This window comes from Phaenicophaeus curvirostris, chromosome 4 (assembly GCF_032191515.1).
Source record: "Phaenicophaeus curvirostris isolate KB17595 chromosome 4, BPBGC_Pcur_1.0, whole genome shotgun sequence".
Classification (NCBI taxonomy): Eukaryota; Metazoa; Chordata; class Aves; order Cuculiformes; family Cuculidae; genus Phaenicophaeus; species Phaenicophaeus curvirostris.
This window is the reverse complement of record NC_091395.1, coordinates 48,637,066-48,709,154: the sequence shown is the minus strand read 5'-3', so window position 1 is coordinate 48,709,154 and position 72,089 is coordinate 48,637,066. Positions and strand designations below refer to the sequence as shown.

The following is a 72,089-nucleotide window of genomic DNA, read 5'->3' as shown; positions in this document are numbered from 1 at the left end:
GGATTCATTAATTGTCGTATGTTGCCAGTCAAAGAATCACACCTTTTCCTTTCGTCCAGGCTGCATGGGCCAACACTACATCTTCATCTGACAAGCCAGTGATGTGTTCAGCCTCTGAAACAATCTATGATAATGTGTTTTACTCAAAAAAGTGTAGTGAAAAATTCTACCAGTTTTTCAATCTGAAGATCCACACTGTATCTTTGTCTCTCAAAGTCTTTTAGAGAAACATAAAGAATGTGTTAACATGTTAACAGTTTGGGAGTGCATCCAATACAACCATTTTATATACAGAGTAAACTTTTGCCAAGAAAATGTAATAAAATAATAAAGTAATTTTTTGAAGCAGAAGAATGTTGATAATGTTGGATGCACTCAGCATATCTAGCCTGCATACAATGCTGGCAGGTAGTTCTTTTTCTAGATAAACAGCAAATCTTAGAGCTAAATGTTGAAGTGATTAATATGTGCTTACAATTAAAAAAAAAACCCAACATGTGAGATATCACCACCTGGCAATTAGAAAGAAACTGATCCTCATGGTATCTTACAAGGCATCTTAGAAGATTTTCTGTTTCTATTTCCATCATTCCAGATTTTCACCTGCAATGGCAAAACCGTGTTATAGAAAATTCCTGTCAAACAGAATTCTGTGGCAAATGCTGTATCATCAGATAGTATTAATTCATAAGAACCAAAGTTTTTTTTTTCTGAAGTAGGGTGGTTTTACTGAGTTGTTTTCTCAAATTGTTTAGTTTTCCATTTTTTTACAATATTGCTGTTTTTTTCTAATGATAATGAAGAAAGATTGAGACTCAGAAGATGTGATGAAAATCTTGGATGAACATTTCGATTGAACTAATACAACTGCCTATTCTGGAGACCTGGAAAAACAGAAAAGGGAGAGGAATATTTTTTAATTATTTTTTTCCCATTACTTCTAGATTTTTCATCCCATTGTAGTTTGAGGGATCATTTTGGCATCAAAAAACACCTTCAGGACTGGCTTGAGGTTTCCAAATGATCTGACAGTTGTAGCTATGTAGCTTGCTGGCCACTGAAACTGTCAATGAAACTATTGCTGTTTTTCTGTTGGGGCCATTATTCTTGCATCTCTACAGTGGTGATCTGATTGAGGAATGGCATATGTGAAGGTTTTGCATGAAACCTTGTTGCACTGGTCTAGCAGAGTCATGGCAGCTGGGACATGTAAGGGTCATGAACAACAGACACATACGTTTAGATCTACTGAATTCTCACAGCTGATGCAAGGACCAGATCTTCAGAGGATATTAATGAGCAGCTATGTTGACTTACTTGTACTGACAACTACATTAAGATCTTGGAGGTTAAAAGTATTTAAAAAACACACCACTTTTGTAATAAAGGATAATAAGCTTTTTTTTTTTTCCTGATCTAGAATCAGTTTAGTAAGAAAGCTGCAGCAAAACTGAGATCAGGATTTCAAATAATATTGGAATATGTGAGCGTACTTATGTGGGTAGAATGGGAAATCAGGATTAAGAAATTATATAGCTATAAATGCATTGTAATTACAAAATAGGAATGTGCAAAAGTAGAAGACTATAAGAGTTCTGAAGTATTTTTTTTCTGTCATATGCCTATGGTAGAAACCTATGCCAAGAAAAGTGCAAATGGTGATTTTATGTTTTCCCTCTTGTGTAAGGATGCATAAAACCCAAACTAGAAGTCAGTTATTGTACATGCACATGCTAATGTAGTAAACGGCAAATGAATGCACCGTATCCAGACTTTACTAGCATGTTGTAATCTGTGTGTTCATAATGAGTGTTTTCTTATAGCTATATGTTTCAAAAAGCTATGAGAGTCAAACTATTTTCTTGCCAACTTAACCCCTGTGTTTTCAGGTAAACTGATGTAATTTTATGGCCTCCTTTCTTTTATCTTGTAGGTGTTTCTCTGTCAAATGAGTTTTGGTATTATTACTAGATGGTCTAATCCATTCAAGTACACTTAATTTTTATTGTGTAATATATAAATGAGCTGCTTAAGTTTGTAATCCTCTACATGCTGGCACAGCAGCCCAAGAAGTGTAAATCTTTTCTAAGGCAGGAAAATGAGAAAGTAACCTAATCAAGCAAACCAAAGAGAAATGGCATTAGAGAAAATTCCCTGAGAGTAGCTGATAAGCCTCTGCTTTGTTCAACTTTGTTCTTTTCTGTTTTGTTGGATTGTATTTACAGTACTTACACGTATGTGCACAATTAAATTGTGTCAAATTAATTATAATAAAAGCCTTATCTTAGCATTTTACAGCTGTAATCTTCATCTGTTTTAGGTTGGATGATAATTTGGTGGAATGCCTAGCGTTAGTAGTTTAAGTGCTGTCTTGGTAATATCCAGACTACTAAAATATTTTCTCTCCAATGATGAAATAACCTTGATAGATTTAAGTAACCTTTAAACAATTTGTCAAGCTGGTAACTTTAATTGCTCAGCGAGTGGTTAGATTGATATGGAAGCACACTGTGCAAGTTTTCAGAAAAGGCTGATTTAATTGACATAATTTCTCACTTCTTCAGTTGCTGGGATATGGTGAGCACAGTGAGGTGAGTATTTGTGCGAGCAGCGGCTGCCAATAATGTGCTTGTCTGAATGCTGTGCTAGCTGCTGGAAGTTCTATAATCATATTACCTTGGTATGTGCTTTTCTTTGGAGATGAGGAAACCGTAAAGCCTTGAAACTTGGATCAATGAGTATTCTATTTGCTGCTGCAAACAGACTTTGCCTAGGCTAAATTTGTTTTAGGAGTTGTTTAGAAAGTATAGAATGGCACAGTATTTTCACCACATCTTTTCAGATCTGAAATAACTTCAGAAATGGATTTCAGTTGTGTAGGCATTGTCTATACAAGAGAAAATCAGAGTTGCCTATTCACATCTCTCAGACTATTGGTGATTCTAATCCTCTATAAGGTGTTTAAATCTGGCTGTTGCCTAATTAATTGTTCCGGAACTGTAACGCATTTTCTGACTCAAACCTTTTGCCTAATACTTTTCTTTGGGAAACAAACTGCAACGAACTCCATGTGTGAAGTTCTCTAAGGCGGGGTTTGAGTGCTTTGCATTCTCAGGAGCCCCTGTCTCATTCATGCTCCTTCAGAGTTCTGGTTCAACCCTCAGAAAGACAGTGTAGTAGTAAATACAATAACTTCTCAGCTACAACTACTTTCCTCTCTAAGGACTAGAAAATCTCAAAAGAAACAGAATTTCCAGTCTGATAGTAGTCCTTTTGGATCTACCTTCAGATATGTCATAGGCAGGGTCATAGCCATGAAGCTTAATTGGCTTGTTCAGTAGAAAATCTATACCATAGACACATTCTCCCTCTTCTCACAGAAGCAGTGATAGTTTATGTGACAGTAAACAGTCCAGGTACGATGTTATGCTTATGCTGCACGAAGCTATCCGGGAGTCTCTGCTCCAGTCTGCAATGAACACATAACCTGGAGTAAATATGGGAAAGCAAAGGCCTGTGAGATTCATTACAAGTTGTGATACATTTGGAGGAAGAAAAACTATCGTTTCAGATTTCTTACTTGAATGATCCTGTTATTCCATAGATTTGAAGGAGGAGAGGAAATGGCTGAATCACTTGCATTTGATAAAAATTATTTTGTAATAGCTGTACCAGTAGACTCTAACTGAAACAAGAACTATGCTGTCAAAGGTGCTGTAATAGCTCACCTCTACCTCCAGATGGTCTTAACACCCAGATAAGAAAATCTTACAGGTTTAGGAAGAAGCAGATTTAGACAGGTAAAAATACTTCCCTTAACTCGTAGATTCAGATTCTCCCACTGGATGAAACTCTTCTTTCAAGACAGTAGCTATATCTGTTCTCTGTGTTTTTTACAGCTATGCGTTCGTTGGGTAATTAAGACTAAGTGAAGTTTGGGGATGAAATTTTTTGGTATCTTTGAGGAAGGTTTTTTTAATAGAGGCGTGATTATGCAGAAGAGAAAAGAAGATTTTCTACATTGCAAATGCCAATTAAAATTTTTAATGGCCCAGTGTAGGAGTTCAGCATGATTTCCATGTTTTGAAAATGAGAATTGCTGAGAAATTAGAACCAATGTGGATTACAAAGCTAGAAGCTATTGTTTTTCATTCACATTTTTGAGTTAACAGAGCATATCAGAAATGGTGTTATGTGAGTGTTTCTTTAGAGAAGGCAGAATTGCAAATACAACATTCTATTTTCTCACTTGGAAAACCTGCTCATTTTTCAGTTTTGTTTTGATTTAAGATTTTTTTTTCAGGAGCATGTTGGATGGAATTAAATTAGTCATCAGCACTATTCATTTCACTTCATTTCATGTCCATTACATCTCAAGCTAAACACACATAGTGTTTTTTTAGTATTTATTTGCAAAAACTTCTACATTCATAATTTATGTTTCTCAAAGTGTAGCCAGTGAGAGAAAGTTTTACAGTGTGAAATTCTTCTGTGATGATATGAAAATATGAAATGAACTCAGAATTTCTGGCACAGATTGAATTTAAATATAACTCATCATGATTGAAAATCTTCTCCATGTCCTAGATTTGCACTTTACATTTCAATTTATACCAGGCGTGAGTAAGTGTTGTTAGTGGCATGAATAATGCATAATTTCTGTCAGCTCAGCTCAGCTCATTCTCTCACATGTTTATTCATTTATGCTGTTTAAATGAACAGAAATGCTCATATCAGTATTCACTGGTGTTCTGACAAGCTGCAGTATAGATCAGTTTCCTCAGGCTTAAAGAAAGCACAGAACTACTTATCCAGAGATCATCTTTTCAGATGATCATTGTTATTTAGTTGTCATCTGCATTCAATGACAGAACCCCCCTTTCATATTTTTATGTCATTATCTTGAACAAAATTCTTGTAAAATTTATATATTTTTTTTAATATATTTCTGGTGTCAGGAATACGATTTGAAGAAAAAAGAAGTGGCTTTACGATGGAACACAAATATACCCAGATTTTGAGACTTGAGGGTGTGTTTTTCCCTTAGACACTTAATACTGCAGTCAATCCACACCTTTTCAGAGCTCAGGGTGTCTATTATCAAGAGACTGGATCAACAGAAGGAGGAAATAGGGCTGAATTTGTCATGTTAGACGAGCTGTACAGGTTTGTTCATATTAGTTTACAAAAATGAATTGGGCAGAAAAGCAGCTATGTAAGTAAGCAGGAAGATACTAATTTTGTCACTTCATTTGCAATTTATGTTTTATCATTCCATAGTTTAAATGTCACAGACTTTGCATATAATGTCAGTCATTCAAACTTGCATAGGATACATGGTTTATTTCTGTTTGTAAGCAGATAATGAGTATATTTTAAAGCAGCACATTTTTATTTTGCCTAAACATAAAATCATCTGCAAAAGGTGCTTTTTAAAGGCATTAGTGATAGGTATGTGCCACACAGCCATCAGCTTCTGTATGGCTTTTTTTCTCAATTTCTCACAGTCATTAATATATTTTCCTCATCCCAGTGCTTGTGTTGTACTTTTGATACTGAGAAATGAAAATAACTTGCACACAATCACACAATAAAATCTGTGATAGAAAGGGAACTCAATTCATATTACTTAAATCCATATTATTGCCTGGATTCTATTGTGTGGATACTACAGTACTACCCACCATTTTTATACCTTAGTTGTCCCTTTGAAAACACTCTCTATCTTTTGAAGACTTACTAGCTATTTGAGTTATTGAAATGAAAAAGATGAGAAGAATCTGCATTTTATTTAATTTCATCCTCAGTTCCGCTTTCTATACCTCTTTGGTCAAGATTTTTTTTTTTCCTTAAGAAAAAATAAAACAAACAAAACCAAAAAACCCCCAAGAACTGAGCAAAGTTTGCTTTATGATTGTTAGGAATTAGTTTTTCTGTATTGTGGCAAATGAGGCAACTTTGCAAAATTTTGCCATTATCAAGTGGAAGAAAAATAGAAAATTTTAAAATTTAACACAGAATGAAAATATGAATGATTAGTTTCTGATGCAGAATTTCTTTGGAATTACACAACTAACTTTTGATAATATGGGACAATTTTTCCAAAGAAAAATTCATGATTAGCTTTATATATTATCTCTCCATCTCCTGAGACCCTTGTAACTTTTAAAATCAATTATAGAAACAAGTAGCTATTGTGTATTTATAAAACAGCAAGGCAATGAGAGCCTTGAGCTGTGAGCTGTTGGGAACTGTTACTGCCCATCAGTTTAACAATGCTTTCTCAGAAATGAACAGTTCATCTACTGGTGTGGATATGGATTTTCCATCAGGCTAGTATATATAGAAGTAATGAGCATTTTCAGAGAATGTGTTTAACATGCAAAATGAAACAACATGATGGTCGTTAAGACTGTTATTCAATTCAGTGAAATGATCTTAAAGAACCATAAATCCAGGAACCAGAATCCCATTAAAATTTCCCTATGTTTTTCATGTCTCAGCTCTCTTGTGTCAGTCAACTTAGACTTTAAAAGACATCTCTGATGTTTTTCCTAGTTCTTCCCCAAGATGATTGAAAAGGGTCCAGTTAGACTAGTGTGGCAGCAGCCTGCTTGAATTGGATGCCTGCACTTTGGAAATAACTGATCTGAACTCAATACCTTACCCTATCTGGGTTACAGAAGAGCCATTGGTGACAATAAGTTCTAGTTGCTTGTAGCCAGGGTTGGATCCAAACCAAATGTTTTTAGAGAAGTCTGCTTGACTAAGCTGCCTGCTTGAACTGCACTGTTTGTTAGTCTCATTAGCAGTCTCAGACATCGGAAGCATTCTGTTGCTCCTTCCTCCATACACATGCTGCCTTTTTATCAATGTTGGCACGCACTGCAGAGAATGTGGGGAAAAACATCTGTCTGAGATAACCGGCAGTATAATAAATGGGAATTAAATTAAACTAAAATAGGAGTGCTGGACAAGCAAATCCATGAAAATAAAGGAAGGCTGGCCTTCATGAAACAGTAACAATATGCAAAATACAACTTCTTTTAGCAAAATGGTTCTCATGACTACTTGCTGTGATGGAACCTTACTGATATGGATTTATTTCTAGTAAATGAGGTATGCAACTACCCCATTCTGTAGGGATAAAACCTTGTCAGTGTTTTTAAGCCAAGTTTGCTAGCTTTCCAAGTATACTAGTCACATAAACTTCTTTAGATTTTTTATGATAGCACCCACATGATAATCCTTCAGATGTACCTAGACCTTAGTATGCCTTCCAAGGCCCATATACATGTGGTACTGATGATCTGCATTCATAAATGCCTCCGCTTATAATGCTCAGTCTTGCAGCATCTGTCTCAGTGGTCCACACAGCATAGCTGAAAACATTATGACATGCTGTAATGCCCATCTTCTCTCCCCCACTGAATGCTTTCTTGTTACTAAGGAAGAACAGGAGCATGCAGCAGTGATATCCAGCAAGGAAAAAAGATTGTAACTATGCGCTATTTATATGATGATTTTTAAGAGCTCCTGTAGACTGTAATTTGTGAGTGTGAGTACTCAAGCGTGGCAGCAGCAGATGCAGTTATGTCTTAGCAATATGTAACTTTGTGATACTTATGGGAGAACAAATATGTTAACTGTGAGATAACTATAGTAGTAACATCGGATAACTACAACCATTTATGAAATAACTATGGAAATGGCAGCAGCTGTAAGAAACATTAGCAATATTAGTCATTGAGTCATGAGCAGCGTAGTGCAACGGTTATGGCAGCAAATCCTTGAGTTGTGCTCAATAACCCTCTCCTGGCCCTCAGAGCCCACAGTCCCGGCACAAGGGCCCCAGGGATGTCACACCTGGTATGTTGAGAGAGCCTAGGCGGCTGTTCATTGCTGTAACAATTGATTCTTAGATGCTGGGATCTTCAACACTGATCCTCTTCTGCTGATCCCACCTTGGTAGTCTTCAAGGTATCTTTTTATCCCCTCAAGATGTCACAACTTATGACCTCCTATATTTTTCAGTATGTACTTCTGTACATCCTCAGAGAGATTATTCATTGTTTCTGTTGAGTCAGTTCAACCCAAAACCAATGCTTCACTCTATCCTGTGGTCAGTTTTTCTTCATCCTGCAACCTTTTCATTGCAGTGCCGATTCCATGAAATCATCCCTTTGCCGTCATTCCACAGCTGTTTTAACTGCACCATTATTGCTATATTTTCCTGTAATTAATTAATGGCATAAAATCAGCAGTTTGTTAGATTGATTTATTTTAGTTCAGCAATTTCTTGGTGGTTTTGTAGATATAATAAGGTCTCAAACTTCTGACAAGCCATATGGTTACTCCTTGTCTTGCTACAAATAATGCCAAATGCCTTTGGGGGAGGATTAGTAAAGGTACACCAAAGCCCACCTGGACTTATGAGTTCCCTGTGCTGTGCTGTGATTTGGTTAGCAGCATTAAACTGAAGCCTGCCTTGGCTCAGGGAGGCCTGGCTCTGCTTGGTTATTCTCAGTTGCCCAGTATGTACCTGAGATCCACTTATTTTCAAGTTTTCCTCTTATGCTCTGCAGAAATTCTGACTAGGCAACAAGCTTGGGTTCATCATGATGCAGAGTTCAAGCGGGTAAATTTGAAAATATATACGAGAGACTTCAAGGGAAAATTTACCAATCTATTTGACTCTTTCGCCTAACAGTATCATGAGGGTAAAAAAAATAAAATATAAGCATCATCTAGCCTTCCAATCTGACAGTGTCACAGGAGTGAGAAGCCCAGCCTCTCAATAATTAATGCGCTAAATACACAATAAGTAGTGTAGCAATGGTGCAAGGGCAAATAATAATCACCCACCTTGCTACATATGAAACAATTGAAAGCAATGACACAAGGGTAAATAATAATAATACTACTCAGCTTGCTCTGTTCTGTTAGTGACTCTCCTTTAAATCCCTCTAACAGTTATGGGAGACTGCAGAGACTTGTACAAACAAGTCGATTCTATTAAGAATAACTCATGACTTAATAAGATTCATTACTAGCTGTGGAGAAGATTCTGTTTGTGAAAACACATTGAACAACCAACCCTGTTTATAACCTGGACCCAAATGCGTACAGGCACGCGACAAACAATGGTATATGCGCAGCAATAACAGACACAAGTGAAGATAACACATAGATAGAGTTAAAGAGAGAGATACTAATAACTAGCGTGATGTTAAGTCAGTCACATTTTCCCCTCTTCTCACCCTCTTACTCTGATGAAGTCTGGGGGCCAGGGAGGGAGATGGGGTTCAGCCCATCAGCTGATCCCTAGGGCTTTGGTGACATTTTTCTTTTCTTTGCGCCTGCCTGCCCCTAAAGCTTTACTTTGTCCTACACTTTTTATAGTAAGCCTGAGTGAATATGTTCACTATAGTAAATGCTGATTGGTGGAGAAAGAATTCTCACTTTGCATGCCAAAACTTAACTGTGCAAGCCCAGTAGGTGCGGCCACGGCAGCGGTTTGTCTCAGAAGCAGGGAGGAGGCAGGTAACCTTAGGCGTGGAGGTGTGTTTTGGTATTATAATGATATGACAATGATAAGCACAGGTCACCTGTTGGCCAAGTTATTGGAGCAGCACCTGCAATCCATCTTCTTAGAAAATAATTAGGCTCTTGTCCTTGGCAGGGCCTTGCCATTCGCAGGAGTTGACTACACCTACTTCTAGACATCTCCTCCCCCACGTACTGATGCCCTTGATGCATTCCATTCTGTTGAAGGCTTGTACTCATCCCATGGCAAGAGGTGGAGAGGGAAGAGAGAGGGGAAGCACCCAGTCCCATACTTAGCTTTTATTCCCATATTCAGCCTTATTTCCCATACACGTCCAGAGCCCCTTGCTCACTCACATCCCCCACACTTCCCCTGTGGGATAGAGGCAGAAAACAGAAAGAACATGAGCAACTGTGGGTCAAATTAAAGACAGGCAAATCACTTACCAAGTACTGTCTTGGGCAAACTGGACTCAACTTGGGGAATTTAACTTGATTTACTGCCAGTTAACATAAATATTTAATTACTGATTCAGGCACTAGGAAACAACATGCCCAAACATTAAGGTGCCTAGGAAGAAAATGCCCACCCTCCTTTCCCAGGCTCCACTTCAGACATCTGTATCCTCACTTCTAGCCTCCACTTCACTCCTGCCCTCGTGTCACCTATTCTCACCCCTTATCGTTGCTGCACATTATACTCATCCACTTCACTGATATGACAGCTGGCAGAGGGGGCTGGGATCGGGATTCAGTGGTTTCTCTGCTGGCCATCTGGCCCGTCTTTCTCCCTTATTTCCTATGGTCCGGTGTGTTTCTTCATGGGCTGGAGTCCCTTCAGGATGTAACTTCGCCAATGTGGAGCACCTCCTTCTCTGACCTTCTTCCTTGCTCGTTCCCTGTGTTGTTTCTCACTTTTTTGTTCTTTCTTCCTCCCTCTCTATGGCATTTTCTGCCGTTTTTAAGTATTTTTTTCACAGAGGTGCCTCTGAGTAGCTTAGCTGTGCCCTGTAGTCGATCTGCTGTGGAGCCAGCTGTGTCTGGCACTAGGCAGCCACTGACCTCTTCCTACAGAGGCCACCCTTACAGCCCCCCATCCTGCTACAAAAACCTTACCATTTGCACCCAATACAGTAGTATTAAGACCTTTTCCCATTTTAAAGAATATGTGCACAAATGCATATTTGGAAGAATGACTTCCCAGCTGATGCCAGAGGAGGGAGGCCTACAGCCGTGTCAAAGATAACAGCTCACATTTGTGGTGGAAGGTTCTCCAGCTGCATATATGCACTACTCATGGATATGCTTGCCAGGACATCAGTCCTTTCTTAGCAAGCTGCTGATCCAAAGGATATTTCTGGAAAGCATGAGGGAAGCAGACCGGGCATTGGCCCTTGGCTGTGAACCTGCACTTTCAATTGATGAACCATTTCATACACTGATGACACCAGCTGTCAACCAGGTGCCTGTTTCCTGAGCACACATTTGGCTTATTCCCTTTTCTGTATCACCATTTGAACATAAGACCAAGTCTGTGATTGGTCTTTGTATAACTGAGGATCATATTTTGGGGTGATTAGCTTCATGAGTTAATACCAGATCATACCAATACTAGCCTTTTCTTCTGGGTACCTGATGGGCAGTACACAGAGCACAACTCGAAGGAACTGCAAGTGTTCTGTTGCCTTAATCATTAGTTATTTTTCCTGTATTCTGACTAGATAAGGAGACTTTCTCTTGCAACTTGCACATTCTGCCTTTTGCCCTTTCACTGTCGTTCATGAGAAAAGTCTGCCCATGTCTTCTCTAAAACCCCCGTTACTTAGTTGAGGACAACAGTGAGATCTCCTCGTAGCTGTTTCAAAGCTGAACAAACAGTGTTCTCATCTCTCTCTCTGTATGTTGTTCTCCAGTTCCCTAACTATTTTTGCCAGGCCCATTATTGGGCTCGCTCCAGTTGTCGTTGTCTTTACTGTACCAGGAATCCCAAACTTGGTATATTACTTCAGGTGCAATCTCATAATTGACAAACAGCAGAGAATAATTAGTTCCTTAACTTGCTTGCCACATTGTTAAAGCACAGTTATGCTATTAGCAGTCATTGCTGCAAGGGCGTACTGTTCATCTCTGTTTAACTTCTTGTCCATCAAATTCCTCAGGGTTTTTTTTTCTGCAAAGCTGCTTTCTTGGCAGCTGGCCCCAGGGCTACTGCTGCATAAGATATTCCTCTCCAGGTGAGGTACTGTGCATTCATCTTTGTTGAACTACATGAGATCCTGCCAGACCTTTTCTTTAACCTGAAGATCCCTCTGGAAAGTAACCATAACTTTCAGCTTTCTCTTTCCAAACTGCTGCTTTGCATTTTTATCCCTTTGTCCTTTTTCTGCAGTTTTGGAGAGTATGAGACACTGGTATTAGAGGACCATTCAGTGCCAGTTTGCCATTCAGTGCCAGGACCATTCAGTTGTCAGGGAACACTCAAGGCTATTTTTAACTTACTGGAATAGTTATATTCCCCAGTTCTGAAGTGAAGGAGAAGCACGCCTAGATACTGCTCAGAGCTGCAGTGCTAGATGGTAATATGTGCTCTCAGAAAGCACGTGTGGTGTTGGAAGTCACTTTCCATCATTAGAGCCATGATTGCTGACGCTGTGCTCCAGTGTTGGGTGCTGGGCTGCAGGCAAGCCCGCAAATGTCTTTGGAAACACTTGGACAAGGGCCTCCTATTGTACTTGCAGTGGTTAGTGAGGCCATGGAAAATAACAGGAGTATTACTTTCTGTGATTAGGGTAACAGAAGCCCCTTTCCAGGGAACATCTGATTGGAAATGTGTCGTCTTGGTGATCTTGGTGTATTTAAGCATACAGATTGTTCTGAAGGCACTAATATTTGAGACCCCAGACAGGGTGTACCCAGATAATATATGTCTTCACACAGCTCCACTGTGATGATCCTGTCAGTGGATTTACTGATGCAAAGCTGTTGTGCCATAGATTCAGATGAGAGGTGAACCACTCCTGGAACAGGACGGCTATGTAAAAATGAACAAGCTGTGGCACAAGAACTACTCAAGACCATGCAGTGGCCTTGTGTGTTCAGATACGAATGGCCCAATAGTGGTCATTCTTCAGGTGGTGGATGATATCGTGCCCCTCCACCTTCGAGTGATTTGACTTTGGGAGTGGTGGCCTGCAGGAGACTGGAGCTCAGGCTGATCTTAACAGACATGACAGCCCAGCTACCAGAGCATCCTCCAGAGCCCTGCCAGGGCAGCTGTTGAGCATCACCAATCAGACCACCACAATCCCATGTAAAGGATCCTCATTTTTTTCACTCACAGAAAATTAATATTGTGGTAAGATAGCTGCACATTACAATGTTACTAATTAATATGAAGTTATTAATTATAATATATTAATTATGTGGTTATTACAATATTACAGCCCGCATATGCAAATACACACCATATTAATTATTCTGAGATTGTGAAATCTTGAAAATTCTATTTTTTTCTAACTAAATCATTGCTGGTTTGCTAATCAAGTAAAAATGCAAATTTCTAGCTTGCTCTAGTGAGGAGAATGATCTTGAAAAATCATTTAGAAATTTCACTACTCTTCTTAGGGAACTTGCTTATTCATCAAACATTATTAAGAAGAGCTGCATTTCACCTTTAAATACCTAAAAAAATGAAAGTGATTTTTAAATAACATAGAAACTGGAAATTTATTACTGAAGTAAATCCTTAATCTTGTATCTGCCAAAAGTGGTTACTGAGGAAGGATTTATGTGCTGTTAATGATGTGTGTGTGTATATATATACATATATATATAGTGTATAATAGAGATGCATAGATCTGTTGAGAAATGTAATTAATCATAACACTTATTTTACATAAAACAAGTGAGCTGACCAAAGTGAAAAATAACAACAAATAATAAAAAAACCTCTTCAAATCTGGATTGGATAATTGATCTGATTTGTCAGCTCAGCCCACACACATTTATTCTGTTATAGTGATTTGAGCAATGTGTGGTCACTTTAAGTTTGCAGTGATGCAAAGAAAAGGGTATATGGGACTAGCTGGTTTTGTGGTTTAATTTGTTATTTATCAGTATAACACAATTAAGATCCTGATTCAGCAAAACACTTAAAAGACATATTTTGCTTTTCACCAATGTCACAAAGCAGTCACTTCGTTTTCATTGAATGTTTAAGTATATAAATATCTAAATTGTGCTTTTTATGTTTTGATCAAAATGTCTTAAACTAATTTTTCTGCTGCCATGCTTTGCTTTAGACAGAACAGCACTGTGCCAAAGCAAAATGAGATTAAACTGTTTAGCTTTTTTGATTAAATTGAAAAATAACAAATGAACCCTTGTTACATGGGACAAAAAACAAATTCAGTTTTCAAATGTTTCTGCTTTAAGGAATGATGGCAGCTAGAGGAGCAGATGTGAGTATTTTTCATCTCTTGATCTACCAGTAATAATTTGTAAATGTCAGGTTATACCTTTCTTTTGTCAACGCTCATCAAACATCTCTAATTTTTCAGCTTATAGGACTGTATTCTTCAGAGCAGAATGTCTTTACTCTGTGCCTGGCACAAAAGGGCTCTTGATCTGAATTGGTTTCTTTGACTTCTATAGTAATCTAATTAGGGATCAATAGCCTAAAAGACTGCTAGGACTATCAGCAAGGGCATTTAAAAATGTCATTAATGTCAGTTAATGCTCGTGTATCATATAAAAGACCATTATTATTATGAAGTTGAAAACAGCGACAGCAAGATGTTATTAATCTTATGAAATTTACTTTGCTTTTGTGGGCTAGGATTTTAATAACAGCGAGGTACTAGTCTACAGTCAAGATTCTTCTGATCATATATTGGATAGTAACTTCGTAGAAGTGTGGGTGTCTAATGTCGGTTTTATTTATCCTTTCCATCACCAGTGACCTGCAAACTCCAAACATATAGTCCTTTAGGGGATTCACATTTCAGAATGACATAATTATTGATATATGGTATCACAATGATGCTTTCTTCAAGATTTCATCATTCTTTTGCACTCATAGTGGCAGAAATTCTGAGGCTGAGAATGGTAATAGTCTATTATAAAGAATAGAAAGTAAGCAAACTTTGGTTTCCTTATTAATAACAAAATAAGAATTATTTTATTTATATAAAAATCAATCTCAATATATAAAAAAGTGTGTGATCACAGTTCTTCTAAGAAGAATCATAAGCTCAGAATGGCCAGGGAGATATATGTAGCAGGAAACTGAATAATGAAATTGCTCATCTTTTTTACATCACATACTTCCATATTTTGTGTCCAGAGTAGAGTGAAAGGAAATATTATATTTGTGCAGCTGTCAGATTGCACTCCAAGACTGACTGGCATAGATTCTGTAAGGGCAGAACAGAGTCCCTGCTTGTGGACTCTAGCCATTGTCCAGCACTCGGCTGGCAGCTAAGGATGGAGTCAACCAACCTGCAGAGGCTTGATCGCATGTAGAGCTGGAGTTGCTCTGTAAGATTCTATCTAGTGTTTTAGAAACTGCCATTCAGACAAAGAAAAAAAATTGTCTTTCCATTGAAATGAGCAACCAAATGCAGTACTGTTAGGAGCTGTGTGCTCTGTTTATTGTTCTTTAGTTGCAGGAAATCTCTAAGGTCATAGGCACTGTGATGGAAAATTCAATTTGAGATGGGCAACACAGTGTGTTTAAAGATCAGAAAAAGGAAGCACATACATATTAATTAAAAACTAATGATAATAAATAAGCAATAATGGTAAAAATATAATCTATAAATAACAATTGATCAAATATTTTTGTATATGCATTTGTCATTCTGTATTCTTACTGTCACAAGGTTTTGAATCTATGGCTGTGTCCCGTTTTTAAGGTCTTGTCTAAATTAAAATACTGTCAGTACTGTTTAAAAGGCACCAGCTGTGTTATACAAAGCTGTTTGTTAGCTCAGGCTAAAACATGCTTACCTTACGTATGATAAAAATCAGCAAATCCTCCAAGAACCTTCTTATCATTTGCGATGGAGTAAATAAGTAATCATATTGCTGAATTAACTTACCAGGTAAGACACTTGAGCAGTGCAGTGCAAAAGACCATGGAATGTCCCCACAGTACAGAAGCAGTGAGGTCACAGTTATTTGTGCAGCGCCTTGAAGCGAGGAATCTATTAACAGGCTAGGCAGATACTAGGACTTGGGTGAAGTCATGCGATTTTGGGTGCTCCTACTCTAAAACTGGAGTAATCACATTGTGCTAAATTTTCTCATAGTTGGTGGGGATCTTTCATCTCCTTTCTTAGTGATCTTGGTGTGCTGTCCTTAATCTTTGGAAAACTTTTCCTCCAACTTCCTTGCCAAGTTTTACTCAGGTCTCTTTGCTCTCAGATCTCCCTTGGAGCACATTTGTCCTTGGATCATGTCTTCTTGTAAGAACTCTCTTCAATCTCTCTTTTTTGGTAGCTAATATTCTACTTAGTTTTTAAAGCATTCCCTTTCCCCCCCCCAACCTTTGATAGTCTCTGTTATAAGGAGAAGATGTAATTAGTTAGAGAATGTGATTTAAATATGTTGTATTGGACTCAGGAGAAAGATCAGTTAATTGTCTGCACTTGTAGATGATGTGACACATGATTGTGCAGCCCTTGCTTCCTCTACCCTGTATTTTACTTTCAATAATAGGCAGCTGCGCTCAGTGTCAGCATAACTGCTTTTCTATGATAGCTGTGGCTTGTGAAGTTACCTATTCAACAGTAATAAACTTCTAGACTTAGATAGACCTGTTCAGTGGCAGCAATCTAATACAATAAAGACCTAATTTATGGCTTGGCACCTGTTTTCCAGTTTTAAGGGGCACTGTCTTGCACAATGTAGCTCATCTTAGTACTTGATTTATTTCAACTAGCTTAATGAGGTATAACTTGTGAAAAATAAACTGTCCTTCCTGTACTTGTTTTGTTAAATGCATCACCCAGAGGCATGTAAATTTGATGGTAAGGAATTGGCTGGTTTTTTCTCCTCAATGCTGTAGATAAAACAGCTGTGAGCATAAGGCTGTTATTTCTAGTGCAGGAAATAAAGAAGAATTTTGTCTTTATGATACGCTGTCATAAAAGGAATGAAATTTTGTTTAACTAGAGATTTAGGCAGAACTCATAATTGCAGTATCTGAGTATCTGTTTAACAAGGAAGGCTGTCTTGGAAATGGAAGATCCTCTCATAATGGTTTACAAGGTAGTAAATGAATTGTTTCTAGCTAAAATCAGAGCCCAATGCTATAAGCCTGCATATACCTCAGCATAGCAGGCTATCTTGGATGTTGCAGAGCTCTTATGTTCCTAGGTTGTGTTTCTATTGGAACAATATTAAGTCTGGGAGTAAATAACTGAAAACATGAACTCTGAGAATGAATTACTAAAAATACCATTATGTGAGGTAGTTAGTTTATTTTACTCCAAGGCAGTCTACATGGAAGAGTTACAACAGAACAGTGAACTAGGATATGATGGTTAACTTCCCAAGCAGATTGACCTTTAGGACACCTAAAACATTCCCCATCCTGTATGAAATTAATGCAGTGACTTTTTTAATCTAATCAGCTCCTTCAAGATTTCTTCTTTAACATCAGATTTAAGGAAATGGATCATTAATTACCTTACTTCTAGAAATAGCTCTAACCATTAGAAGTATTGAGGTCGTGTCTTCACATTTAATTCATAAGTACCTGGCATGATTTTCAGAAAATTGTCAGTATATCACTAAGATTTGCTCAACGTTACTTACAAACAAGTGGTTTATATCCAGAGAGATAAACATCATCCTGTTGAGCTGATGTTTCAGACATCACAATAATATGATTAATGATAAAGGATATTGATTAATTTTATGCATATTAGAATTGTAATTGTTACCTGGTTTTACGTAAGTTAATTTCAACATGATGGTTGTAAAACCTGAGTAGCAGGGAAGAGAAATGAGCTCTGTCCAGTCTATTAGATCTCATTTGAGCAAATACATTTTTTTTTTTAAAATTGTCTTACAGGGTCAGCTTTTGTTTTCATTAATAAAGAGAAGGAAAAAAGAAGCTTCCAGAGCACTATTTTGTATCTTAAAGATATAAGTGACAGCCCAGCTTTTCTTATAATTATTTAGGGGGGTTACACGAGCTATTTCCAAGCACCAGTAGAAGGTCTTACACTAGACACCTGACAATATTAATAGAGGTTTTTGTAACTGCCAGGCAAATGCAGTATTTCAGCTTACACGGGATGGTTCAAGTGTGGACAAGATGACTGAATGTCAGAATCTCCTGAACACATACTTTTCTCAGCTGGATGTTGAAAGGAGCATTTATGCATTATACTTTCCTAAAAAAATTCTATATGTGCCAAGTCTGATATTTCCCATGACTGGAATTTTCTTATCAAGAATCCTCCTATGGCACCTTTTGTTTTGGCCTGCAGAGTTGAATGTATTTCTTTTGTCTGTATTCTTAAAAAAAATTATGTTTCTTTACTTTGGGACTGATATTGGGTGATAGTGTGTATAAATCAAGTCTAGGGAGCTCTTTTGAGGCACTGTAACAAGCAAGATTACAGGGATGCTGCATTGATTAGCACTGACAATTTTGGGGGCACAAAGTGACAGTACTGTTCAGGACTAATAGAGGATCCTTACAGGAAAGAAATAAAGACAAGAAAAATAGTGTATTTTCAGTTACCCATAACAAATGCACTGAAGTCCCTAGAACCTGCTCTTTTTTTGTCAGCAGAGTTCACACCAATTGCCAGTATGTCTGATGAATGATTTTCTATTATGCACAGCCAAGTCTGTGAACCAGAGATGTCCTCTTGGTATTTATGTAGAAATATAGAGTTCATTGTTTCCAAGGCAATTTCCTCTAAATCTCTGTTCAGTATTCAGGGCTATGTCCTGTAGCATGCTAGGAAGATCCTAAGAGCAAGTCTATTATCTCTGTGCCAGAAATTCTTTCTTAGGTAAAATCTGTCCTGCTTTAAGAAAAGATCTAATGCCCTCTTTTAGGGCTATACAATGTCAAAAGAAAAGAAAAAAAAAGAAAGAAAAAAAAGCAGGCATGTTTTGGGAATACAGAAAAAGTTCATTGTAATTTCTCAGGATAGAGAGAAGCCATGCATTTTCACAGAATTAAATTAGAATTAGGTTACATATATCACTTGGAAGACAAATGAACCTCTGAGTGAGGAAATTGAGAGGTGAATTGGCGATAGTTACATGCCTGCTGAAGGATAAATAAATAAATAAATAATGTATAAACGTTCAATTAAAAAAAAAATCCCTACTGATTTGGGGCTAATACTATTTTGCTCTTAAAACGCTAATAGAATAAGTACCCTGGGAAGAACACCAAGAAAGAAAGCTGGCTAACACATGTAATGTTTGTAGTGTTTGTGATGAAAGACAAACTATCTTTTGGGCATAAATCCTAAAGCAGCTGTTACCTTGACAACTGCAGGTAATGGATGTTTGTAGTGTTCATCTCTCCACATCCACTTTTAACTACTAGGAAATTAGAATATCTTGTCTTTTAAAGAGCTTCATTTGGCTTTCCAAAGATTTGATGCTCAAGTGATGAATCTGTTTCTTTGAGTGGCAGTTTTTCTAAATAGAAATGTATTTGGGGAACCTGACATGTCGCAAAGACGAATAGTTATATGTGAGGTCATCTAACTTTGTGGTTGCCTTAGTGGGAAAATATTCATATTGGGGAAATAATAAAGCACATTCCATTTCTATGCTAAATTTTAAACATAGGTTCTCAGACTGTGTCTAAGCCCAGACTAACCTTATGTCATATTGTCTGAACACAGGCAGATTGCCAGCATGGATGAACTCAGATGTTTGTCTTTGTGGTGTTGGATACATTCTGCTCATGCCTGCCTGGTTAGGTATTTCATTGCATCCCCCCATGCTGCACAGGGGTAACTGTGCTGGCCGTGCTGGCTGGGGTCATTGGTCGAAGGAGGTAACCTGAGGCAGCAGTGCAGCAGGAGGTATATCTAGCAATGTAGTCATGCGAACAATGCATCAAGAAATACGTTATAGTTTCAATTGTACTCAGCAGTGGCAGTCTCAATAACCTTCTTTTACTGGCTGTTCTAAGTCAGCATGGTGTGACAGGTGAAACACTGCCTTTCCCTCAGAAGAGACTGGTAGGGAAAGGCCATTTTATCATTTCATACTACCCTAAAAACTGACTGCTTTCTTCTGTTCCTGCTCATAGCTCAGCATGTTTCTTACCCTGCTTGTGTTAGCAAGACTACAATCTCACATTGCAAACTAATATTTTCAGATATGCTGCTTACAGTCCCTAAGAAGAATTGGGTTTTCAAAGTTCTTCAAGATTTGCATATGTTTTGTTAGGTCATGTGTTTACTGTGAAATCAAAGAAGCTCAGTAATAGAGATTGGGTTTTGGTAATGACCTCCTGATGGCAAGTTATACAAATATCCTTCTGGGCCTTTTCATAAATTTTCCTTCTTGGAAAATATTTCTTAAATCATACACTTAGTTCTGTAACACTCTGATATGTATTTTGATGTTTATTTTCTCTAGCACAAGGCGTTATTCTTTCAGCTGATGTACATCCAGTTACTTAGCGATACAATTCAATGCCTTCTATATTAATAGCATTGTCAGAAAGTGTGAACAGTCCTTTGACAGAGATATTAAGTCAGCCCTGGGAGCTACTGCTATTTTTATACATGAGAGATAAACAGCAAAAAGTTTAATAATTAATTAATTTTATTAATTTTATTCTGATCCATAACACCTTATCTCTGGCTGCTGTGATATATAGCCTCAGGGTATGAGCTCTACAGAGCTGTTCTCAGAAAATCATGTAACCACTTGCTCAGTTCCAGTAATTCTGGCTTTTGTTCAGGATATATTAGCTTCTTAGTTTTTTGTGCATTTTGTATGTGTGTATGTGTACATGTGTGCATACTTCAAATTTTTGTTGTAGAAAAACTTTTGCAGTTCCCCTCTTTTTACTAATACAAGGAAGATATTCAAGGTGCAGTCCTGTGAGATTATTAAAAAGGCAGAAGTCTTATTCTTGGCAATGGAACAAAATTATGTAACTAAATGCTACTGACATTCATTAGTTTGATTTGTTCTCATAAGACAGCAGCAGAAAGGCTTCAATATTCTTTGCCTGTTTAATACTGCAGCTGTTACTGGTTACACAACACAGAGGGTTACCCAGGATGACCAAACAAACAACCAAAAATCCAACAGTGTTTCAAAAGCATCTTCAATAATCAGCAGGGAAGCTTCTTCTCTCTTTCTGCCCCCTCCCCCCCGCAATTATTTGCCTCCCAACATCATCACCCTTATCTTGTGTTCCAGGCCTACTAGAGATCTGATGCGCTTTCTTCCCGGTAGATTGGAGATTCTCATCAGTTGGGTGATATCAACATCTATTGGTACTGAATAAAGAAAACCTGAACATATATTGAATACTAGTTTGAAGACAAGTGGGACAGAAAACATCAAGACTTGTCCTGTATCATAGCAGATGTCGATAAGCTTAAATACAGTTAGTAATATATACAATTAGAGACATTACATCACATAGTTTGATAAAGATCTAGACGAGAAAGGGGTCTGCCTCTGTGTTACAAGGCAGCAGAAACTGTGTAACAATTTCCACATTTTCTTTTGCAAAAAAAAAAAAAGGGGGAAGTAGCTACAGTATTTGCACTGGCCTTAATTCAGGGTGGGAATAAAGAGAATTAGCATCACCTACTCTGTCAGGTCACTGCAGAAGGCTCTTTGGCACTCCACTGGGAGCAGTTTGGTTGCCAGGAGACTATAAGTTAATTTTGGAAGGTAATGCCCTCTGAGTAAGTAGTGCCATCATTCTAGATCAGAGTAAAATCTAATGCTCTATAGTTACAAGCTTGTCTTTTAAAAGGATTTACTTCTCTGCCTTACTGAGAATAATCAAAGTGTGCTCCTGCCTTGTCTGTTGCTGGCAGAATAAGATCTCGAACAGTAAAATCTTAGGGTGCTGTTAAATATTCAGCATAAAAATAATCCTTCAGCAGGCTCATCTAGTTTAGGCCATCTGCTAATTATGCTGGTACATATGTCAAATGACAGATTGCCAAAACTATTTTCCATGGCCTTAAAATAAAAGGAATACCAACGAAACGTTAAAAGGACAAATTCAAGATAAGTCTTCAGTTGTGTGGATTATTTTCCAGTATGGGATGTGGTAGCCTAAAGCTTTTAGGTTGCTAAACATTTACCGATGCTGTTGAAGACTACAAACAAAACTGTACTGAGACCTCAGAATGCAGATGGTATCAGATCAATGTAAAAGTAAGAAACACAAGAAGCTGTATGTCTGACACCAGTACCAGCTAGTGAGATGCAGAAAGTATTTATCTTCAGACTAGCTGCAACTCTGAATCCTTGTATATTAAAATTCAAAGCTGTCAGTGCTGTGGAGAATACAGAGGAGACAAGAGTTTGAGGTAGTAATAACTCATGAAATCATTTGAGCTTTTCTGGGTAGAGGTGGGATACATAATCGGAGGCGTTGATCTAAACTGAAAATCTGTTGATCATTGAAGAAATTGGGAAAATGGGTGAAGAGGTACGTGGGCTGCAGTTGTCAGCACATGGTCATCTCTGATGTTGAATGATTTTGACATATTCTGCTTAAAAAAACCTGCATGGAAAGTATCTTGTAGAAAGTACATACTTCTGAATCTATTTATAGAGCAATTATCTACCTTATTATTTTTTTCTAAGAAAGAGTGGGAGAATGTCAGGGTTTTATGGTAGCCCTGAAAATGAACAAAATAGTTTTCTTGTATGTGTTTGTGTTTCTTTTCTTTACTCTACCCTTGTTTCATTCTGTACCGGTATGCAAATTGGTAGTAGAGGAAGGGAGTTCTTGAGAAGATGTAAGTCACTACCTTTTGGAAATATGATTCTTTTAATCTGAATGTTCACCAAAGACAGGAAGTACTCTCATACCGATTTTAGAGATAGTGAAACCAAGGCACAGAACAGTTACTGTGAGTTGAAAAGGTACCTAATACACAGGTGGCCTAGTAATGCAGCTCCCCTTCCAGAATATCAATCCAGTGTTCCCACTGATATTTTCCCCAGATGTAGGAGGATTTCTGAAGAAAACATGTCCCCAGTCCTTAGAAAACCTTAGAGTGTGGCACACAGGTAAGGTACCTGAAAGTTTGCACTAAACCAATCATACAACATTTAGAATAACCTTGAAAACCTTTTTGCTCTGCTAAACCCCAACTCGAAGCAAACAAAGACAATTGCAAGAGTACAAGCCATTCAGAAAATGACTTCTGAAGAGACTATCAGAAAAGGAAAAAGAAGGGTATCACCAGACAGTTGGCTGATGGGTATCAGTGATTGTTTTTCACCAAATTTCCAGTTGGCCATGTATTACATGACACTCCATGGTATCAAGCCTTGCCACCATCATGATATGTATGGGAGGGGAAGGTCTCTGCTTGCTCTGCTATATTTAGCTATGCAACTGGAAAAAGAAGGAAACAACTAATGTGAAGAGCAGTGGAACAGGAAAAAAGTACCTTTTGAAATAGAAGTATTAGTCCAAAAACATTACTTCCCTTACTTATCTAGGAACTTTGCAGGAGAACAGAGGGTAATATTTCCTCCTTCTTCTCTGCACTCTGTATTTTCCATTTTGTACATTAATGCTCTTTGCAAAAACCAGCTTGTAATTCAACCTTTCCCCATTTTCTTAGACTTTGCTGAAAGCCTAGGGCAACAAAATCTAAAGGCAGTATTCCTTTCATGCTATTCCTGCTTTTATACAGTGTGACAAAGCTCTGCATTTGAAAAAATATCTGTCAGAATATGCCTATTCAAAGCTATTTGCCCACTCTTATTAGTCTATCCTGATACATTTTTTGTTCAGAAGAAAAGCTTTTTGGAATTCGTTGGCAGTATATAATTTCATACTGTCTTTTCAGCCTGATATGTGGGGCAGAAGTACATCTATTGTGACTTGTGAATCAAAACATCATCAGCTATGACAAGTTTATAAGTCCATAAGTCAGTGGAATAAACTGAAATAAAATTTCATTGGCCTGAAAAACATTTTTTTTAAATTTCAGCCATTGCTTTGTTCTTCTGATGGAAAATGGGATGGGAGGAGAAGGGCATGGGTAAGGTGGGCTGGGGATGAACTAAAGTAGGAAAACAGAGGGAAAATGAGATAAAAGGTTCCCGTCAAGTGGGCAGCTGCTTGGTGGACTTACCTGACTGAGCCCTGGATTTGCTTATCTCAGGCTGTCTTAGCTTCTTATTAATCTCATTTCTAACTGTCTCTTGTGTGTGCACGCTCTCTGTTCTAAGCCTGTGTGTGTGACTGACAGTGAGCTTCAAGTTGGACCAGCCAGTGAGTAGAAGCAGGGGTCTGACTGTCAGCTGTTGGGCTGGGACTGGGAACCTCTGGGGTCCAACAACTCTGGAGACTGAGGTCTGGAGCCAGCAGATCCACAGTCTGAGTGTCTAGGGCTGGTGTCTGAAGAGATTTGCACTGCGCATGTATGTAGGTGATGGTGAACTTCAATCCTGATCAGCAACAAGGGAGTAACAGGATCAGGCTGCCTGTGCTGTCTGTGTTTGTGAGCAACATCTGTGCTTAATGTGGGTGCTGGTAAAGGCTCTGATCTCTCTTATTCCATGGGGTCGATGTGTATAGCTTGTTTCTGCATGTGTACATGCCTACTGGGTACACATGCTCAGCCTGACCAGCAGCTGGACTTTGGGGCACAGAACTCCAGCAGCACTCTTCCATCTGTTGGGTTGAGGTAGAAGCTCACTGATTCATCTACCTTTCACAGCAATCATTACTAAAAGGTTCTTTTCCTGTTGTGTTTCCTTAAGGGTAAGTAATAGACTACTGAGTATTATCATCAACGATGCGGAAATCAGTGCTGATTAAACTAGCAGATATCACAATAATTGATATGAAACACTCTGAATTAGTTTCTCAAGTGGGCTATTCAAGAAATGTAAATACTTAATACAAAAAAATGCAAGAGCATATATCTAGGTACAAATGCTACAGGCCTTCTCTAGAGCATGACAGTATGAAAAATAGTAACACTTAAAAACGCTTAAAAAGATGTTGTAGATAGGCAATACAATGAATGCTTCAGTTCTGATGCTATGAAAAAGACCAGTGGAAGTTTTGAAGTAGTATACTAGCGATTAGGAAAAAAAGGCAATTTGACTCCTGTATGTGGCATTTGTTATTTCCCACAACAGAAAGGGGGATTTGAATGTGGTATAATGAGTCTTTGTCATAAATGCTTCTTGATGAAGAGCATTCATACTGAAGCACTTGTATCTAGCCTGTCTTCCACCTTCTTAAGGCTGCTGACTTGTGCATATTCCTATTGTCCCTTTGCACTAGATCAACTGCATATAAATTAGTTTGTTTGTCTGCCACAATTTTTTTGCTTTTTCAGATCAGTTTAGGACAGTTTCACAGTCATGGACTCATGTAGTACCTGAGAAAGTTCAAGTAAGTAAACTCAACAAATATACCAGACTGGTATAATGATTGTAAATTGAGAATGGGTCTATAGTGTTTATGCAGAAAAAAATAGTGAGGCCTTAGAGAAGAACTGCAACCATTATTTGAAAATCAGATAAAATGTCGTATAATTAAAGTGTGTAAGATAACTGAAAGGTGACTTGACAAATAAGTTCCAAGAAAATATCATCAGGCAGTAATATCCTCTTTCAGTCTAAAAAAACAGCAACACAAAAACCAATATCTGGGAATGAAAACCAAGCAAACCTGTAATCACATGCAAAATAAGATTTTTACCAATGTGGATGATGAACTACTGCAACAACTACTGCTCCCGTCCCGGCAGCTGGGTGCTTTATGAAGTTTGAGATTTGGTGAAACGCAAAGTAACAGGGTTTGTTAGAGAAGTAGATAGAATTATTTAGCCTGTGAGGTTTTTAGCTTGTGATTTTTGAACTAGTGTATCCATGGTGGTTATTCCTACATGGGAAAAAAAATTGTGATTCTTCTTATTAAAATGCCGTGCTCTGGCTGAGCAAATTTCCAGTTCAAGACAAAGATTGCTACAGCAGCTAAATCGACAGATTAGATAGAATAAAACAATTTGGATAAATAACAATGAAGTTATTGTAATGATGTCATTTGGTGTGCTGGATAAAACAGGACATAGGACTGTCCTGAATGATCTCCTGCTTGAACTAGTCCACATCTTTGAGAGGGTGGTGTGTGTGTGAAATCCAGTTATGAAGGTGGACTACAATCTACAGAGAATATGCATAATGTGATTACTCTCCAGCATTTCTTTATGGTGTGAAGAATCTGCGCGTAACCCCTTATGGGCCTAGACAAATGTATTGTTTTTCTTTGCCGATTAACCAGAGTGATGCAGTATTAGGTGTTACAGGACCTATGAAGCATTGCTTGGATGCTCTATTTTAATCTTGAATGTATGTTTTGTGTGACCACTTATACAAGAATTGGAGGCTTGGGAGGTTTTTGGAAGATGTACAGACTCTAATACCCATTACATTCCCAGTCAAACTAAACCCAGTTTCCAACCTCAGAGTCTCCCCATCATGAAAATTGAGGACATCATGAAAATATATGAGCATCTATCATCCTTGTTCTTCCAGAAGGGAGAGAACATAGGAGAGCTGAAAGCAGATAAGCTTACACCAACATGTTGGAACAAGACTTGATGGTGCACTTAAAGGCAGCTTGCAAAGGATTTTGTTTTGAAATTGAGCGTGTCCCTTTTCAGACAGGAGAGCTTTTAAGTTGAGAAAAGGAAATCACACAGTAAACAGTGTTACAAATTGTGCTCTTTTTAAAACAGACTAATCCGAGGTTGCCGGTACAGTCTCTTGGCTAGCTGAGCTATCATCAACTTTCACACTTGAACAGAAGCCCAGGACTTGTAATGCTGTAACAAAATGCCCATGATGTTCTGATGTTAAATGGATATTAGCTAAACCCCCCCAGTCAGTCTTTCAGCTCTTTCCTTTCCAGTTTTATGTCTTCCTTATTTTTCCAATTATTATGGTTCTTATAGATTGAACATGTTTTGTGGTTGTCATGCCAAAGGCAAACCTCCCTGTGTTTTTTAGTACATTTTAGACAATTTTAATAATGTTAAATAAACCTAATAGAGCATAATTCCCTCTTCACTTTGAAGTAATTTTAAGGCATCTGAGTTTTAGATTTATTTGATCTTCCCTTCTGGGTGTTACATCCATAGCAATATTGAGCCTGTTCGCTTTCTTTTTCTCACTTATTTCTTAGACATTGATGCAGAACAGAAAAAAAAAAAGAAGAAAATTCACAACTAGTATCATTTATTGTCTTTATTTTAAGTAATAAATTCATATTTAAAGTCGTGTTAGTGAGACCAAATTGACTTTGAGTGTTAACTGTTATTTAATTGTTATTGGAAGTTGTATTTCCATGCTTTATGTATACTGGAGGGGAATTACTTGCCATGTTCTCTATGTTGGGCTAAAATCTGTCTCCTTTAAAGTGAAAAGAAGTTTAAATTTTACTTCAATGCAGGCAGGATCTCATTCATTAATTACTGAAAATTAAATATCTAAAAGTGAGAAAGTGAGGTTTTCCCCAGGCATATAGAACCCCTCAAAAACCTGCAGTGGAAAGTACATAATAGAATGAACTCAAAATATGAACCAAGTTATGGGTACTAGGATTTAGAAGTGCAAAACCTCTCCTCCACTCCCATGCTGCATGATAATCTAAAATAAAAGAAGAAATTGGACTCTACATGTTAGCGTGTGGATCTCTAATGAAAAGCTATGTAAAATAGAATATATAGAATCTAGAAAATCTGAAGCAACTCTCTTTATTAGTAGTATCTGAGTCATCCCAACATAGTATGGGGTTTAAGAGTAGTTTTGCAATGGGAAAGGATTGTTTCAGGAATTTTTGATCAGCCAAGGCTCCCAGCAGAACAGTAATGAATACTGATAGGTGGGATTATTTCATTATGATCTGCTAAATTTTAATTCTTTTCCTTGTCTAGGTTTATATTCCCACTTGATAGTAATTTTGATCAAGTATAATCCAATATATTTAAATTTATGTAAAGAATTAGTTGAATTCCAGCTTGTCAGAAGAAAAAAAAATATCACTAGCTACAATGTTTTAAACAGTGAAATAATGTTAGACTATCATTGCTTATTAATTTATTTACATTCACATGATGTAATAATTGCATATTAAACAAGATGATAGATAATGTTCAGTGACCTGTTAGCTTTATGTATCTCTGCTATGGCTGATGTTTAAGTAGCAGTAATAAAATCAAGGAGTAATTTTTTCTCATATTAATGTATTTAAATCCACATCTACCGCTTATCTTCAATCTTGTACCAATCACAGTTTATCCAGGTAAAAGAATTTACTTTGCAAAGTACAGGTAGAAAATTTTAGAGACAAATCCTCTTGTCTTTGGCTTCCACAGAAAGCTGCTTAGTGTGCCTCATGCACAGTGTTCGATATCGGTGCTGAAGACACAGTTTGTGTTTGCCAGATAATGCCAAGCTTCTAACCTAAAATAATCCACAGTGCTTATTTATATTTGATAGAATTTCCAGTGTTGTTAATCAGAATACATTTAGAAATATTGTTGAGCCCAGTGTAAGATTTGTGCAATCTGAGAATAATTTTACTCAAATGTAAGCTAATTTAGGGATTTTTGTAAGTCCTGATCCCCAAATTCCAGCCTGGTTATGGAACCACTTGTTTTATGAAAGCCAAGATACTGCAACAGTAATGAGTGATCCCTCAATTTAAACTGGCATTTATTGCCACTGTTTGCAGTGTTTAGAAGCATTCTGTTCATTAAATTCCTGTGAAGTCTCCTTGGAATTCTATTGAAAATAAGCTGATTCTTTAACCTAGCCGCAAAAATTATACTTTACTCTGGGTTCTACTTGATGATTTATGGATATCATCAATATTTTCATGTTTGAAAAATACACATAGAAAAGCCTTGAGAGTTTCAAGGATTTATGTATTGAGGAATCTTATGTACATCAGTGAAAATAACTGAATAATTTTGCCAGCAGAGGACCCAAAGACGATTAATGTGCTGTCAGCTGCAGCATATAGAAACCGATGTGCAGTGAACAGCTCTCTTGACATTTTTTGTCATGGAACTCCAGGTCTGCAACAGCAATGCTTATTCACCTGCAGCTCAATCCATATATTTGTGTTAATTGTGTTAGGTGTTATTACAAAGGCAAAATGCTTGTAGATCAGATATATAGTCTTTTTTTTGGAAGGTAAGTTCTTAATTAAGCTCACAGATGGAATAAAAGCAGTGGAAGGTCATATTCTAGCCTCATGTTCTCATTGCAGTTCTCTCTAGTTTGCAGTAGGGATAAATGTGCTGTATGCACAGGAACGACTCACAGGAATATCAGAAATTAGGCCTCATTTTTATTTTCCCTCATGGTGCCTAAGGGAACCATGTTGGTGTAATAAGAACAAAGATCCTAGGTAATTTTGAGGTGCTTGAATACCTCCATTCCAGAAGATTTATTTGTTTTTATTAAAGTAGGCACAATATGCAATGTACTTGATAATAGCAGCATTGAGCCCTAAAATTAAGCAGCACAGCCAAGAGGGAGCTACGAGGCAAACATTTTTCATGTCTGTGAGCACGGACTTCAAACTCCCTCCCCCATTCCCTTGAAATATCTTGAGGATTGCCATCTAAAAGAGAATATGATATAACTGAGTAGAATACTGAGTGTTTTCAAAACTCATGTGGGAGAATCACAATAATGTTAGAAGTAACTGTTAGATTCTTGTAGATTTAATTATTCTGCAAGGATCACCTTTTTCCTAGGAAGGAGCAGTACTCATGATGCACCCTCTAGAAATATATCCAGATGTTTCTCAGTACATATCACCTGCAACTCTTGATCTAATGACTCATTTTCACAATGTTTTTACTATCTTCTTGCAATAGTGTTTCTGTTTTGCAGTTTGTTGGCCTCCAATCATGCTAACAGCTATCCACACAGCTGCTTAGAAGGCTTTTAGCAGGAGATGCTTATACAATAGGATGCCTCGCTCAATAAACTGTGATTCTGCAAAATGTATATACATGAAAGCCTTCATGCACGTGAGCTGCTTCACTTGAACACTGACCATCTTGCAACAGTTAGAGAGCTAAAGTCATTACTCTGAAACTTTTTAGCCCTTTGAAGTTGGTAGTTGTTTCTTCAGGGTGGGTTGGTAGTTATGAGTTCAGGGGATTTGAAGAAGAACAAAGAGTAACTCCAAACTTTCACAGTTTAATTCTTCTCCTTTCTCAATGCCTTCAGATACAAAAATTGGCAAAATAGTTGCTGATGTGTTTTGACTTTGGAATATCCTATTTTCCTCTTTTCACTAAATATGGCCTTGTATCCCTGTTGTAGGACTTCAGTACATTTATCAGGAATGTATCACAGCATCTTGGAGAAGCAGTGGGAAGGAGTCTGCTCCCTCCCGCACACTTCAATTAAGGCGTTCTGAAGCCTCATACAGTATTTCATTTCAATTTGTAAGTTCCCTTACTTTGACTGGAAGGTTTTTCTGGGACCTGTGGAAGGAAACAGATATTTTGTGACATACATAGTTCTAAGAGAGGCCATGAGAGTCTACTATTTGTGTATAGTGAGTCTAGACACAGCCTGAAATGAGACATGAATCTCATAAGGTAGCCTGAGGCCAATTTCTTTAAAGGCATGTGTATGTCTGTTATTAATTGATGGGTTGGCTTGCGGTGTCTTTGTGCAAGTGCTTTGGTTGACATGACTGTCACAGGAGTACTGCTGTTCTGCTTTGAGGGAGAGCTGATCTGGAGCAGAACAGATGCTTTGAGTTGGAGCAGAGCCTGAGCTGTGAGGCTCAGCTGGGTGCTAGTGGCTCCTCGCTGGACAAATGTTTTCTTAAAGCCAGACATACTGGGACATGCAGCACAGTGAAACCCAGATGTCTCTGAACAAGCTTCACCTGGCTCCAATTTGGAATCTTAGCGCAAGTTCAGGGCTGGCCCTTGCAGACCTGCCAACAGGGTGTTCAACAGTGACAGCTCTGAAGCTCTGAGGCGAACAAGAAAAAAGTGTTGGTGGTACTTGTAACCTTGGAGGGAAAGGAAGTGACAATCTATTTTTTCTATACTTGATTTTTCTCTTAGATAGCTATGTATTAACACACAGAACAGGCTTGAAACAGCACACTGGCCCCAGTCAGGGAAAGAGCTTGCTGGTTATACTAGTTATGGATCAAGATAGAAGATAAAGGTTTTTATAACTAGAATATTTTAGAAGAAATGTGTTCATCCCTTTTAAGCACAACTTATTAAGTCTGAGAATGCAAAGCTGGCTTCTCTGTAGAAGCTGTGTAGGAGGATCTTTTCTTCTCATGGATGTAACTACTGAAATCAATGGCAGTAGGTGCTGCTGAGACCTCACTGCTATTGGGTTTGCTTAAATTTTTGCAGACTAAAAAATATACAGATAAGGTACTAGGTGAGCACTTTGTCTCTGCAATATGTAGCTATTATGTGTTTGCCTTGCTGCTTTGTTTCATCACTGCCAGTTTCTTTCAGGACTTCTAATAATCCCCTCAGATATATTGTAAAAAACTTTTATAAGAACCCATTAGTAATTCCCAGGCAGCATTCAAAGACAGAGAACCATAGAATTTCTCAAAATGAAAATAGTGTACAGACAATAGGATGATATATTGTAAAAAGCACATTTGGAATACTCTCAAGAACTTTATAACACAAATCACAGCCAAACTGACATCTATCTTTCTTGCTATGACGTATTTTCAAGTAAGAGTTGAATATAATGTGCAAATTTGGTCTTTTATTGTACTTTGAAAAGCAAGGAGCCTGTTCTAGTCTCCACTGCTACTGGGATTCCAGCAGATCCTCAGCTGCCATGAAACAGGAACATGTAGCTCATACCTGGGGTATGGTATAGATACTGAGACCTAGCTCCCCGCAGAGTTCAGTTTTCCACCGATCAGCTACATCATCCTTGCTACCTCCTGTATTTATAAATATTACCTCTTTGCTCTCTAACTGTCATTTCCAGAGGGTTTTTGGGGTATTACCCGTTGAGACCCTTTCTTCAGTTTCAGGAACAACTGTTGCATATACCTAGTAATGGTCATACTTCTTGTCAAGAAGTTTTTGGGTGTCTTCAAAAAAGTCTGTCCTGCTCCTTGCTTATATGCACACATAGCATATTGCAATAAAAATACTCATCACTGCTTCTCTCCTGTGAAAAATGCCATGAATGCAGCAGATGATAGACTATCAAGGAAAATTAGTCAGATTAGGAATTTGGTGTGCTTTGATTGATATAGGGCAAAGAAATATTGACTTGAATGGCAGATGATGTATAAGATATGCTTTCTTCTTTTGTTTAAGTAAAAATAAATCTTAGAATCCCATTAGCCCACAAGTTTCAGGCTGTTCTTATAAAAAGCTATAAGGACCATCATTTGTTCAGGAGTGATTTCCATATTTATGTTCAAATATATTGGACATTAAGAAAAAAATCCTCAAAATCAAAACAGCTTGTAAGGAATGTCAGTTTCTGCTCAAGACAACTTCTTCACAGTGGTTATAATTCTAATACTCCCTTGCATGTCAAATCAATCTGAAAGGCTGAAGAAAATAAACAAACACACATTTTAGAAAGATTATACTTTGCTTGAATTAGCAAGATTCTTTAAATAGTAAGCCCCACATCAAGGTTTTTCATTTTATTTAAATAGGCTACATACAATAATTTTTTATTTTGGTAAAGTACTATTGGACCAGTCAAAACCAGACAATGTAATTAGCATTTCTTATTCCCTGGACACTCCCAATAAGGTTATTAGTAACTTCAATAATATCATGGAGAATGACTCAGATACACTGCTAGATAATTTTCCATTGTAATTAGGTGCATGAAATAAGGCAGATAATTACTGCCTCATATTTTGTGTAAAATATTTAAATCTTATTAACCCCTTCAGATACTTCTACAGAAACAATATAATGAGACTGAAGTGTAAAACTCTAGTGGCTGGATATAAATTATAAAATGTTGTATCTTTCACTGTGATGCTAGAGGAAGCTTATATAATGGGGCAGGGCAGGAAATTCAGGCTAATACTCTGGCAGAGAACAGAGTCCCCCCTTAACAAGGGGCCTTTGGCTAAGAATACAGAGGGCTTGCTTCCTTGAAGCAGATGTAGGTGTCATAGTGCTTGTCAATGAAAGCCCAGCTTTTTCAGACGCTCATCTGCTTCATGGCAGTAAGAGTTTGGCATCTGCCAAAGCTCTCCATATGGTGATTTAAGCACATAAGGATGACATTTATAGAAGACAGCATGGGAATCTTGTCCTCAGCTAGCTACTAGAAGATGTGAATAATGGCTTACATGGCTTTAGGAAAAAAAAAAATCTACCTTTCCCCAGGAATTGCATTTCCAAATTTGAACTATTTGGTTCTATATCCACGGATAATTTCCTGGAAAAGCCTAATCCCTTTATTTCAAAAATTCAGCGTCATATTTAGGGATTTGATAAGGCTGATTTTCAATGCTCTCCTCTCAGAGAACCCAATAGAAAACATTGTGGCTATGTCTATAATGCTTGCTGAAATCCAGTACAGAGTTACCCAGAGTAGAAATTAAGTGATCTATCTCAAGTTTTGTGCAGTTGCCTTGTTTGGCAGGTAAATTAAGCCCTGTATGTTGAAATTCTGCTCAAGATGGTAAACAAAGAGGTCAGAGCCATTAGGGACTTGAAATATATTGACAGACAGACAATGCAAAATCAAATTACCTGGATCCCAAGAGCAATGCTGTTTCTGAAAATACAACTCTGCACATTTGTAGTAGGAAGTAAGGGTTGAAAAAAGCAGCTTGAGACCATGGGACAAGAGTTTGTCCCTCAGAAGCCACCACAGGGAAAGAAAGTTAGAACAGAACTGTTCTGTCAGAGCCTAAAAATAGGCATTTTTATCTGCAATTTCAACTAAAGTTGCTACTCTTTCCAGAAACGTTGCTGAAAAAATCTAGAGAAATGTAGGAACTTTATAGAAGATGAGAAAACTCACACAGTTTCTGTTGTTTTTTCTGTGTCACTGATGCCTTTATGCTTAGTGAACATAGCTGTCTACAATGAAATTACTCATGCATCTTTGGATAGCTTTGTGAGTGACATCTTTCTGATTAAATTGCTTTGAATAATGATCACAAAGAATGTGATGTTTCCCCATGTTTCTGTTCTTCACAAACAGAAAAAAAATGTTGGTCACATTTTTTTCCTTTCCAGCAGAAGAATAGAGTAAACTTGCCACATCAACAGTAATGACAGCAAAGACTGTTCTTTAGGTCAGGCAGTAGCATCTTTCTTATGATCAAGGAACATAACTTCCTCTGTCTAACCTTTATAGTCGTTATATTTTCTTTTCTGCAATATCCTTCTGAAGAAGTATAAGTGTATCACTTCCCCTTCTCATTTAGTTGGAAACTCACGTAATTTTTTTTTACAGGGCACAGCCAGCTCTTCTGGATCTCTAAAGAGACATATTTTACAAGGGCATACACTTCAGCTTATCTCAAAGTTCTGAAAGGATTTTTGTTGATCTGAGGGACAAATCAGTCAGAGATGGCAAGGAGTGCCTTCATGCATTATTGTAAATTATTTATGAACACCAGGTTTTCATGGCATGTTAAAAATTCATATGAACATTAGGTTTAAAATTTAAGTACCTGAACTATCTGAAGCATGTCTTCAGGCTTGTAATCAGACAGGTATACACAGCAAGGAAGACCTGGGACTCATGTCCAGATCAGCAGATATAGTATGTAGCCAATTCTTATTCATAAAGTCTAAATTTGATCCTAGGATAAACACTTTGGTGTCAGTAATGTACGTTCATTCTCAAACAGCCTGATTTTTCTTAACCTAAGCTCGGTTTCTTTAGGCAGGTTTGGATTGGTGGCCACTAACAGCTTATTCAACTAGAAAGCGCTACTGAACACAAGTGGTGATAGTGAAATCTGACACTGCATTTGATCTTTACTATCTTTCTGTCTTAGGAAGAGGTATAAAACAGTAGTCTCTTTTAGTCAAATCACATAGCTTTGTTGGGGCTATATTACTCTTACTGACCACAGTCATCTGAACACTAAACATGTGCTCCAATTTTAGTTTGTTGATTTAGCCTTTTAGCAGACAACATGAGGCATCCCTGAAAGTTAAGTCATCCTGCCTTTTTTAGAGGACAAACTCCCCTGTGGAGCTCTCTCTTTCTCTTCTTTCTTTCTCTGCTATCTGTATGGAAGTCAGAATTATTAGCCAGGTAAGTACACCTGGTCAGACAGATAGCTTTAGGTAACAAGTAAACAGAGATTAATCCATCAGAGCTATCCTTCAGTGTTTTTTTTTTATATGGAGAAATAAAATAGAAATCTATAAGGTCCTACTTTTGTGTAATAACAAAATGTTGGCAAATAAACTGCTAAGGAAAGGATCTGCTAGTATTCTTTTAAATTCTTAGCAAATTAAAATTATTGACAGTGGAAGTCATTGTCATTCATCATTTAGAACTTTTACCAAGAGGGTAAATCAAATATCTTTTGAAGTGTGCTTATGGGATTTAATTTGCTAAAATCACTTTGCTGAAATTTCTGGAATGAAAAGGCTAATAAACTGGAATGCTTCAATGTTGCCAAAAGGAACAGTTCTTTAAACATTAGGTTTGAGATTTTGTGTAGGCTGGAGATAAACTCAAAGGGTTATATTGTCTTCATTGTAATTAAATTTGAAATTCTATGGAGAGAGCCTTCTAATATCAAGGTCTTATAGCTTTGAAAGAATTGAGATAAAGGCAAATGAAAATATTTACAAATAAAGATTTCTTACATAAGAGAGAGAAAGTAATATCTGATATAAGTGTAATGGAAATGTTTATATTTCAAATATTCTGTGTCAAACTTTGTACAAGATATCAAATATTCAAAGATATTTACACAAATTGTTTACCTGACTCCATATGGTAAAGAGTTGCTTCTTCTTGTAGAAGTGAGCATAATCATTACGATTATGTGCATAAATAGAAAGGAATGCACCCAGTTCTGTAATATAATTTTATAACTTGTGGCTTGTCCTTGGCTGGATGTCAGTTTGAGGCATCTCCTGCTAAGAAGGGGCTGCTTGTATAAGAATAAGCTGCAGACAGATGAAGGTACCAGATATTACATCTTGATTCTCAGAGAAGACGCTCTGTTTGTCACAGGAATGGTAATTCTCCTCCTACTGGATGATGAACTTGTGCTTTTTTGATGTTTTCTTCCTCTGCATGGAGCCTTCTTATCTCTGACAGGAAACTCAGCTAGATACGAGCACTTGCACTTAGATTTCCTTTGTGGAAACAAGGGTAATCAGTGAAACATTACAACAGTGGCATTTTACTGACTGAATTGGGACATGGTAGTTAAAAATCCTCAGCAACTAGAATAAAAATTTGCTAGTTGTGGCTTCATTTATGAAGATGTTATAAAGGCTATAGTGTTGATTAGAAGGGCTTCTCCGTGGCTGAAAATCTTCTTTCTATCTTTCCTTATCTTTTAATGTCCTGCAGCCATGGCAAGCCTGGATGGAGAAAGTACAATCCACTCTCTGAAAATCAGGGATCTCCTATTAGGATAATGGTCCCTAAGAGCAGAGAGTGTGGCATGAAGGTGATGCCTACCATGGCCCAACAAGTAGTTTGTGTTTCAGACCGATAATTTTTTTTCTGAGCAAAGCAAATTCTTTCAGAATTTGCCATCTCTCCTATTCAGAGAAGACAAGCAGATAACTGTTGCTGAAATATAATTTTTTCCACAGAGACCTGAAAATCCTGAGAATTAAAACTGAAATAAAATCAAACTTCTAGGGCTTGGAAGTATAACACAAGAACCTGTTTCCGTTTCCCTCTGTACAGACACCTCAGAAATATATGCTGCCTTCACTGGGACCAGCCAGTCAGTCTCTTTTGATCTAAACCTCTATCACAGCAAAATGTACAAATGTACAATTTGCATCCACTTTAGGATGATCCTTTGATCTTGAGAACTCTATTTCATGAATGCATACCAGTACAAGTTCTGGAAGGGTATGTTCACATGATCTTCCTCCACAAGAGAACCACTTTATTGCAAGACTCCTGAATAACATCATGAGTATACTCATGGAAAGGTTTTAGAGATTTTAGGGTTTGCTTAAAAGGTGTGACACACCATACCTCCCTGAATTCAGCTGCTGTGTGCTGGGGTTGTGGGCATCTTAGTTTTGAAGTTGGAATGTGAGGGCAGAACTAAATAGAGAAGGCAGTATTGTGGGACTGCTGACTGATGCTATACACTTCATACTACTCATATGCTTGAAAAGTGATTCACATGCCTAGATGATGAATACAGGTTAAGGGTCTGTTGAGAACAGAAAAACACAGCAAAATGAACAAGTGAGACACATAAACAAAGCAAAAACATTTCATTTGTAATTATGCTAAACAGAAACTAGGCAAATATCATGACTCTTCAAGAAAAGCACTGAAAACTTCTGGCAAACATTTGTTTCTATTATTATAATATGGTATATATATACACATATGGTATAAAGCAAACTGTGCAGTAATGCAAATGAAAATGTTGCAGTAAAAATGGCTAAAATTGTATTAAAATTCAACAACGTATATGCTTCCACAAATATGTAACGCTAATCTGTATTTAGTACACTGAGGAAGTCAAATTTCTATTTGGGCTGCTTGTAAGCATTTATCAGAGCAGGTCAGGAATCTCAATGAGCACCTCACATCAGTAGCGTGCAAATTTGGGGACAGAGTCTTAGGATTCTTACTCTGAATCAGCAAAAAGAACATTTTTTTTGGAAAGGTTAGGACTCAGATCCAAGCATCCTTGTATTTTGCTGTCTGATCTGCTCTCTGTACTTCAGCTAAAAAGGTCTGAGTAGATCTCATATTGACTAAAGTGATCTTAAATATTCACTCAAATGAAGATACTAGGGCTTATTTTAGTGGTCTAAGTATAGACTTCAATGCCATTTGCAATGACCTAGGAGATCCTGCCAGGCCTCCACAAACTGTAGCAGAAGGGCACAGATCTTGTACTGTTCCTGCATTGTATTTTTCAGTCATCACTGACTTATTTCAGAGGACAGCACAGGCTGGAGATTTTTCCTAAAAGGTGGTTACCTGCTCCCTCTCCTATACAATAACACTCACATCGTGGGCAAGGAGTAGGGATGCCATGGCCTGTGTGATTCATTGGTTTGAATGCAGCATAGCATACGTCAGTCCTGTAACTGCTGTCCCTCCCTGGTATGGATCAGGCATTTCCCTTCAAATCTTTGTTGCTATTCCTTTCAAAACATGGAGACGCTACCTTAAAGTCTACTAGTGCTCAAGAGGAACATTTTACACATCTTTTTGATTTAAAGATTTTGGAAGGACTACATGTTAACTACATGTTTCTGTTCCTCATGTCAGGTTCTTTTCCTGCCAGTGGTTGCTCTCTCAAGGCCTAAAAGCTCCAAGTGACATCAACAGAGAAGTGCGCTAACTCCTTCTTCTCACCGGTGGCGTTAGTGTAACAGCAGTTTACTTCCAAAGGAGGAATCTGAAAGTCTTCGGAAAGTGATCTGTATGGGTAAGTCTAATATGGTTAACTACTTCAAAGGATATTAAATTTCTATTATTTTTTAGGGGGGGAGTGATCTTACTGGTATTAAAATGTCACTTCAGAGAAGTGAGAAAATGAACCTACAGCTTTACAAAACTAAAGAAGGTGCATTTTCAAGATCGGAAGTGAAATTCAGAAAGATGATTTGTTCTAGAAAGACCAAAAAAAGTGTTGTCAACAAGCATGTGGAAACCTCTGGTAAAGACCCACCTGGAAATTGCAGGCAATTCCCTTCAGAATCCAGGTAGCTCCATAATACCCTCTCCTGGGACTAAAACTACCACCTGAGAAAGCTGTAGCCATCAGAATAACAATTCAGTACTTACTGCCCTGCGACTGCAGTGAGTGCCCATGTTCACCATAGGTCTTCTTGGCAGGGAAAGCTGTAAGGGAGCTGTTGCCTGGAATGAAAAAGAGAAATTTCTGAGTGAGGTTGTGTTCTTCTCTGCCTGAACCTGTAGTATAACCTGACAGTTATAGGATGTGGTTATGTATGGGAAGAGTAGGACTCCCAGGGACTAAGGAAAAAAGACAGAGGACTTTATAGCCCGAGGAAAACAGTTTCTGTTGAGAGCTCAGAGTACTAGAAGTCTGACATATTCATAGTACTTCTGGAAGATAGTTCAGGAGAGAATGCAATATTTAAGGCCCAGCATATTCTGAACTCATCTGCCATCTGATGAAAGAAAAAGATGAAATAGATATACACAAACTGGTTGTAACGGATCTTGGTCTGATGTGAATATAAGGAGACTGTGGGCATACCATCTTTCAGTACTGTCCACTGTATAGCTGCACATGGCTTCTGCCAGCATGACATATATGTACTGATTTTTAGTGGGGTGTGATCTATTGCATGGAGGGACTGATGGGATGCGTGCTTATTGTATTTTTTCTGCCTTTTACACCAGATACTAGTTTTAAGCAGCATTCAGAAACATTTGTTAATGGTTCTGTTTTTACAGTGTTTCAATCTTGCTCAATATACTAAAATCACACGAAAACTAAGCCACATACACCTATTTCCAAACTCTGTGTGTCACGGTCTGTACAGTACATGAAATTGATAGCAGTCATTATATCTTTCAAGCTCAGTAACTCAGTCATCAGAAGATCTAGCTGTATTTTTTTTTCAAATTCTAACTAGATTTGTAATGCACAGGGTAAATATCTGCCCTTTCAGAAACACAATTTCACTTCTGCCAAAATAAGCATTAAGAATACTAAAGCAGGTCAAGCAGTGTACTGTTGGTATGAGCAACAGCACAAGTAACCCATAATTTGAATCTAAAATGAATAATGAGTAGCTGCCATTGTACAATTTAAGACTCTTTAAACAAAGAAGAAGGCACTAACGAAATCCAAGAATCCATTCCTGAAAAGACAGAAGAAAAGATCGTTACAAGTACGATGTTTTTCTTGCTTTAGCAGTGACACTGAGATGGGAGAGCAACTGTGGGGGTGAGTGGAGGCTCACATAAAGGACTGGAAAACCTGTAACACCTGATGATAACAAAGAAGCCCTGAATCTCTGCATGAACCCTTTTGAACTTAATGAGCTGAATCTGAATGAAGTATACTACCTCCAGTTTCCCACACCTGCTGGGATAGGTGGTCAAAAGATGGGTAAGACCCTGCTAACATAGTGCATAGAGACAAATTTGCATTTGCCATATGCAGACAAATCTTTGAACAACGTGCACTGCACTGTCCTAGTCTTTTCTAAGCTGCTTCTAAGTTGCATGGCTAAAGCCGTCTGGGACAGCAATCGGTGTCTAGAAAGCTAAGTTGACCTCTGACATTTTCATGGACTTCACGTGTGTTTTGGGACAAATAATTTGATCTACTGTGACACAATGATTGTTAATAACTTAACAGAGGAAGCAATGTTTATGCTTTCCAAAGAGAAATGAAAGCATTATAAGCCTGCATCTTCCTGGACCCAGGAAAGGACAAGGATCTGTGTTTATTGTACAAGTGCACTATTCAGTCTCTGTTTGCCCTCTTCTATCTTCACTTGTCTTTAAAGCTGAATTTCAGTTCATACTGGAGACATCCAGTTAAATGCATTTTTAGTATATGCTTCAATTCAGATCAAAATGTCAAAACACTGTAGGAAAGTACTCTTTATTCTTAGCCACAGAGAGGAAATGCATGTATTTGAAAAGCCTGTCCTTGTGAAATGTCTGCAGCGCTTTTGCGGGGGCAAAAAAATTGAGTGCTCAGTGCTACGTCCTGCAAAGAGCCTGGCATTGAATAACGATTAGTTCTTGTAAGCTAAATAAATCAATCTCTTATTCCCTGCATGCCAAATAGTGTCTTTTGGCTTCAGGATGCTGGGATGCAGCCTAGGGTCTGACAATATGCCACCCTAACATCTATAGTGTGTAGCTGTCAGCAGTCCTGAAACAGTTGTGTTTCTCTGTCTCCAATATAGTTAGGCACTAAATTAAGTCATGGTAAGTTTTTTTTGTTTGGCATTGTTATAATATTGACAAATTCTCTGCCCCTTCCCTACCACAAAACAACCCAACAACTACTTCTGCTACTGAAAATCGACATTACAAAACAAGGAAATAGAAGGTTGATACCAAAATGAACTTCAAAAAGAAGCTGTAATAAAAGAGGTGTTCTCAATCCAATTGATAATGACAACAGTCTGTGTTCATCTTTCTTCCAAAATTTTAAAATAATTTTCTGTTGATTTAAGTCATTGTATGAAGCACACCTTGCCAGTGTACAGATTCTACCCATCCTTACTGTCACTTTGCAACATTTTCAGCTGGTTTAACTGATGCATTTGGTCCATCTATGGATTTAGGTTTTGGAGTTGTACTTCCTGTGAGGATAGTCAGCGGGTTTGTGCGGGTAAGATAGGACATAGGTTAAGTGAGGATAGCAGAACTGGCACCTTAAGGAGCTCTGCGTTTTTATATGGATTTCTTGGCTCTACCGTTGCATTTCATAATTATTTTTCGATTAAATTTTCTGCAAGACCATGACAGTTGTATCTCACTTTAGTCTCTAATAGTGAAAAAAGAAAGGAAATTCACCCTCTTGTAGTCAGTTCTGCTTGCGTTACCTCTTGCAACAACTATATCGATATCACAAAGACTGATACGAGTGAGGTGAACATGAACTGGCTTGTAAAGCTTGGTTATAATACTTGTGTATTCAATAATAGTGCTTAGCACTTATGCAACTTAATACCTTATAATCTTCAAAGCACTTTACAAATCTTAACTAGTTAATCCCCACAGTAGCTCTGTGTGGTAGGTTATGAAGGCCACACATTAAAAATCTCCCACAATATAAGCTTGCCTGCATACTAAGCCTATGTGAAAAAATATCTGCAAAGTTATGTTCCCAAAGTCGTAAGTGTTTAATTTTACTGGATTTTAACATGCCTTGCCTTCAATAAATTAGTTCTGCTTTCTTATCCCATTCAAGGAAACTCTATTATACCCTGCAGCATGGCTCAGCACACAGTATTATCACAATTTTGAGTATATTTTTTTATTATTAAAAGTCCTGGAAGCAAATAAGAAGCAGAAAATCATAATTTTATTTAAGAAATCAAAGTTCCAGTCCCAAAGACTGCAAAGAAAATATATGGGAAATGGTCAGGAAGTCTCTAAAGACTGAAGCAGTCAGGAGGCTAACTACCATTCTAAGTCACTTCTTCTGAAGGTGTGACTTTTGTGACATTAAGATTGACTGGCAAACAAAATATACTCGGTTTCACTGTGGAACTTAAGCCTTCAGAGACCTCATTTCATTTAGGAAATAGTATGTTTTTGTAGCTCAAATTTTCTTTGAGTTTTCATGCTCCAAAAGGAAAAGAATACTGAATAATTACTGCTTTATCCTGTTTCAGGTCTAAAATTTCCCATGGACTGGAAATACTGCTTTTAATACACTGTAATAATGCTAACTTACTCATAACGCCACAAACATCACTGGTTCCAGTTTTTGTTAGTTAAGCTGGAAAACTTTTTAAAACAACATTATAGTTTGAGGGTAACATTATAATTCTATGTTAAGTCCAAATTCACCAACTGAAGATGTAAGTTATTAGCTCATGATTACATCTCAAGCATCTCCATAGAAAATAATCCTTGGAAGAATGTTTATTCTTTGTAATACATAGCATAGAGAGGAAGCAATGGCTTTGACTGGTGAGGCCTTCTTCCTGGAAGAGCATAGAAAGCAGAGATTTTGTCACAAATTAAAAAAAAGTCAATTTTCCAGAATGTCTACTGAGACGGTGCAGCATTACTTATAAATACAGTATGATCCTTTCTCTTCAAGACATCAGGCAATGCCTTAATGCCTTCCTTTTGCTTTCATCTACAACTGTCTTTGTAAAGCTTGTAATTTGAAAGCCGATCCTTTGTAAGAAGGAAGCTCTATGATATCATGAAGACTGACCTCAATTCCTTATTTCCCTTCTGCTTCAACCTGGAAACTTTTGTTTCCTTGTTTTTCACTCTCTTTCTTCCAGTCTTTGTTTTCCTTCCTTTTCTTTCCATTTTTTCTCAGCGATGGAGAAAAATCACAAATAACCGTTGAAGGACTAATAAGCAATCTCTGTGCCCCTATGGTAAAAACCTTTACTTGATTCACTACTAAAGTGGTTATCTAAGGATAAGAGTTTAAGACAGACCACGGAAAGAGAAATTTCCACATGAGACGATAAGGAATGATCAGAAAAGAGACCCTAGAAAGGAAAGGAATAAATGGATGGGAACAGAGGAGGAGACACAATTAGTCAGTCTCACATGATTGCCACCACATAATTTCAAATGTTTGAAGTGGAGCCTGCTGTTCTGCAGACAAGCTTGTAATTAAGGACAGGGTTTCATTGCACATGCACAAAAGGTCTGAATTAAGGTTTTATGGGTAGCCTTCTGGCTTTCCCAGACTTGGGTCACTCAATTTGGTGAACTAAATCCCTTATAATTCAGAAAAAAACTTGATCTTGATGAGGTCTTTTACTTATTTAGCTGGGAGAGGTTGTTGACAACTGCAATTTATTGTGCAATTGTAGATGCATAGTACTTGAAAGGAAAAAGTATTCTATTTTTATTCTGCATAAATTTGTATACCTTGCTGGGACCTTAGTACATTTGGTTTTTTTTCCTGAATTACATAAAGCTGCATGACTAACATCTACTTCAAATGCATCAGAAGCAGGAAGTCTGCCATACAATCTCTAGGACTGGTATATAATCATGGTTTTAAAAAGCATCCAGAAAAGATTAGGTTGTAAGGGGAAAGGCTGTGTCAATTCACCACAGAGGAATTTTTAAAAAGTCTACATCAGAATCTTTTTCTAAGAGGGTTACATTTAAGGCAATTGTTTCAAACCGAAGAGCTTTTAAAACAAATCAATAATTATGTCAATCATTAATGTGGACCAGATAGTATTCAGACTTGAGGAATTTTTAGGAAACTTGGGTTTTCTTTGGGTATGAAGTTACTGCAGGTGTGGAACAGTGAGCTGTTATGCATGGCCTTTTGCTGAAATCAGCTTAGTACCCAAAGGCAGAATAAGTAAAATGTAATGGCATCTGGCAAAAAGAGGTCTCAGAGAGTTTGGAGTGGCAAGCCCTAATTTGTTTGCAGCAGTCAATTTAGCTGACAGTACATTACAGAATTGAATTAGCAGACATACGTGGAAGTATGGAATAACAAGGCCAAGTCAACACAATGTTTGTAGAGGACAGTTATGTCTTACAGATCAGTCAAAGCTCTTTGATGCAGTTAAGGTGAATTATGATTTAGGCAACAGCACTAACTGTTGGATACCTTGACAATAAAGACCAAGAGCTTCATCATTACTGCATGATTTTGGTATATTTAATAGAATATTAAGATCATATGTCTTCACTGTAGTTTTTCTCAGCTTGTTCTTATAATCTTCCTGTGCTGCCATTGGGGTTTTTGTAATTTTGATGGGACTGTCAAAATAAAAGGAATGCATGTTCCTGAGTCATTTTGGTAGTTTTGAAAATCCAATCAATACACAGTTATGTTCCCACTATTTCCCCATAGTCCTGTCTCCAGGTACCTTCAAAGCTGATTTGAGTGAAAAGCTACACGTAACAGTAAAGGAGACTAAATGCTGGGTCCTGCACTTGGGGCACAACAACCCTATGCAGTGCTACAGACTAGGAGAAGAGGGGTTACAAAGCTGCCTGGAGGAGAAGGTGTTGGTTAACAGCCATCTGAACAAGAGCCAGCAGTGTGCCCAGGTGGCCAAGAAGGTCAGTGGCATCTTGGCTTGTATCAGAAACGGTGTGACCAGCAGGTCCAGGGAGGTTATTCTCCTTTTGTACTCGGCATTGGTGAGACCGCATCTCGAATGCTGTGTTCGGTTCTGGGCCCCTCGCTACAAGAAGGATGTTGAGACTCTGGAGCGAGTCCAGAGAAGAGCGATGAAGCTGGTGAAGGGGCTGGAGAACAAGTCTTACAAGGAGCAGTTTGGGGAGCTGAGGTTGTTTAGCTTTGAGAAGAGGAGGCTGAGGGGAGACCTTATAGCTCCCTGCAACTACTTGAAAGGAGGTTGTAGAGAGGTGGATGCTGACCTCTTCTTCGAAGTGTCAGGGGACAGGACAAGGGGCAATGGCCTCAAGCTCCGCCAGGGGAGGTTCAGATTGCATATCAGGAAAAAAATTTTTCACGGAAAGGGTCATTGGGCACTGGAACAGGCTGCCCAGGGAGGTGTTTTAATCACCACCCCAGAGGTATTTAAAAGATGGGTAGACGAGGTGCTCAGGGATATGGCTTAGTGGCAGATAGGAATGGTTGGACTCGATGATCCTGGGTTTTTTTTTTCTAACCTAGTGATTCTGTGATTCTAAATAGTCCGGTACCTTCAATACTTTGTGCAATATCGTGCCAAGTTCCCTGCCTGTCATATTGGCTCGTATTGTTTCATTGCATTCTCCTCTAGCTGTAACAGCTTATACATAATTTATAAGGTCTCAGGACACGACTATCTCTTTAGCTCATGTTTGTAGCACTAATAGTATTGGGGCCCTGGCACATGGCTGGGGTTCTCTGTATCTTAAACACCTTTAAATGTATGAAAGTATAGAAACCGCCTGCCATTTTTAGACTGCTTGAACAGGGATCAGCGCTGGAGCAGGAGGGAGGAAATTATTCAAGCTCAGCGTTCTCGGGATGGGAAGCCTTGCAGGCAGGACCTCGTCGCAAAGGTTAACTTTGAGCTTAACGTTTAAACGATCAAGGGCTAATCCTCCTTCTATCAGCAGCAGAGACGGCAGGGCTCTCACCAAGCCCTCTTTAGGCTGAGATGCGCCCGCCCTTGCCGGAGCATCCCACCCTCCCCACCAGCACCACCCTCCTCGCAGGAGCCGCCGGAGGGGCGAGACGAGACCGCAAGGAGAAGAGTTAACGAGGGGGTGGGGTGGGAACCGATAACCCGGCCCTTTTACCCCGCCTCCTCCTCCTGCTGCCTTAAGGGAAGGGGAAGAGGGGCCCGGCTTGGTCCTCGGCGGAGGGGTGAGGGCAGGGTCCCCTCGCCCCTCCGCCGGGGGCCACCCCCGCATCCCGGCGCCGCTTCTGCCGCGGGGATGGAGCCGCCGCCCCGAGGGCGCAGGTGAGGAGCGGGGGGGGGGAAGGGGATGCGGCGGGCAGACGCGCACCCCCGTTTTGCCTCGAGCTGGGGGGAAAAAAGGGGGAGGATAAAATAAAATTTAAAAAAAAAAAAAAGGCAAAGCAGCAAAACCTAAACCGCCCCCAATTAAAAAAAAAAAAAAAAAGCGTCGCTGGGGGCCGGCGGCGGTGGATTTCTGCGATTTGAGTTGATGGTCTTAAAAAAGCCGAGCTGGCCCACCCTGGGACGGGAGGATTTCGTGATTTAACTCATTTTTTCACGAGCCCCCCCTCCCCACGCGGAGGAAGGCGAGGAGCGGGCGGGGGCGGCTTTTAGGAGACCGGGGGAGGCTCTGCGGCAGAAATAATAAGTTTCTTTGTGGTCGCCTGACTGATTAAAACCCAAGTACGCGTTGCGCGTTGGCAGACGGTCCTGGGCAACGATCTGGGGCGATCCTAAGCTGTGATACTTGATTGTATTTGCTTCCTTTTCCTAGAAAATTCGAAATGCCTAAGCATTGCCTTTGGAAATCTACACAGAGCTGTCGGTGTTGCCGAGTATTCGCTGCTTAATGAATGTTTGTAAAGGGATTTAAATCCCCGCTGACATTCAGGGGGAGCAGCCGGAGCTTGGGGGGTCGGGTCACCTGCTCCTCTTCTTTTGCAAAGAAAGAGGGAGCAGAATTACTTCAGCAGCTCTGTTGATGTAGAGCACAGGATGACATTCCCTGCTGATATAATTGTTCAGGCGAAGCGTGCTACTGGAGTTATGATTTTGAGCATGAAACACAAGAAACAGACGAGAAAAACCTGCAGTAGTTTGTACCTGAGCAGTAGAAAAGGTCCCCTCGGGACTTTTTAATGCTCCGTGATGGACCCCGGCGGGGTTGGGTTTCATAAATACTTCCCTTGCAAACACTCGGATTTGCAAGTGTTCTGCCATCCATTCTGGATGGATGAGTTGGAATATGGGACAGCACAGACAGCGTTAAGGTTCTGCTTTGAAAAAAGCTGTGCGTGTCCTGCCTTTAGTTATTACCCATAGGCAATATGAGGTTGGCGAGTCAGTAAAATGATTTACAGAGCATAAACTTAAGCAGATAGCCATGTCATTGCAGTACTGCGTGGGCGTGTTTGTACATAATATTGGAATCAGAATGATGGGAATGGTTGGACTCGATGATCCAGTGGGTCCTTTCCAACCTAGTGATTCTATGATTCTATAATATTAGATTCAGAATAAACCCGTGTGGCAGAAACCCACAGCTTGAGGGCTACACAGCTCTTTAATATGTAGAGATTACAGAGATGGAAAAATACTTCAGATTTTTATATGCCTATGAGTATTGTTTAAATAGTTTTAAAATGAAAAATAGACTTTGTTTAAAAATGCCTATCAGTAAAGAAACTGACTGTCAAAAGTTATGTGTGTAGCTTTGTAAATGGAGATAGAAATATCAACTCATCTACTGGGACACAAAAGTCTAACTATTGAAAAATAAAGTAGATATTTGTGTCATAGCTAGGCTTTGTGATTGACAAAAACTTGTGTGATAGAGCCCTGCCTGATTTTTTTTTTTTTCTTTCTCAGAAAAATTTAAACATAACATGGTTAGATGTATGTTTTGGGTTGGGTTTTGCTGTTGAAAACATTCCATATTGAAGAAAACTTTACATTCAGATCTACATGTAACTATTTAAAAAATAAAGGATTATTTATGATGCTCCAGATGCTGATTTCTGTAGGTATCAACTCTTAGTCCCCATCATACAGTAATTTCCTGGAAAATACTGATTTTGAGAAAAAAAAATCTAAAAAGGACACTGTGTTGGAGTGTTTTCCAAATGGAGAACTTTAGTGGTGTTTCTGTGAAATTTCAGTGCCCTCAGGGAGCTTTTCCTTTCCATGTTGAATAGGAAAAGTTGCTTTGTGTAAAGGCCTTTCTTTGCCTTAAAATAGAGGGTTTAGAAATACCAAGTTATGTAAAAAGGTATCAGTCGTACTATAATGAATTTAAAATCTTTCAGTGAAACTCTGATTTATGAAACTGAAGGATCTTTTCTAGGGATTTTGACTACAGGGGTGCTGAGCCTTCACACTACTCAGTTGACTAAACCTACAACTGGAAGAACCTGTGTCTGTTGCAGCATCCGGGCACTTCATGGAGGGTTACACCTCGAACTTTTAGTAACAACATAATACATTTTTTTCTGTGTCTAAGTCTAGTCTCGAATCCTGATGGGGTTAATCTTGTACCTTCAGATGCCTCTTGTCAGCATCATAAGCACCCAGTTGCTGTTAGATAGTACGCAGGATAACCTTTTGTCTGTGAGCACTAATGATCTTTTTTCTCTCAAGAAGGAAAATATAAATACCTGACTTCCTGTGACTAACAAGTACAAAAAAAAAAAGCGCTAATTCCTCATGTATTTTACTTGTGTAAGATAATAAGAATACAACACTGTCTTTGCTCTCGTACTGATGGTCATCTGTTGAGGATAACTTAGGACATAATACCCTTTGCCTAAAGATGTTGTCTTCTTTTAAAACTATTCGGACAGTATACTGAACACATTTGTGTACTGAAAAGAAATATGAATATCTTAAGATAGGAAGTTATATGTTTATTTATTATAAACATGCAATAATTAAGAGTATTTTGTAAAAGGTATCAAGAGAATTCGATACTACTACTGTAATTAGTGTTATTGATTGTGCAATATTCTATATTTAATCTTGGTATCAAAGACAACCATTGACATCCTTAATTTGGGATCCTATTTGATAATGTCCTGCTTATCTTTCTGTCACTAAGATATTGTTATCAGAAGATGTATTTTCAAGTAACTGAGTGTCTTTAGCTTGTAAATTGTTTCAATTGGGAAGGCTTTGTATGTATATAGCACAAAGTAAGTACTGACAGTCATGAGCTCCCTGGGCAGGAAAAAAAGAATTATATTGCATAAATTAAAACTAATCCACCTGGAAATAAAATACAAACTCAGAGTGTGAGGAAACAGAAGGAATTTAGAAAGTTATAACTCCAGAATTGTAGAGTGACATAAAAAAGTCAAATATTCCTATGAATACAGTTTGGCATGAAGAGTGTAGACATATGGAGAGGATACAGAGAATGACAACATCACTTGTAAAAGACCACCTAGGTTGATTCATCAGGGAGGGTGAAAAGCATTAAATATTTGATGCTTGGTTAACTGCTGGGTAAATACGGGAGAGAAGGCAAGGTAACTGTTTAAAAGTATGTGAGAGATACAGTGACCAAGGAGGGAAAATAACTATATTTAAAGCTTCAGTAGCCTAGCATGGCCAGGGACTTTGTGATACTGATACAGGACTCTTAGGAAACAAACACACCTGCTGAAACTCATGAAGAAATTAGTTTAATATCTGTACTAATTTCGCTGTAGAAACAACCCCTGTGTTAAACAGTACGAAACATTGTGAAGCAGCCTTCCATTTTTGTTTTTCTACAGGAGGTCACTGAACTCTTGCTTATAACTTGAAAAATTTTAGTATTGTACTTCACAGACACACAGGGTCACAAGGCTAAATGTCGGGGCATCATCTGCCTCCCTTGAAGCTGCATCTATTACGTCAGTGTATTTCCTGACAGGTGCTTACTGACTTATGCTTTTGAGACCCATTAGTGGAAGCTGCATGACCTACGCACTCCAGAATAATTTCCAGTGCTTTTTCTGTCTTTGTTTTTAAAATGCCTCACCTGTATCTTCCTTGCTGTAGAGTAAGCTCACTGGTTTTTTGTCTGAGCTTCATTTTGGAAAAGAGATTATTCCCTCCTACTTTGCAACCTCCCTTCTTGTATGAGATGATCCTCTTTTGTCCTGAGAGGACAAGATCCATGTAGGAAACTAACATCTTTCCCAAAGGTTTACTTGATTTCTAATCTCTTGGAGATTTACAGTGATCTGTGATCATTGTGGTTCTCTTCTGTAGTATTTCTGGTAGGTCTACATAGTTGTTGCTTGAAATCAGACATAATACTTTAACTGATTTATCAGCAGTTCTAAATGTAGCGGTCAGTTCTATGTAACTTGCAATTATTGGCCCTATTTGTTTGTGTTGGTATTTGATTTATTTGACTTTTTATTTGCAACACTGTGTTGCAAAAAACACCATAACACCATAGCATGTTAAATCTGTGGAACGTTATAGTGCCCAGATCCCTTCTGTAGAACTGCTGCCAGTCATCGCATCCTGCCTCCCTCAGTCTTTATTTGTGCAGTTGGTTATTCTTACCTACATGAAATGCTTGCTTCTATCTTTTTCAATTTGTCAAAACCACTTGAATTCTAATATCATAAGGGTATCTGAAGCCCTGTCAGTTCATGCTTAGGTGAAATCAATTACTAGAGTTGTTAGACTTAGGGAAGCAAGTCATCTCCTACTGTGTCCTTTTGCTGAATGTCCATTGCAGCTACTTTAACTGTTCATGCAGAATTTGTATTATTTTGTTTTGTTAACCTTTATTTATGAATAAAACTGTTTAATGGAGTGGTTTGTATCTGTAAGTAATTGAGTATGTTGTTACACTCCTATTTGTTGCCTTCATTAATGAAATGAGAGGGCGCTGCCAATCAGTATGGGTGTTGTTACTGTGATTTGTAAGTTCAGTCCTATTAGGCTCATTTTTGAAAAGGGCTGCAATGAGGTTTTGCAGTTGGAGATGAACAGGATTTTTGTATTTGCTTGGAAAAAAAGACTAAAGTTTATAGGCGACCATTAGGGCTTAGCTTAATCCACCCACCAAATCCATATCTCTCCAATTTAGAGAGAAGTGTTGTGGGGGACCATGTCAAAGCCTTTATATAAGTCCAGATAGATCACATCCATCGGTTTACTCATGTCCACTGCTGGGGTTACCCCATCATAGACATCCACTAAGTTGGACGTACAGGATTTGCCCCTGATGAAGCCGTGCTGGCTGCCATTAATCAGCTCCCTGTCCTCCATGTTTTTTAGGATAGCTGCTAGGAGGATCTGTTGCATGATCTTCCCAGGCACTGAGGTGAGGCTGACAGGTCAGTAGTTCTCAGGGTCTTCTTTCCTACCCTTTTTAATAATGGGGAGAATGTTACCCTTCTTCCGGTCACCAGGGACTTCTCGTGATTGCCATGACTTTTCAGATATCATGGAGAGTGGCTTGGCAACCATGTCTGCCAATTCCCTCAGGGCTTTGGAATGCATCTCATCGGGTTCCATAGAGTTAGATATGTTCAGGTTCCCCAGGTGGTCACAAACCTGATCCTCGCCTACAGTGAGAGGGGCTTTAAACCCCTGGTCACCATCTTTTTGTCCTATGATCCAGGAGGGGTGAGGAGAGCAGTTGTCAGTAAACACTGAGACAAAAAAGTTGAGTACCTCAGCTTTCTTATCATCTCTTGATACAAGGTCACCATGTTCAACTATCAGTGGGGGTACATTCTCTGTAACTTTCCTCTTCTGATTGATGTACCTGTAGAAGCCCTTGTTGGTCTTCGCTTCCCTTGCCAAGTTTAGCTCCAGCTGTGCCTTAGCCTTCCTGATCTCATCCCTGCACAGCTGGGCAGTGTCCCTGTATACTTCCCAGGTTCCCTGTCGCTGTTTGCACTGCCTGTGCAGTTCCCTCTTGTTCTTGAGTTTGACCAGCAGGTCTCTTCCCTTTCCTGCCAGATTTTCTACATATGGGGACTGAGTGCTCTTTTGCTTTATGGAAAGCATCCTTGAATATTTTCCAGTTCTGTTCTGTTATTGCATCCATAGCTAGACTTCACGCGTAACCAAAATTTGTGTTGCTGTAGCAACCTAGAAAGACAAAAGTGTGCTGAATTTGCTAGACCTTTGAAACAGGAGTTCTCCTAATCCAAACGGGATTGAGAATTCCTATCAGTGCATGAAGAGTGTTATTAAGAGGGGCACTTCATAATACGTAGAAATCCTGTATATCTGAGTCTCAAACTGAGTTGAGTAAGTTCCTGTTGCTCATCAAAGGGGTAGTGGAAATAGGCAGCTGCAAGGGAGAAGACAAAAGGACAGCCTGTGGCTCGAATTAATCAAGAGCAATTGATTTGAAGACAAATAGGAGCAATGCAGGGTTTGATGACTACTGTGAAAATCACAGGATGCTTCCAAGAAGCCATTAACAAAAAGTTTGGAAGACATTCCAGGTATTGCGACTGGCCTGGAAATACAGGCAAGGAGGAACTGTACATAAGCCAGGTCAAGACTTCAGAGTATTACACATCAAATTAAAATAGTGGTGGTGGTATAGCACATACTAAGGTAGATGGAAGAAGATGTGAAAACTGTGGATAGATGGGAGGGATAACTAGAGATGGATGAGGAGGGCTGCAAGGGATTCAGGAGAACTACAGGAAGGTGTGGAAAATTTTGGCCAGGCTGAGGTAAAAGCAGAGTTTTTGGACTGAACACTACCTCCTGTGCTCCAGTGTTAGGATGCCCCTTTACATCTGGGAGCCAGCAACTACTTTGTCCATTTGAGGATAAGAGATTACTACAGTTAGTCAAAATTGCAAGTTAGACACTTTCGAAAACAACAAAAAGACTGAACAATGCTCCCCCCCAGTAGAAATAATACAGAATTCTTTAAATGCTGGAAACTGAGGTTATCAATTTTATGTTGTTGTTATTTCAAGGTCATATGCTTAAATGTTTATTACTTCAGCAACATAGAAAATGTCCAAGCAACATGACTTTCCTTAAAGCAGCATCCTTGGAAATTTAATTATCTAAAAGGTTCCAAAATCTTAATGGAAAAGGAAGAAATTAGATTGTCTTGGAGGCAGGGAACTTTTAGTGAGGTATGTAGCTATGAAAATATACGATATAATATGTTTGTACAATTCCTTTTACCTTATGGAAAGTTGTAACTTTTAGGTTTTGTTTTTTATTTTGCCTTTTTTTTTTTTTTAAGCAAAGAAGAAAAACAGCAATTGAAGAAAGAGTCAATGGACTATAACCTATTTACTTTCAAACACTTTTGTTTGCATATCAGTTACACATGATGGGGTCATGATCCATTTCCCTGCGTGTTCAGCAGAAACGACCCTACAACTTTCATTCAGTTTTCTCACTTTGCAGGTCAGCTGCAGCAGGGGCCTGCTGTAGTTTCATGAACAAACCTTGATGAACCAGGCAGCATGGAAAGTGAAGAGAATCCCACTCTTCATTTGTTACCCAAACTGCTTGTTTGCAGGAGGCTGACATTTCTTAAGCTGCATCCACACATTTTGGAGACTTGTCAAGACTTGCTGCAGAGTGGCTAAACAGCTGGGTGCCAGTTTACTGCACACTCCCTACTGTGTGCCAAGTCTCTGCGTGAACACTTTGACAGGAGCTTAACCTACCACACAAGAAAAGAAGAATTGAGTATGGGAGAAGTGTGTCCATAATTACCATCTGCTCTTCTTTTCCCGTTTGCTGGCTTATCAGAAGGCTTCACAGTAACTTAAATGAGAACTGGAGCACCTCCTATATGAGGACAGGCTGAGAGAGTTGGGCTTCTTCAGCCTGGAGAAGAGACTGCTCCAAGGAGACCTTATAGCAACCTTCCAATACCTGAAGGGAGCCTGCATGAAAGCTGGGGTGGGACTTTTTATGAAGGCTTGTGGTGACAGGACTTGGGGCAATGGGTATAAACTGGAGAGGGGCAGATCCAGACTAGACATAAGGAGGAATTTCTTCACTATGAGAGTGGTGAGGCACTGGCACAGGTTGCCGAGGGAAGTTCTGGATGCCCCATCCCTGGAGATGTTCAAGGCCAGGTTGGATGGGGCCTTGGGCAGCCTCATCTAGTGGGAGGTGTCCCTGCCCATGGCAGGGGGCTTGGAACTAGATGATCTTTAAGGTCCTTTCCAACCCAAACTATTCTATGAGTCTATGCTGAAGCAGTGAAGTTTTTGGACATCTTGGATTTTTATTATCTCCTTTGCACAACAGACTTGGCAATTAGCCTGGAAGTTACAATCTGGAAGTCTGATGAGCAGAACATTTTCTACAATTCACATGCAATAGAATCACAGAATCACAGAATAACCAGGTTGGAAGAGACCCACCGGATCACCGAGTCCAACCGTTCCTACCAAACACTAAACCATATCCCTCAGCACCTCGTCCACCCGTGCCTTAAACACCTCCAGGGAAGGTGACTCAACCACCTCCCTGGGCAGCCTGTTCCAGTGCCCAATGACCCTTTCTGTAAAGAATTTTTTCCTAACGTCTAGCCTAAACCTCCCCTGGCGGAGCTTGAGGCCATTTCCTCTCATCCTGTCCCCTGTCACTTGGGAGAAGAGGCCAGCACCCTCCTCTCTACAACGTCCTTTCAGGTAGTTGTAGAGAGCAATGAGGTCACCCCTCAGCCTCCTCATCTCCAGGCTAAACAACCCCAGCTCTCTCAGCCGCTCCTCATAAGGCCTGTTCTCCAGCCCTTTCACCAGCTTTGTTGCTCTTCTCTGGACTCTCTCCAGAGCCTCAACATCCTTCTTGTGGAGAGGGGCCCAGAACTGAACACAGTATTCGAGGAGCGGTCTCACCAGTGCCGAGTACAGAGGGAGGATAACCTCCCTGGACCTGCTGGTCACACCGTTTCTGATACAAGCCAAGATGCCATTGGCCTTCTTGGCCACCTGGGCACACTGCTGGCTCATATTCAGTCGGCTGTCAACCAACACCCCCAGGTCCCTCTCCTCCAGGCAGCTTTCTAGACAGACTTCTCCCAGTCTGTAGCACTGCATAGGGTTGTTGTGCCCCAAGTGCAGGACCCGGCATTTGGCCTTGTTAAACCTCATGCCATTGGACTCAGCCCAGCGGTCCAGCCTGTTCAGATCCCTTTGCAGAGCCTCCCGACCCTCCAGCAGATCGACACTTCCACCCAGCTTAGTGTCGTCCGCAAACTTGCTAAGGGTGCACTCGATGCCTTCATAGAGATGCTGTCTCTCTTTGCTTTCAAGGCAAAGAGATTGTAATGGAGTTTTGGGAGGTTTTTTTGTTTCTTTATAAAGAGAAATGAAGGTATTGAGTTTGATTTGTAAAGTTGCATAGTTCTAAGTTTCTGATGTTTTCAGTGATGTTAGGCTTATGTGAAACTGGTATAGCTGTACGTCTGGTCAGGCTCTGCAGGTTTCTTGCTATTTGTAGATTTTGAAATGGAGGAGTTTATTGCTAGGATGTTTCCCTGCCATACTGCAATGTAAAACCTGATAGTGTTACGGATCTTGACTAGTAAGTCAAATTGGCAAGTCTAATTTCATCATGTGACTTAATTATCTACAAAATATAAGCAGTGAGTAGGAATGGAAGTTGTAATGAAATGGTAAATGAACTAGTTTGTGTTTTAGTAGACTACTGTTATTCTAAGATTATAACTAAATTATTATCTTGGCAATGTTTGTTAATAATATGTAAAAATAACCTCTAATGCAGCGTTGTAATACATGGAAGTCTCCAGCATGTCCCATATAGTAGAAGACCCAGTACCAGTCCCAGGGAATGAGAAACTTGAAGGAAAAGCCTGTCAGTCATATTTTTCAGTAGGAAACTAAGCCAGATTTCAGCCTACATTGGAAAGACATTTTATGAAAAGCATAATATAATATTGTGTCAATGGGAAAATTCTTCTAAGTCAAGTCCAAACTGGCTTATGTGTTTGGTTGAAATTCCTTAATGAACTTTGAGTTCAGACACCTCCTTCTGTAGATGGCATGAACTGAAATTTCTGTAGCATTTGGAATTCAGTATGAATGACTGAAAACATTCTCCCTTTTCTTTTTTTTTTTTAAAGAACTGCAAAGACTGAACAAAGAGCTTCAAGAGGAAATATAAAAGTACTTGGAAACACCGAACCACGTAGTAACCAAGCATGAAATATAAACTAGTGCAAGGAGCAGATCAGATGACAAAAGCAGAGAAATTATTATTAGTCTTTAGAATCTCTTCTTATAGATAGAGAATTTCTAGGCAGTTCAACAACAAAATAAAGTATGTTTTGAGGCAGAGAAGAAAGATAGCTGCAGATGTGAAACACCCAATTTGTTTTATATAAAGGCTGAGAAAGAAAAAAAGGGCTTTTGACTCTAAGGAATAATTATTTGAAATTACTGCAACCATCCCATCCAATTTGACATGAAGTGAAATGGCTTTCTGAGAAAATTTCTTATTGAGTAACTTGTGGCACATGTAGTATTGGTTCAAATCCATGTTTCAATACTTCTGTTGTTCAGTCTGTTATAATTTTCTGCTCCTCAAGATGACACTGAAAATGTGCGTACTGTTACTGATTTTTATTTATATGTATATATATTTTGTGTGTGTGTGTATATATATATATTCAGCTAGTAAAAACTGAGCCAATGCATCATAAAAAAATTGCGGATGGTGTCAGAGAAGAAAGTAAGGATTGTGAAGACAATGAATGTGAATGTTTTGAAGTGAGATTCACTGATACTACAGTCAGAATAGACTTGACAGTTGTGACAATTGGGCCTGACTTTTTACATAGCAGAGTGCATAAAACTAGTGAAATGGATCAAGTCTTACATACTGTTCTTGTAGGCTCTTGCACACATTTCACCTAAAGCACATGAATGTTTTGTTTGCAGTTTCACCTTGGTAATATAACATATAGTTTGTTGGAAGAAGTTTGGAAACACTTTGGTCTCTGCTGAGTTCTTGAACAGTTAAATAAGTTCTATTTTAATAATGGGAATGACTGTTTCCTGAATAAGCAAGCAGTTTGTATTAGTTTGAAGAATGCATGAAGAAACGGTGAAATGTAATCTCATTAGTCTCCATCAGATACTAAAGCCTGACCTGGCTGGTGCTTGGATGAGGAGAAAGCTTAAGGACAATGTAAGATTCTCTATAAAGGGACTCGGTGTCTGCATCCATTTTGTGTTATTTACGTGAGTTTAGGAGTAATATTAAAAGTCAAAGAAGATGCACTTGAATCACTAAACTAAAATACTTTACTAGGAAATGAAGACAGTGGAGTAGGGATAGAGAAATCATGGTTTTGTTGTTGAAGATTTTCAACCAACTCATCACTTTTGAAAGTGGATAAACTAGAAATAGTTTGTGTGATTTAGGGGCTTTGGTTTCAGGGTCCGTGCTATATTTCAAATAACATACTAATAGTTTGCCTGCCTTCTCACCTTTGCTGTAATTGGAAAGTCTATTCTTAGCTTCCTGCTCTTAATTGTTCTGCACTCCTGCTGAATAAAGTCTCTATTTTGCACCACATAAGCTTCTACTACATTGGTGAACTTTTTTTAGGAATGTGCATATTAGTGAAAAGGCACACAGGTTATATAATGCTTCTCAGGCAAAATGATACATTCAAATTATTTCTTGACTTCTGTGAAATAAAATCAGATCTCTTGAGTAAAGCAGATTTTATAAATATGATGACTGCTAGATGGGTGTAATGATTTTATGAATGTAAATGTAAAAAGTCATGAATTAAGCATGTCTATAAAATGTAAAGTCTTTGTCATGCCAGTGTTTGTTTTGTTGAATGTAATTTTTCTTCATTATGTTATCAGGATGGAACATGAGGCTACCCAGCTAGAAAAGCAGCATGTGCATAGTGTGTATGAAAGTACAGCTGCCTTCTTTAATGATCTGCAGAGTAAAGCGTGGCCTCGTGTTCGAAACTTTCTGCTGGAGCAAAAACCTGGTAGTCTCATTGCTGACATAGGTAAGGCGGCATTTCTTGAGATCGCATGAAAGATTGTGATCTTTATTAGTTAGTATGTTACTTATATATACCCTTCAAAGCAACTCTTTTTAAGACTCATTTGAGTTTTCAACATTGTTTTAATATTTTTTAAACCCATATTAGATTCCGTATACTACTAGCCTGTGAACAATTTTTTTGCTTTGTTTTTAGTGAGTTAAGCCTTAATCTGTCATGTTCTCCACAGGTTTAGTGGCCTGTCTCTCTCCCCCCGCCCCACCGCCCCGTGCTCTCTTTAAAAAATTGTATTAATAGCTCAATTATTTCACGTTTCAGTTTCTTTAGATCTCTTGGTTTAAGTACTGTTGGTCTGCAATGTATTGTTTTTCATTTGTTCTAAAGCTCTTCCTATCAAGGCTTTAAGTTAAGAAAAATCTGATGTGGTTGCTATTAAAAACAAAATGTTATGATCTGAGAATCAACAAATGATACTGTATACAGACACCAAGACCTTATTGTCCTGCTATGGCATTGTCTTCCCTACACGTTCAATTTATAGCTTGATTTGCTATTGTGCCTACAGACGTTTTAGGTGTTTCCAGATCATAGGGTCAATTTTTCTGGGTGTTATGACTTCAGTCCTATACAGCACATAATTGCAAAACAGATGCTCCGTTGTGCCATTGGATTTTCCTCACTGTTTAGACTAATAAAATGCTTTTCCACAGCAAAATGTAATAAATATACACAATGAATTAGGCTCATACTTATACTCTTATACTCTAAAGAGAAAAATATTATTTGAAGATGTTGTAGACCTTAATCAAAAAAGAATACATAGTTCTGCTGCTGCTGTTGAGCAGTCCCCCCAAAATACTTGATTGCTATTCTTTTGGGTATGTATCTTCTTCTGTATACCTGCACTGTTTTCACTAATAATCTCAGCAAATAGCCTATAGAATACACTCAATTCAACAGTCAGCTTAATGATAACTCTCAGCCAAAAGTTTTTTTCACCTCAATAGAAATCATTTGAAGCTTAGCTGAAGTTCTTTGAGAATTTATCAGCAGGCATCACGGTACTTGCTGAAAGCTTCAGATCACCCTGTTAGAGTTTCAGATGAAATAATTTAGTACGTGTGATACATCTGGAGAGAAAGTAGGTACTTACATTAAGGCTCATAAGTACCAAGGTACCTCCTTTTAGTAGGTTGTCCTTGAGGTGAGGACAGGCAACTCAAGAAGAGTGCAGGGATCTCATTAGGTCATGCAGAGAGAAAATTAGAAAGGCAAAAGCCCAGCCAGAACTAAGTCTGGATGCTGTTGTAAGAGATAATAAAAAATGTTTTTATGAATACATTAACAACAAAAAGAGAGCCAATGAGACTCTCCTGTCTTTATTGCGTTGCGGGGGGAGAACATTACCACCAAGGTTGAGGAAAAGGCTGATACTAAATGCCTTCTTTGCCTCAATCTTTAATAGTCAGACAGTTATCCCTAGGTTACTCAGACTCCTGAAGCAGTTAATTGTCTGCTATGCTACTCAAAGACTCATAGGACTATGAGGCAGAATGGGATACACCTGGGAGTACTGAGGGAGCTGGCAGAGTTGTTTCTCTTCATCATTTATCAACAGTCCTGGCTAATGGGGGAGGTCCTGGACAACTGGAGAGTTGGCAGTGTGACACCTATCTACAAGAAGGGCTCACCAGGCAAATGCAGGTCAGCCAGGGTATCAGGCCCAGCCAGCATGGGTTCATGAAAGACAAGTCCTGCTTGACCAACCTGCTCTCCTATGACCAGGTGATCCACTGGTAGATGAGGGAAAGGCTGTGGATGTTACCTACTTGGACTTCATAAAGCCTTTGGCATTGTTTCCCACAGCATTGTCCTAGAAAAAGTGGTGGCTCATGGCTTAGACAGGTGCACTCTTCCCTGGATAAAATCTCTCTGGATGGCCAAGACTAGAGAGTTATGAAGAGAGCTAAATCCAGTTGGCAGCCCATCACAAGCAATGTTCCCCAGGGCTTGGTATTGGAGCCGTTCTTGTTTAATATCCTTATTAATAATCTGAGTGAGGGGATTGAGTGCTCCCTCAGAAGGTTCACAGATGACACCAAATTAGGCACTAATGTTCGTCTCTCAAGTAACAAGTGATGGGACTAGAGGAAATGGCCTCAAGTTGCACCAGGGGAGGTTTAGATTGGATATAAGGAGAAAATTCTTTACTGAAAGAGTGGTGAAGCATTGGAACAGGCTGCCCAGGAAGTGGTGGAGTCACCTTCCCTCTGGAGGTGCTCAGAAAATGGGTAGACGTGACACTTCAGGACATGGTTGAGTATGTGTAGGAGTGTAGGGCTGACCAATGGACTTAATGATCTTAGAGTTCTTTTCCAACCTTAATGATTCTATCATTCTATGATTCTTTGAAGATCTACAGGAATCGACTATTGTGTATATTTTCAGTATGTATTTTGAAAGGATGGTTGCCTAGTGGCATAAAAATTTTCAAAATGTGGTGTTCAATTGATAATTTCCTTTTGTGTTTTAATACCACCTTCTAGCAAAGTATTTTTGTTTGCTAGCTCTACGTGAAGCATGGTATTGGTAGCAGAATAAAATATCATTTTATCTAATTGTCCTGTTGTTGTTCATTCATCAAAGTAAATGAAAATAGCATGGCCATTGTAAAGAGCTTCCTGAAAGAATCCACCTCCTGATGACTCATGTAGAAGTGAATCTCCTATGATTGTAGATTTTGAGAGTAGCGGGAGTGTTGTTAATATTTAGCTTCATTCCACAGAGGACTCTACGTCCAAAAACTCGCTGTGATTAGAAAGCACTCCACCAAAAGCCATATATTAAGTAACTGAATCTTCTGAATGTCTGTTTCACTAAATGCATTCCTTCTGCAAATCCAGCAACCAACAATAATTTATACTAATTTTAAAACTACACTGTCTAACTTATATGCAGAGATTCTTGTTTTATGGCATGTAATTCTTGAACTGCATTAACAATATTTATCTTTTCTATTTCTCTCAAGTGTTATTTCAAAGAATAGTACTTGCTTTTTAATTAGAAATGTGCTCTTTTTTCACCACTGAGGCATTATGCTGTTCTCCAACCGTTACTGTGCTGTCTCTCTAGATAATGGTACACATTAACATCAACAAGAGCAGTAGTGCTTCAAGAAGCAGTGATGTTTCTAAAGATAACTCCAGGCCTTTAAATTGAATTACTAATACTGAGATGATTCTTTCTGCCTGGCTGCTACCCCTGTTGCTTGGCTGTCAACTTTCAGAAATCGTTCTTCACTACTGACCCATAACTGTAGTGAATGTTTCCTAATCTAATTTTGAAAAGTGAATGTTATGCATATGGTATTGAAGAACACTCTGAAAAATTTCAATTTAATATAGCATGGTCCTTGAAAGGACATAATTTTAGGCACAAGGCAGAAAGAGGACATGGCTGTGACATGGCAGGAATTTTTATGATTCATGGTTATTTTCAAGTCTGTACCTGAAGTTAAAATTTTCCTTTCTGACTTGTGTCAGTGACAGCTGTGGATTAGGAAATCTTGGAAAGAAATGGAATGCACTGGAGAGGTACCGTGTGGTGTTTTGCAATAACTGGGCAGGACTTGGAACAGAGATCTATTGCAGGTCACTAAAAAGTCAGAACACACTGGCTTCAGGAAATCCCCCTAACAGAAAGTAGTTGGAAGTTGGACAGGTATTGAGGAGAGGGGTCATAATGCTTGCCCTGTTCTTACTCTTTCCTTTATGTTCATTGTTGGAAACAGGATACCAGGCTCAATGTGAAGTAGAACAGTTGCTTTTTTGCTGGAAGACAGGCAGTAGCAGTTTCTGCAGAGGACTACACCTTCCTCCTCCTATTGGCACTTACCTTTATTCCCCAAAGAAATATGCATAATTTGCTATTAAACAGGGCTGTGTAATGAATATTTTTGTTGGTGGTATTTGTACTGTTACACTCCTAACAGTGTGAACATAAAATTTTAAATAGTCCAAATGAACTCTGCCACAGTTAGGCTAGTAGGAGCAAGCTCCCATTTTGTTTTCCAGGAAGCTTTAGGCTTGGATAAGCCCTCCTGTTATTTTCACTGCTTTGGGAGGGATGGAAAATGTTTGGAATGTATGACTTCTGATCTAGTATTCTTTTCTTTAGGTTGTGGAACTGGGAAGTATCTCAGTGTCAATAGTCAGGTATATAATATCGGCTGTGATTACTGCAGACCATTGGTAGAGATCGCAAGGAAGAAAGATGATGAAGTTCTGGTATGTGACAACCTTAACCTTCCCTTTAGGGATCAGTGCTTTAATGCAGTCATTTCTATCGGAGGTAAGACAACATACGTGTTTTCTGGCCCATAGCAGTTTGGGATTCCTTTTCTTTCCATGTGTCTTCATTTCAGTTAAATTTGTTTTGAAACAGTTCTCATAGAATTACGGCAGATATTACTGACATGAGTGTAGTAAACATGGAAAAAAAATAAATTAGTTCCATTGCCCAGAGGTGCTGTTGACTAAGGAAGTATGAGGATCATTTGTTTGTTTATATGTGGTCTTGTTCACCCTGTGGAGAAAGATTTCCTTCCAGCATGCATTTTAAACAAGTAAAAACTAACATAAACATGGCTGCTCACAGTTTAAACAGATCAGGTGGTCAAGATAAATTCTTGGTTCCTCCTTAGGATCTGTTTTCACCAGCATTGAAATGAAAACTTGCTTTATAGCAGAACGTGAAACTCATGGTTACTAGTGTGTGTAATGCAATCACGTTTCTTAAAGTAGTCATGAATAAGAACCTAGAGCTGTACAAATGCCTGTTGTCTACTATAAGTGAAGCATCTCAGCATCTTAACTCCTCTGACCTCTCACTTACAAAATATTACCTAGAATTTCAGAAGTATAGACTGGAAGGGAGTAGAGGAGAAATAGTTAAGAGTACCCAGCTACAGTCTGCATTTTTAGCTCTATTCTTGCTTGAGCTTCTTTCAGGCTGTTTCACTGTATCACCAAAAACACAAAGTGTGATGATTATTATTGGTGACAATTAACAAGCTATGCGAAATATGACATATATATATTTAAAAATGTATTTTTCACACATGCAAGGTGAAAGAAAGAATGACTAATATGCAGGCAGTATCTATATTACTTTGCTTTCATGTTGACTAGTTAACCAGTGAGCTCTATCCACATTTCAGGTCCTGTAGAATAATTTCAGTGCTATCAGATCAGCTGACTTTGAAGGATTGCCTAACTATCTAATGTTTGTACCAATTAGAGGCCTAACAGGCTTAAAAGCTCACATGATATTTCTGTACGTTTAACAATAATGGCTTTTAATCCCCTTTGACCACAGAGATGGTATGCCTGTGTCCGTCTAATTCTGAATAAAGTGGGTTTCATCACATTCCAGAAAATAGCAAGTATTTATGTACATAGTCAAGTACTCTTCATGGCGTTGCTGGTATAATCCTGTTTATATGATTTATATTTCTGCAGAACCACCAGGGTGATTATGTGATTTTAACCATGAAAAATATTTAACCCATTAAATTAATTGCTTAGATAAAGCTTGCACAGATTCTGTTGATTGACACTTCTTTGTGGTGAGCTAAGCTCACATGCTTGTACTGTCTCTGTCAGTTTTGATATTATTTTGCAGAAGGTAATGATATGTGGCACAACTCCGCTATGAGAGGAAATATCAGTTCCTTTCTTCCCACCTTGTTCAGGAAATTGAAATAGTATTTTGTGGTTTTTTTGTTAAGTTTGAGGAAATATTGACAAGACTTGAGCCTACCTGGAAATAAACACTGAACATGTAGGCTGCGGAACTCTTCTCAGAGTTTGCCATCTTTTATTCTCAGCTGCTTGTGAAGGCTTAGTTAGAATCAGTTGCCAGGAATGCTTTTCTTGGCTTGTGGTAAAAAAGCTATCTTTTTTTTTTCCCCCCCTTGGTAATTTCATCATCATTTTGAATAAAGATGGGGCTAGTTGAACAAACTTTTCATAACTGAGCTGTTGAAATAGCTCTACTATCTCTACAAGCAGCATTGGATGCTCTCAAGCAGCACATATAAAGATAACTTACTTTTCGTGAAGGTGTGGAGATGTCTTCAGCTAAGAACATATACAATTATTATGTTTTTAAATGGGTAGGTTGAATATTATGCATGTAGAGTGACTGGCTCCAAGTCCATTGAAATAAATTACAGAATCAGTCCTCTTTACGTCATTGATTTAATCAAATCAAATACAGATGGCCTAAAGAGCCACATGAGTAACGACCCATCTCAGTACAAGTTAATGTTTTTGAGACAGAGAGAGTTAATAGCTGTCTGTCTTTGCCATTCGCTGGCTGCTAAAATTGGTTCCTTTAGGTGAGTAGGAAGATAGAAACAGAGAGGAAATCTCGGAGCCTAGCTTCATGTCACATTGCAGTGAAATTTGAAAATGTGAAAGTTATCCTGGAAAGAAAATTCAAATAGTGGTCAGTAGCATTATTTTGACATGTAATTTTTATTTTTTAATGGCATGACATAATGTAATGAAAACCCCATCATTCGCAGATATGAAAATTGATAATAAGATACTTTCTTCTCCTTTTTCTTTTTTCTTCTAAAATAAATATTCTGTAAAAGCAACTTCTTTCTACAAAATTAAAGCAATGGAGAATATTTCTGTCTAAATTTTCTCACTATCTCTTTTGAAAGTCCACTGGTATAAAAATACAGAGCATCTTTTTACTGAAATTATTTTGTGCTGTTTTTGTTGCACGGTGAAAAGATTTTCTGTTTCCGTTAAGGTAAGTCTCAAATATGTCCCAAAAACTAAAGTCAAACTTAATCTTCCCTAACCCACTGAAAGGCTGGGCATCTACGTGAAAGGTAGTTTTGGTACAATTGGTGATACAGAGAAACAGAAATATCCACTTTGTATCCTGACTTATTTTGAAGCCCTGTTTTGAAATGAAATTCATTTCCTTCTTTGGGGTCTTTGTATTTTTACCCATTGACCATCGATGTAAAAGAGAGGATTCTGGGGTAAACTTGCAGCGAGGTACCAGTAAATTCAGCACTGTTGCTGACTTGCCACAGTGAATGATTAAACATGTAGAACAGGTTGAAGGTGAAAATGCTGTCTACTTACTAATATTCAATACATAATGCCTTCCGTCTTTCACAGTGATCCATCATTTCTCAACTAAACAAAGAAGAATCAAAGCGATAAAGGAAATGGCAAGAGTATTGGTACCTGGAGGCCAGATGATGATTTATGTTTGGGCTATGGAACAAAAGAATCGTCGCTTTGAGAAACAAGATGTATTTGTTCCTTGGAACAAGGCCTTGTGCTCACGGCATTTTTCAGAATCGAATCAATCTGGAGATAAGGGTGAGTTTGTGCACGCTGTGAAAAGCCAAGACATACACCCTACGCAGCTAGTTATCTCTGATTGTAGGTACCAAACCAATCTGCAGCCAGAAACTGATTCAAAACATTCCCACAGTGCGGACCATTGCTTATCCAGAGCCTGCTGCATGAAAATTTCTGAAGAAGAAAACAGGTTTTACAGTGCTCTAGGAAGATCTTTCCGCTCATGGTTTTTCTCTAGATCTCTTGATGAATCAGCCCTAAGAAAGCAAACTGACAAGCTGAAGCCTCTGAAGAACGAAGGAGAATGGGCGGACAGTACTGTACCCATTCAGCATTCACGGCACTGCAGTTTGGATTTAGGTCACCATGGGGCACTGTTAAAAGAACAAAGTTTAGATGATGATGTGTTCGTGGAAAGCCTGCCTCTCAAAAAACCACAGTGGTCTCTAGCCACAAATACACTAAAGGATTTAAGTTTAAATGGAGGACCTCAAAGCGTAGCTCAGAGCAAGAGGGAAGAATCTTCATTTATAAATGGCCCAGTGGAAGACGGGGACTACAGCTGCAGTTGTAATAAAGATGGTGATGGTAAGTCTAATGCCAGCAAGTTTTTCAAAAGAACTTCAACAACTGACTCCACTGACTCTGCTTTGGATTCAGCAGTGTCTGTTGGGGACCAAACTGATGCCATGTTGGATACAAAAGCCTTCATGCGTTATTACCATGTTTTTCGGGAAGGGGAACTGTGCTCCCTGGTAGAAGAGAACGTGCCTGAGCTTCAAATACTTTCTTCCTGCTATGACCATGGAAACTGGTGCATTATTGCACAGAAAAGAGGAACATAGCTATAAAAAGAACAAAGTAGAATTCAGTGACTGCAGATTTTAAATTGCTCCTTGTGTTTCTATGATTGTGCTGTGTGACATGGAATTTGAATCTCATGTAGTTTTGTGCCATTCATTTGAGTTGTTCTCTACCTAGTTAACTATCTAATGCAAGGTCTGTATATAGGAATGCCAGTGGTAAATGATATTTATGTTTTGTTAAACTTTTATGAAGTTAAATCTGGAGAGTTTTATATTGCTTTTAGCAAATAATTGTGTTTTTAAATATGCTTTTCTATTGAAAAATAAAACCTTTTCATAAGATAACTATCAGGGCATCTTTTATGAGAAATACCTTCTCAGTAGAAAGTTTAGGCTTTGTTCTTCAAGCACTGAAAATGTCATGTTACTCCCTGTTCCTGACTCCTATAAATTGGACATAGGCACATTTTGAAACTTACTTGACTATATACTGATAGAGTGCATGCTGCAAGACTGAGAGCAAGTATGATCCCAGTGCTGCTACTTAGTTTGGAGTGGAGTTCTTAATGGGCAAAACCTGTACAAAGGGAGATTTGCATTTGGGAGCAAATGACAGAGCCAGTATTTTTGATTTTTGTTTTAAAAAGAATTTGATTTGTGTCTCAGGTGCAAGGTAAGTTTTATGGTGTTAACTCTTACCAATTTCCTTTGCTGTCATTTTTCTTTGGTTATGTGTACATAGAAGTCAGAGGGATTTGTGAGAGTATCAGTGTTATGTAAAGTTTACAAAGTATCAAATATTTCAGATACATATATCTTTTTTATAAACCTGGAAACGAAGATAAAATTAATAAAATTCCAGTGCATATCTGATCAGCTGTTATATTTGCTCTCCTTGTTCACTGACATGAGAATATGTATTAAAATGCTGTGTTAAATAATATGTACAGGAAAAAGATACAAATCCAGTTTGTGTATAAAAAACCAAATTCATGTCATCTACATTTAAATGAATCTTTTGAGACCTAAATGATGGCTTGCTTAAGCAACTTCCCCATTCCCTGCAAGACATAAATTTTGTTGAACATGGTGTGCCCCATCATCTTCCAGTTGTACTGGATTGTAGCAGATGCCCTCATATAGTTCTTCACACCAAAATCATCTCACTCCATTCAGTGGGAAACTTACAGCATGAAGTTATGTATGTTGTGGATAAAATTCATCTGGCTTCTGAAGATCAATAGTGATACTAACTGTTACGAACTGAAGCAGGACTGGAGAGGGCTTTTTGCTGTGTTAGCACAAAGTTACTTAGTTTTTAGACCTTAGGTACAGTCAGTGGTTTCGGTGTAGGGCACATCTTCAGCTGATGTGATTTCGAGACAGTTTGATGGAGATGCCCAGATTCAGCCCAGAGATAACCCTTTCAATACAGCAGTTCGAGACACCTACATAATTAATGTCTGCCCTATTAGTGAGCAAATAACTGAATACAGAGCAACAGGAGTGAAATACCAAACTTTTCCAGTCAGTAAGTAGACTGGATTTTGTGTTGTTCAGTAGAAAGCCCTGATAGTGCTGAATATTTTTAGATGTAAGTGCCCAGAATTAATTGCCACACGGTAACGTATTATAGATTTATTTACTGGAGTGATGTCTGTAGAGCAATCATCTCTGTTGTCTTCATAGTTTGAGATCTTTGTACTTTATTCTTACAGGGTGTGTAGCATTTGTATTCTCCGCTACCTTTTGAAAATAAAAGCATGGTTAAAGAACCATGCTTCTGAGACTTTTGAAATATTACTCTACTCTAGGAGGTTCTCAGATACTGGGTCCAAGCCATGCTTCAGAAAGCTGGCAATATTTCCTGCATTGCTGAGTCCAACTGCTCATGGCTGAGGGGCTACTCTGCTGCATCCTCAAGCTCTAGCTTTAGAAGCATAGTGCAAAAATGCCCATGCTGGCATGTGGATCATGCTGAGCTGCACACCTCATCTGCAACGTGCTCATGTTGAGGCGTGCCTAATTTTGCGGAATTTCTGGAGGGGCTTGAGGATTTTAGAAAACTCAGTTGCTTCCATATAAGTTATGCCAGTGGATATTCAGCACCTCTGGAATTTGAGACATGTTTAGGTAGGAGGTAGTTCATTATCACCCTATATCCAAATCTAAAAGCTCATCCCTAAACTACAACATGTAGCGATTCTATTACACATATATAAAAATATATTAATTTAAACTGACATCTGGGTTTAGTTAGCTGGGAGAAGGAACATCATAATTTTGTTATCTGCACTTCTACAGCCTGTCTGTGTATTCAGTATTTAGTCAGGCAGGCTGATGAAATGTGGGATAAAATAAGAAAGGAAAGTCTTCTGTTATCTTTACAACAGAAACTGTTGAATCCAAGTTTGGATTGTATTGCCAAAAATTCCTGGGAGGAGGAAAGGGGAGATTTGGTAAACCACTTTCTTTTCAAATATTCCATTTTCCTCTGGGGACATGTAATTACCGTGTAGCGTAGTTTTTATAGGCTAGGATTAGTCAGCTAAGGTTATGAATGTGAGGTATGCACGGCAAGCCTTTATTCCTGTATGCAGTCTCCCATCTATTTATGGAGGCTTCCTAGAGCTTCAACAGCTTTATCATCTCATGAGAAGGTAGCTATAAATTTGAGAGGGGAAGATTTAGACTAGACATTAGCAGGAAGTTCTTCACGATGAGGGTGGTGAGGCACTGGCACAGGTTGTGCAGGGAAGTTCTGGATGCCCCATCCCTGGAGGTGTTCGAGGCCAGGTTGGATGGGGCCTTGAGCAACCTGGTCAGGTGGGTGGTGTTCTTGCCCATGACAGAGGGGTTGGAATTAGTTGATCTTTAAGGTCCTTTCCAACTCAAACCATTCTATGGTAAGAAGCCAGATTACCTCACCGAGAGCATGGTGAATGTCTCTTTTGATTGGTTTCTCTTTTGATGGGGCCTATTTTAAGTAATACATAGTTTTCAGAAAAATCCATCTGATCCCATTCTGTAATAGCTTACAGACATAATTAATGTGCTCAGAGAAGTATATATACAATTTAAAAGTCTATAGGAAATGAATTAATAAGTAAATAAAACCCATTTGTCCTTGGATGCTAAAACTACAATACAGACTTCCAAGACTGGACTGTTACAAAGTAAAAGGCAAATGTGTTTTGTTCATGTGGGATTCTGCTGTAGACCACCCAGCCAGGAAGAGGAGGATGATGAGATATTCTGCCACCTACTGGGAGAAGTTTCATGTTCGCTATCCCGTGTTCTTGTGGGGGCTTCAACTTACCAGGTGTCTGCGGGAAGCATAATACAGAAAAAAGGAAGCAGTCTAGGAGGTTCCTGGAGCGTGTGGAAGACAACTTTCTGACACGACTGGTGAGTGAACTGACTCGGAAAGGGGCCTCTCTGGACTTGTTGTTTGTGAACAGAGAAGGTGTGGAAGATGGGATGGTTGGAGGATGCCTCAGGTGCAGCGATCACGAAATGATAGAATTCTCAGATCTAGGAGAAATAAGTAGGAGGGTCAGCAGAACTCCCACCTTGGACTTCTAGAGGTCAGACTTTGGACTTTCAGAAGGCTGGTTGATAAAGTTCCTTGGGAGGCGGTCCTAAAGGGCAAAGGAGCCCATGAAGGCTGGATGACCTTCAAGAAGGAAATCCTGGCGGTACAAGAGCAGGCTGTGCCTGTGTGCCATGAATAAAACAGTCCTGGCTGAGTAGAGAGCTTTGGGTGGATCTCAGGAGAAAGAGGAAAGTATATGAGCTTTGAAAGAAGGGGGAGACATCTCAGGAGGACTATAAGGACAAAGTGAGATTATGTAGAGAGAAAATGAGAAGGGCTAAAGCCCAATTGGAACTTAAATTGGCCAGTTCTGTGAAAGATAATAAAAATTTTTTTACCAACAAAAGAAGGGCCAAGGAGAATCTCCATCCTTTACTGGGCACAGGGACATAGTGACAAAGGATGAGGATAAGGCTGAGGTACTTAATGCTTTCTTTGCCTCAGTCTTTAATAGTAAGGTGAACTGTTTTCTGGGTACCCAGCCCACTGAGCCAGAAAACAGAGAAAGGAAGCAAAACAAATTCTCATGATCCAAGAGGAAATGCTTAGAGACCTGCTCGGCCAATTAGACATTCGCAGGTCTATGGGGCCAGATGGGATCCACCCAAGGGTATTGAGGGAGCTGGCAGAGGTGCTCACCAAACCCCTTTCCATCATCTTCCAGCAGTCCTGACTGAATGGGGAAGTTCCACTTGACTTGAGGTTGGCAAATATTATGCTTATTTACAAGAAGGGTCAGAGAGGATCCAGGGAACTACAGACCTGTCAGTCTGACCTCAGTGCCGGGGAAGGTCATGAAGCAGGTCATTTGAGTGCTATCACACAGCACACACAAGACAACCAGGTGATCAGGCCCAGTCAACATGGGTTTAAGAAGGGCAGGTGCAGCCAAACTAACCTGATTTCCTTCTATGACAAGGTTACCTGCTTATTGAATGAGGGAAAGGCTGTAGATATAGTGTACCTGGTCTTCAGTAAAGCCTTTGACACTGTTTCTCAGAGTGTTCTGCTTGAGAAACTGGCTGCCACTGGCCTGGAGAGGTACACCCTCTGCTGGGTAAAAAAACAGCTGGATGACCTGGCCCAAAGGAAGAAGGGCAAAGATAGGAAGTATACAAAGAAGTTAAGGAGGATGGCAAAGCAATCGCAGCAGAGAAAGCACTATCAGCACTGCTAGATATTCCTAGGATATGCAGAACTCCCTGTTTTGACTGCTTTTACTTTTTGAAGGGTCTAATTGATATCTCCCTGCTGTTTTACTTCAAGAGCATGTGTAGAGGGGGGAATGCACCTTTTCTCCACCACTTGGAGTTCAATACTCTTTCCTATACACTTCCAAGGCTGGGTGTATGCAGAGGAAGACTGGATAAGGCTAACATTTTTTCCTTTCCTTCGTATCTCCATGTCTTCATTGCAGCATGTTGTGTTTTGATTTCTTTTATTCTTGCTGAGTGCTTAAGTGTGCTGTGGTTGGTTTGACCTTCCTGAACCATACCCACAGTTTGGGACTGGGTTTTACTTAGTTACCTCTTCTACAATATAGTTACACTGGTACAAGCTTCACATGTAGAAAAAACTATAGGGACTGGTCACAAACAAGTATTAAGGCACAAAAAGGTGCGTATTTTCTGCAGACAATGGATACCGGTGGCTTGCTGTCATTATTTGTATAATAACAAAGTTATATTATGCGGAGTAAAGAAAGGATTGCTCTGAGACTCACTCCTCTTTAACTCATTAGGTATGTGATTGCTCTTGAAGGATTTATCAGGCATATACCAGCATCTTTGATACATATCTAGCTTCAAAATATGCCTTGAGTGAACTACAAGATACTGTTTGCTACTATAGTAGCAAATATATTTAGCATTCTGCATTCAGATGAATGTAACTGCACAGCCCAACTTTGCTTGAGTAAGAGCCATGGGCTCAATTATTTCTATTTGTTTCATTTCTATTTCTAATTGTATTTCTTTTCTTTGTTCTTTTCTTTCTTTCTTTTCTTCTGATTTTATTTATTTTCTTTTTCCTTCCAAAGACTCTTTACCTCAGCCTGCCTCCTTCCTATTCAGACAGATAAAGCCAAACAAAAAATAGAGCAATAGTACATCGAATTGCCATAAATATGTGTAAAATTCTAATTTTTACTCCTAAATCTCTGTGATGATACTTACAGGCTGTTTTCATACTTCTTCCTCTGACAGCTGAAGACAGAAGTTAAAAAAAAAAAAACCCTTAATACTTCAAAGCATCATAGCAAGCCACATTACAATGACCAAAGTAGAGGATTATGATCACTTTAAATCTCTAATAGTGCCATATGTAATGGTATCATCTACACATAATTTTTTTTTTGTCCTTTTTCGTTATCTTTTATTTATTCATCATTGTCTTCACTTCAGTAATTTTGAACCTTTTAAGCTATGTCTGCAACTTCCTGAGCTTGTGGTACTTGAGGATAGCAGAGCCTCTGTTGCTGTTGTGGCAATTCAG

General features: G+C 38.7%; 1 protein-coding gene across 4 annotated transcripts; it reads left to right on the top strand.

Moving 5' to 3' along the window:
- Nucleotides 1-36,801: 36,801 nt before the first annotated feature.
- TRMT9B (tRNA methyltransferase 9B (putative)) lies at nt 36,802-66,524 on the top strand. 4 transcript variants are annotated; one of them, XM_069855989.1, is made up of 6 exons: nt 36,802-36,864; nt 38,257-38,416; nt 39,878-40,075; nt 57,650-57,804; nt 61,978-62,151; nt 65,007-66,523. In XM_069855989.1, exons 4-6 carry the CDS (start codon nt 57,651-57,653, stop codon nt 66,038-66,040), a joined length of 1,362 nt encoding a protein of 453 aa, XP_069712090.1. In that variant the 5' UTR covers nt 36,802-36,864; nt 38,257-38,416; nt 39,878-40,075; nt 57,650; the 3' UTR covers nt 66,041-66,523. The 4 variants fall into 4 exon arrangements, with proteins under 4 accessions (XP_069712090.1, XP_069712091.1, XP_069712088.1 ...); XM_069855990.1 differs by lacking the exon at nt 39,878-40,075; XM_069855987.1 differs by lacking the exons at nt 36,802-36,864; nt 38,257-38,416; nt 39,878-40,075 and adding an exon at nt 45,935-46,076.
- The last annotated feature ends 5,565 nt before the right edge of the window (nt 66,525-72,089 follow it).

Coding starts and splice junctions, on each gene's coding strand:
- TRMT9B (XM_069855987.1), top strand. CDS start 46,051: ATGGAGCCGCCGCCCCGAGGGCGCAG. Junction 46,077..57,649: donor CCGCCGCCCCGAGGGCGCAG/GTGAGGAGCGGG, acceptor TTATGTTATCAG/GATGGAACATGAGGCTACCC. Junction 57,805..61,977: donor TAGTCTCATTGCTGACATAG/GTAAGGCGGCAT, acceptor TCTTTTCTTTAG/GTTGTGGAACTGGGAAGTAT.